This window comes from Ovis canadensis, chromosome 24, assembly GCF_042477335.2.
Source record: "Ovis canadensis isolate MfBH-ARS-UI-01 breed Bighorn chromosome 24, ARS-UI_OviCan_v2, whole genome shotgun sequence".
Lineage (NCBI taxonomy): Eukaryota > Metazoa > Chordata > Mammalia > Artiodactyla > Bovidae > Ovis > Ovis canadensis.
The window spans coordinates 3313411-3383293 of NC_091268.1; positions in this window are offsets into that span (position 1 = coordinate 3313411).

Consider the following 69883-nt stretch of genomic DNA (forward strand, 5'->3'; position numbering starts at 1 on the left):
GGGAATTCTTTCCCTACGAAACAGGGAAAGGATCCCTCATCTCGAGCTAGGAGGCGGAAACGGGGCTCCCCTGGATGTGTGCGGGACACCACGTGCTTCCTCTCGAGTGCCGACGGGTATGTCGGGGAACTTCTTGAGTTGCAGCAAGGGTGTGAAGGACCCTTTGGAAGTTCCAGTGGTTAGATGTGATTGGCCTCGAGAAGCCTCAGCGGAAATGGGCCTCATCTCGCCTGGAGGGCAAAACCTCCTGGATTTTCTCAAGTTGCGGAAGGTGCTCTCGACTTACGACGGGGACCTCAGGGACCCGCTCTTGTGGCCTCAGGAAAGGCCAGTCCCCATGCGAGTTCCTCGGGGGCCTCTCGGGATTCCTCTCCCGTCGATGCCTGGGCCTAAGACCTTGTGTGGAGTCGGGGCCGGAACCTGAGGATTCCTCTCCATTGCTGACATGGATCTTGGGGTACTTCTGGAGTCTCCCCAGGGGAGTCAGTCCTCGTCTCGAATGCGGGCATGCACTTGCGCTTTCCTCCAGAGCGGTAGCAGCAGTGTCACGCAGTCCGCCGCGTGGATCAAAGGATCTATGGTTTTCCCTCGAGTCTTTCCCACGAGGCTTTCCCACGAGGCTTTCCCACAGGGCTGTCCCACGTGCACACGTGGTGGGAGTCGATCCCCGGCTTGAAGGTCAAGGCAGTGCAGGGAAAACAGGTTCCTCTGGAATGGACTGACACATCTGGGGGACTCTTGGAATGGTGGCACGACCCTGGAGTTCCTCTCGCCTTTCCTGTGGAGAGCGCCTCCTCTTGAGATGCGACGGGAACGCCGGGAATTCTTTCCCTACGAAACAGGGAAAGGATCCCTCAACTCGAGCTAGGAGGCGGAAACGGGGCTCCCCTGGATGTGTGCGGGACCCACGTGATTCCTCTCGAGTGGAGACGGGTATGTCGGGGAACTTCTTGAGTTGCAGCAAGGGTGTGAAGGACCCTTTGGAAGTTCCAGTGGTTAGACGTGATTAGCCACGAGAAGCCTCAGCGGAAATGGGCCTCATCTCGCCTGGAGGGCAAAACCTCCTGGATTTTCTCGAGTGCGGCAGGTGCTCTCGACTTACGACGGGGACCTCAGGGACCCGCTCTGTTGGCCTCAGGAAAGGCCAGTCCCCATGCGAGTTCCTCGGGGGCCTGTCAGGATTCCACTCCCGTCCATACCGGGGCCTAAGACCTTGTGTGGAGTCGGGGCCGGAACCTGAGGATTTCTCTCCAGTGCTGACATGGATCTTGGGGTACTTCTGGAGTCTCCCCTGGGGAGTCAGTCCTCGTCTCCAATGCGGGCATGCACTTTCGCTTTCCTCCAGAGCGGTAGCAGCAGTGTCACGCAGTCCGCCGCGTGGATCAAAGGATCTGTGGTTTTCCCTCGAGTCTTTCCCACGAGGCTTTCCCACGAGGCTTTTCCACAGGGCTGTCCCACGTGCACACGTGGTGGGAGTCGATCCTCGGCTTGAACGTCAAGGCAGTGAAGGGAAAACAGTTTCCTCTGGAATGGAATGACACATCTGGGGGACTCTTGGAATGGTGTCACGACCCTGGAGTTCCTATCGCCTTTCCTGTGGAGAGCACCTCCTCTTGAGATGCGACGGGAACGCCGGGAATTCTTTCCCTACGAAACATGGAAAGGATCCCTCATCTCGAGCTAGGAGGCGGAAACGGGGCTCCCCTGGATGTGTGCGGTACCCCACGTGCTTCCTCTCGAGTGGAGACGGGTATGTCGGGGACCTTCGTGAGTTGCAGCAAGGGTGTGAAGGACCCTTTGGAAGTTCCAGTGGTTAGATGTGATTGGCCTCGAGAAGCCTCAGCGGAAATGGGCCTCATCTCGCCTGGAGGGCAAAACCTTTTTTCTCTAGTTGCGGCATGTGCTCTCGACTTACGACGAGGACCTCAGGGACCCGCTCTGGTGGCCTCAGGAAAGGCCAGTCCCCACGCGAGTTCCTCTGGGGATTCCTCTCCGGTCGATGCCGGGGCCTAAGACCTTGTGTGGAGTCGGGGCCGGAACCTGAGGATTCCTCTCCAGTGCTGACATGGATCTTGGGGTACTTCTGGAATCTCCCCAGGGGAGTCAGTTCTCGTCTCGAATGCGGGCATGCATTGCGCTTTCCTCCAGAGCGGTAGCAGCAGTGTCACGCAGTCCGCCGCGTGGATCAAAGGATCTATGGTTTTCCCTCGAGTCTTTCCCATGAGGCTTTCCCACAGGGCTGTCCCACGTGCACACGTGGTGGGAGTCGATCCTCGTCTTGAACGTCAAGGCAGTGCAGGGAAAACAGGTTCCTCTGGAATGGACTGACACATCTGGGGGACTCTTGGAATGGTGGCACGACCCTGGAGTTCCTCTCGCCTTTCCTGTGGAGAGCGCCTCCTCTTGAGATGCGACGGGAACGCCGGGAATTCTTTCCCTTCGAAACAGGGAAAGGATCACTCATCTCGAGTTAGGAGGCGGAAACGGGGCTCCCCTGGATGTGTGCGGGACACCACGTGCTTCCTCTCGAGTGGAGACGGGTATGTCGGGGAACTTCTTGAGTTGCAGCAAGGGTGTGAAGGACCCTTTGGAAGTTCCAGTGGTTAGATGTGATTAGCCTCGAGAAGCCTCAGCGGAAATGGGCCTCATCTCGCCTCGAGGGCAAAACCTCCTGGATTTTCTCGAGTTGCGGCAGGTGCTCTCGACTTACGACGGGGACCTCAGGGACCCGCTCTGGTGGCCTCAGGAAAGGCCAGTCCCCATGCGAGTTCCACGGGGGCCTCTCGGCATTCCTCTCCCGTCGAGGCCGGGGCCTAAGACCTTGTGTGGAGTCGGGGCTGGAACCTGAGGATTCCTCTCCAGTGTTGACATGGATCTTGGGGTACTTCTGGAGTCTCCCCAGGGGAGTCAGTCCTCGTCTCGAATGCGGGCATGCACTTGCGCTTTCCTCCAGAGCAGTAGCAGCAGTGTCACGCAGTCTGCCGCGTGGATCAAAGGATCTATGGTTTTCCCTCGAGTCTTTCCCACGAGGCTTTCCACGAGGCTTTCCACAGGGCTGTCCCACGTGCACACGTGGTGGGAGTCGATCCTCGGCTTCAACGTCAAGGCAGTGCAGGGAAAACAGGTTCCTCTGGAATGGACTGACACATCTGGGGGACTCTTTGAATGGTGGCACGACCCTGGAGTTCCTCTCGCCATTCCTGTGGAGAGCGCCTCCTCTTGAGATGCGACGGGAACGCCGGGAATTCTTTCCCTACGAAACAGGGAAAGGATCCCTCATGTCGAGCTAGGAGGCGGAAACGGGGCTCCCCTGGATGTGTGCGGGACCCACGTGCTTCCTCTCGAGTGGAGACGGGTATGTCGGGGAACTTCTTGAGTTGCAGCAAGGGTGTGAATGACCCTTTGGAAGTTCCAGTGGTTCGACGTGATTAGCCTCGAGAAGCCTCAGCGGAAATGGGCCTCATCTCGCCTGGAGGGCAAAACCTCCTGGATTTTCTCGAGTTGCGGCAGGTGCTCTCGACTTACGACGGGGACCTCAGGGACCCGCTCTGCTGGCCTCAGGAAAGGCCAGTCCCCATGCGAGTTCCTCTGGGGCCTCTCGGGATTCCTCTCCCGTCGATGCCGGGGCCTAAGACCTTGTGTGGAGTCGGGGCTGGAACCTGAGGATTCCTCTCCAGTGCTGACATGGATCTTGGGGTACTTCTGGAGTCTCCCAAGGGGAGTCGTCCTCGTCTCGAATGCGGGCATGCACTTGCGCTTTCCTCCAGAGCGGTAGCAGCAGTGTCACACAGTCCGCCGCGTGGAGCAAAGGATCTATGGTTTTCCCTCGAGTCTTTCCCACGAGGCTTTCACACGAAGCTTTCCCACAGGGCTGTCCCACGAGCACACGTGGTGGGAGTCGATCCTCGGCTTGAACGTCAAGGCAGTGCAGGGAAAACAGGTTCCTCTGGAATGGACTGACACATCTGGGGGACTCTTGGAATGGTGTCACGACCCTGGAGTTCCTCTCCCTTTCCTGTGGAGAGCGCCTCCTCTTGAGATGCGACGGGAACGCCGGGAATTCTTTCCCTACGAAACAGGGTAAGGATCCCTCATCTCGAGCAAGGAGGCGGAAACGGGGCTCCCCTGGATGTGTGCGGGACCCACGTGCTTTCTCACGAGTGGAGACGGGTATGTCGGGGAACTTCTTCAGTTGCAGCAAGGGTGTCAAGGACCCTTTGGAAGTTCCAGTGGTTAGACATGATTAGCCACGAGAAGCCTCAGCGGAAATGGGCCTCATCTCGCCTGGAGGGCAAACCTCCTGGATTTTCTCGAGTTGCGGCAGGTGCTCTCGACTTACGACGGGGACCTCAGGGACCCGCTCTGGTGGCCTCAGGAAAGGCCAGTCCCCATGCGAGTTCCTCGGGGGCCTCTCAGGATTCCACTCCCGTCGATGCCGGGGCCTAAGACCTTGTGTGGAGTCGGGGCCGGAACCTGAGGATTCCTCTCCAGTGCTGACATGGATCTTGGGGTACTTCTGGAGTCTCCCCAGGGGAGTCAGTCCTCGTCTCGAATGCGGGCATGCACTTGCGCTTTCCTCCAGAGCGGTAGCAGCAGTGTCACGCAGTCCGCCGCGTGGATCAAAGGATCTATGGTTTTCCCTCGAGTCTTTCCCACGAGGCTTTCCCACGAGGCTTTCCCACAGGGCTGTCCCACGTGCACACGTGGTGGGAGTCGATCCTCGGCTTGAACGTCAAGGCAGTGCAGGGAAAACAGGTTCCTCTGGAATGGACTGACACATCTGGGGGACTCTTGGAATGGTGTCACGACCCTGGAGTTCCTCTCGCCTTTCCTGTGGAGAGCGCCTCCTCTTGAGATGCGACGGGAACGCCGGGAATTCTTTCCCTTCGAAACAGAGAAAGGATCCCTCATCTCGAGTTAGGAGGCGGAAACGGGGCTCCCCTGGATATGTGTGGGACACCACGTGCTTCCTCTCGAGTGGAGACGGGTATGTCGGGGAACTTCTTGAGTTGCAGCAAGCGTGTGAAGGACCCTTTGGAAGTTCCAGTGGTTAGATGTGATTGGCCTCGAGAAGCCTCAGCGGAAATGGGCCTCATCTCGCCTGGAGGGCAAAACCTCCTGGATTTTCTCGAGTTGCGGCAGGTGCTCTCGACTTACGACGGGGACCTCAGGGACCCGCTCTGGTGGCCTCAGGAAAGGCCAGTCCCCATGCGAGTTCCTCGGGGGCCTCTCGGGATTCCTCTCCCGTCGATGCCGGGACCTAAGACCTTGTGTGGAGTCGGGGCCGGAACCTGAGGTTTCCTCTCCAGTGCTGACATGGATCTTGGGGTACTTCTGGAGTCTCCCCAGGGGAGTCAGTCCTCGTCTCGAATGCGGGCATGCACTTGCGCTTTCCTCCAGAGCGGTAGCAGCAGTGTCACGCAGTCCGCCGCGTGGATCAAAGGATCTATGGTTTTCCCTCGAGTCTTTCCCACGAGGCTTTCCCACGAGGCTTTCCCACAGGGCTGTCCCACGTGCACACGTGGTGGGAGTCGATCCTCTGCTTGAACGTCAAGGCAGTGCAGGGAAAAAAGGTTCCTCTGGAATGGACTGACACATCTGGGGGACTCTTGGAATGGTGGCACGACCCTGGAGTTCCTCTCGCCTTTCCTGTGGAGAGCGTCTCCTCTTGAGATGCGACGGGAACGCCGGGAATTCTTTCCCTACGAAACAGGGAAAGGATCCCTGATCTCGAGCTAGGGGGCGGAAACGGAGCTCCCCTGGATGTGTGCGGGACCCCACGTGCTTCCTCTCGAGTGGAGACGGTATGTCGGGGAACTTCTTGAGTTGCAGCAATGGTGTGAAGGACCCTTTGGAAGTTCCAGTGGTTAGATGGGATTGGCCTCGAGAAGCCTCAGCGGAAATGGGCCTCATCTCGCCTGGAGGGCAAAACCTCCTGGATTTTCTCGAGTTGCGGCAGGTGCTCTCGACTTACGACGGGGACCTCAGGGACCCGCTCTGGTGGCCTCAGGAAAGGCCAGTCCCCATGCGAGTTCCACGGGGGCCTCTCAGGATTCCTCTCCCGTCGATGCCGGGGCCTAAGACCTTGTGTGGAGTCGGGGCCGGAACCTGAGGATTCCTCTCCAGTGCTGACATGGATCTTGGGGAAATTCTGGAGTCTCCCCAGGGGAGTCAGTCCTCGTCTCGAATGCGGGCATGCACTTGCGCTTTCCTCCAGAGCGGTAGCAGCAGTGTCACGCAGTCCGCCGCGTGGATCAAAGGATCTATGGTTTTCCCTCAAGTCTTTCCCACGAGGCTTTCCCACGAGGCTTTTCCACAGAGCTGTCCCACGTGCACACGTGGTGGGAGTCGATCCTCGGCTTGAACGTCAAGGCAGTGCAGGGAAAACAGCTTCCTCTGGAATGGACTGACATATCTGGGGGACTCTTGGTATGGTGTCACGACCCTGGAGTTCCTCTCCCTTTCCTGTGGAGAGCGCCTCCTCTTGAGATGCGACGGGAACGCCGGGAATTCTTTCCCTACGAAACAGGGAAAGGATCCCTCATCTCGAGCTAGGAGGCGGAAACGGGGCTCCCCTGGATGTGTGCGGGACCCACGTGCTTCCTCACGAGTGGAGACGGGTATGTCGGGGAACTTCTTCAGTTGCAGCAAGGGTGTCAAGGACCCTTTGGAAGTTCCAGTGGTTAGACATGATTAGCCACGAGAAGCCTCAGCGGAAATGGGCCTCATCTCGCCTGGAGGGCAAACCTCCTGGATTTTCTCGAGTTGCGGCAGGTGCTCTCGACTTACGACGGGGACCTCAGGGACCCGCTCTGGTGGCCTCAGGAAAGGCCAGTCCCCATGCGAGTTCTTCGGGGGCCTCTCAGGATTCCACTCCCGTCGATGCCGGGGCCTAAGACCTTGTGTGGAGTCGGGGCCGGAACCTGAGGATTCCTCTCCAGTGCTGACATGGATCTTGGGGTACTTCTGGAGTCTCCCCAGGGGAGTCAGTCCTCGTCTCGAATGCGGGCATGCACTTGCGCTTTCCTCCAGAGCGGTAGCAGCAGTGTCACGCAGTCCGCCGCGTGGATCAAAGGATCTATGGTTTTCCCTCGAGTCTTTCCCACGAGGCTTTCCCACGAGGCTTTCCCACAGGGCTGTCCCACGTGCACACGTGGTGGGAGTCGATCCTCGGCTTGAACGTCAAGGCAGTGCAGGGAAAACAGGTTCCTCTGGAATGGACTGACACATCTGGGGGACTCTTGGAATGGTGTCACGACCCTGGAGTTCCTCTCGCCTTTCCTGTGGAGAGCGCCTCCTCTTGAGATGCGACGGGAACGCCGGGAATTCTTTCCCTTCGAAACAGAGAAAGGATCCCTCATCTCGAGCTAGGAGGCGGAAACGGGGCTCCCCTGGATGTGTGTGGGACACCACGTGCTTCCTCTCGAGTGGAGACGGGTATGTCGGGGAACTTCTTGAGTTGCAGCAAGCGTGTGAAGGACCCTTTGGAAGTTCCAGTGGTTAGATGTGATTGGCCTCGAGAAGCCTCAGCGGAAATGGGCCTCATCTCGCCTGGAGGGCAAAACCTCCTGGATTTTCTCGAGTTGCGGCAGGTGCTCTCGACTTACGACGGGGACCTCAGGGACCCGCTCTGGTGGCCTCAGGAAAGGCCAGTCCCCATGCGAGTTCCTCGGGGGCCTCTCGGGATTCCTCTCCCGTCGATGCCGGGACCTAAGACCTTGTGTGGAGTCGGGGCCGGAACCTGAGGATTCCTCTCCAGTGCTGACATGGATCTTGGGGTACTTCTGGAGTCTCCCCAGGGGAGTCAGTCCTCGTCTCGAATGCGGGCATGCACCTGCGCTTTCCTCCAGAGCGGTAGCAGCAGTGTCACGCAGTCCGCCGCGTGGATCATAGGATCTATGGTTTTCCCTCGAGTCTTTCCCACGAGGCTTTCCCACGATTCTTTCCCACAGGGCTGTCCCACGTGCACACGTGGTGGGAGTCGATCCTCGGCTTGAACGTCAAGGCAGTGCAGGGAAAACAGGTTCCTCTGGAATGGACTGACACATCTGGGGGACTCTTGGAATGGTGGCACGACCCTGGAGTTCCTCTCGCCTTTCCTGTGGAGAGCGTCTCCTCTTGAGATGCGACGGGAACGCCGGGAATTCTTTCCCTACGAAACAGGGAAAGGATCCCTCATCTCGAGCTAGGGGGCGGAAACGGAGCTCCCCTGGATGTGTGCGGGACCCCACGTGCTTCCTCTCGAGTGGAGACGGTATGTCGGGGAACTTCTTGAGTTGCAGCAATGGTGTGAAGGACCCTTTGGAAGTTCCAGTGGTTAGATGTGATTGGCCTCGAGAAGCCTCAGCGGAAATGGGCCTCATCTCGCCTGGAGGGCAAAACCTCCTGGATTTTCTCGAGTTGCGGCAGGTGCTCTCGACTTACGACGGGGACCTCAGGGACCCGCTCTGGTGGCCTCAGGAAAGGCCAGTCCCCATGCGAGTTCCACGGGGGCCTCTCAGGATTCCTCTCCCGTCGATGCCGGGGCCTAAGACCTTGTGTGGAGTCGGGGCCGGAACCTGAGGATTCCTCTCCAGTGCTGACATGGATCTTGGGGAAATTCTGGAGTCTCCCCAGGGGAGTCAGTCCTCGTCTCGAATGCGGGCATGCACTTGCGCTTTCCTCCAGAGCGGTAGCAGCAGTGTCACGCAGTCCGCCGCGTGGATCAAAGGATCTATGGTTTTCCCTCAAGTCTTTCCCACGAGGCTTTCCCACGAGGCTTTTCCACAGAGCTGTCCCACGTGCACACGTGGTGGGAGTCGATCCTCGGCTTGAACGTCAAGGCAGTGCAGGGAAAACAGCTTCCTCTGGAATGGACTGACATATCTGGGGGACTCTTGGTATGGTGTCACGACCCTGGAGTTCCTCTCCCTTTCCTGTGGAGAGCGCCTCCTCTTGAGATGCGACGGGAACGCCGGGAATTCTTTCCCTACGAAACAGGGAAAGGATCCCTCATCTCGAGCTAGGAGTCGGAAACGGGGCTCCCCTGGATGTGTGCGGGACCCACGTGCTTCCTCACGAGTGGAGACGGGTATGTCGGGGAACTTCTTCAGTTGCAGCAAGGGTGTCAAGGACCCTTTGGAAGTTCCAGTGGTTAGACATGATTAGCCACGAGAAGCCTCAGCGGAAATGGGCCTCATCTCGCCTGGAGGGCAAACCTCCTGGATTTTCTCGAGTTGCGGCAGGTGCTCTCGACTTACGACGGGGACCTCAGGGACCCGCTCTGGTGGCCTCAGGAAAGGCCAGTCCCCATGCGAGTTCTTCGGGGGCCTCTCAGGATTCCACTCCCGTCGATGCCGGGGCCTAAGACCTTGTGTGGAGTCGGGGCCGGAACCTGAGGATTCCTCTCCAGTGCTGACATGGATCTTGGGGTACTTCTGGAGTCTCCCCAGGGGAGTCAGTCCTCGTCTCGAATGCGGGCATGCACTTGCGCTTTCCTCCAGAGCGGTAGCAGCAGTGTCACGCAGTCCGCCGCGTGGATCAAAGGATCTATGGTTTTCCCTCGAGTCTTTCCCACGAGGCTTTCCCACGAGGCTTTCCCACAGGGCTGTCCCACGTGCACACGTGGTGGGAGTCGATCCTCGGCTTGAACGTCAAGGCAGTGCAGGGAAAACAGGTTCCTCTGGAATGGACTGACACATCTGGGGGACTCTTGGAATGGTGTCACGACCCTGGAGTTCCTCTCGCCTTTCCTGTGGAGAGCGCCTCCTCTTGAGATGCGACGGGAACGCCGGGAATTCTTTCCCTTCGAAACAGAGAAAGGATCCCTCATCTCGAGCTAGGAGGCGGAAACGGGGCTCCCCTGGATGTGTGTGGGACACCACGTGCTTCCTCTCGAGTGGAGACGGGTATGTCGGGGAACTTCTTGAGTTGCAGCAAGCGTGTGAAGGACCCTTTGGAAGTTCCAGTGGTTAGATGTGATTGGCCTCGAGAAGCCTCAGCGGAAATGGGCCTCATCTCGCCTGGAGGGCAAAACCTCCTGGATTTTCTCGAGTTGCGGCAGGTGCTCTCGACTTACGACGGGGACCTCAGGGACCCGCTCTGGTGGCCTCAGGAAAGGCCAGTCCCCATGCGAGTTCCTCGGGGGCCTCTCGGGATTCCTCTCCCGTCGATGCCGGGACCTAAGACCTTGTGTGGAGTCGGGGCCGGAACCTGAGGATTCCTCTCCAGTGCTGACATGGATCTTGGGGTACTTCTGGAGTCTCCCCAGGGGAGTCAGTCCTCGTCTCGAATGCGGGCATGCACCTGCGCTTTCCTCCAGAGCGGTAGCAGCAGTGTCACCCAGTCCGCCGCGTGGATCATAGGATCTATGGTTTTCCCTCGAGTCTTTCCCACGAGGCTTTCCCACGATTCTTTCCCACAGGGCTGTCCCACGTGCACACGTGGTGGGAGTCGATCCTCGGCTTGAACGTCAAGGCAGTGCAGGGAAAACAGGTTCCTCTGGAATGGACTGACACATCTGGGGGACTCTTGGAATGGTGGCACGACCCTGGAGTTCCTCTCGCCTTTCCTGTGGAGAGCGTCTCCTCTTGAGATGCGACGGGAACGCCGGGAATTCTTTCCCTACGAAACAGGGAAAGGATCCCTCATCTCGAGCTAGGGGGCGGAAACGGAGCTCCCCTGGATGTGTGCGGGACCCCACGTGCTTCCTCTCGTGTGGAGACGGTATGTCAGGGAACTTCTTGAGTTGCAGCAATGGTGTGAAGGACCCTTTGGAAGTTCCAGTGGTTAGATGTGATTGGCCTCGAGAAGCCTCAGCGGAAATGGGCCTCATCTCGCGTGGAGGGCAAAACCTCCTGGATTTTCTCGAGTTGCGGCAGGTGCTCTCGACTTACGACGGGGACCTCAGGGAACCGCTCTGGTGGCCTCAGGAAAGGCCAGTCCCCATGCGAGTTCCACGGGGGCCTCTCGGGATTCCTCTCCCGTCGTTGCCGGGGCCTAAGACCTTGTGTGGAGTCGGGACCGGAACCTGAGGATTCCTCTCCAGTGCTGACATGGATCTTGGGGTACTTCTGGAGTCTCCCCAGGGGAGTCAGTCCTTGTCTCGAATGCGGGCATGCACTTGTGCTTTCCTCCAGAGCGGTAGCAGCAGTGTCACGCAGTCCGCCGCGTGGATCAAAGGATCTATGGTTTTCCCTCGAGTCTTTCCCACGAGGCTTTCCCACGAGGCTTTCCCACAGGGCTGTCCCACGTGCACACGGGGTGGGAGTCGATCCTCGGCTTGAACGTCAAGGCAGTGCAGGGAAAACAGGTTCCTCTGGAATGGACTGACAAATCTGGGGGATTCTTGGAATGGTGTCACGACCCTGGAGTTCCTCTCCCTTTCCTGTGGAGAGCGCCTCCTCTTGAGATGCGACGGGAACACCGGGAATTCTTTCCCTACGAAACAGGGAAAGGATCCCTCATCTCGAGCTAGGAGGCGGAAACGGGGCTCCCCTGGATGTGTGCGGGACCCACGTGCTTCCTCACGAGTGGAGACGGGTATGTCGGGGAACTTCTTGAGTTGCAGCAAGGGTGTCAAGGACCCTTTGGAAGTTCCAGTGGTTAGATGTGATTGGCCTCGAGAAGCCTCAGCGGAAATGGGCCTCATCTCGCCTGGAGGGCAAAACCTCCTGGATTTTCTCGAGTTGCGGCAGGTGCTCTCGACTTACGACGGGGACATCAGGGACCCGCTCTGGTGGCCTCAGGAAAGGCCAGTCCCCATGCGAGTTCCTCGGGGGCCTCTCGGGATTCCTCTCCCGTCGATGCCGGGACCTAAGACCTTGTGTGGAGTCGGGGCCGGAACCTGAGGATTCCTCTCCAGTGCTGACATGGATCTTGGGGTACTTCTGGAGTCTCCCCAGGGGAGTCAGTCCTCGTCTCGAATGCGGGCATGCACTTGCGCTTTCCTCCAGAGCGGTAGCAGCAGTGTCACGCAGTCCGCCGCGTGGATCATAGGATCTATGGTTTTCCCTCGAGTCTTTCCCACGAGGCTTTCCCACGATTCTTTCCCACAGGGCTGTCCCACGTGCACACGTGGTGGGAGTCGATCCTCGGCTTGAACGTCAAGGCAGTGCAGGGAAAACAGGTTCCTCTGGAATGGACTGACACATCTGGGGGACTCTTGGAATGGTGGCACGACCCTGGAGTTCCTCTCGCCTTTCCTGTGGAGAGCGTCTCCTCTTGAGATGCGACGGGAACGCCGGGAATTCTTTCCCTACGAAACAGGGAAAGGATCCCTCATCTCGAGCTAGGGGGCGGAAACGGAGCTCCCCTGGATGTGTGCGGGACCCCACGTGCTTCCTCTCGGGTGGAGACGGTATGTCAGGGAACTTCTTGAGTTGCAGCAATGGTGTGAAGGACCCTTTGGAAGTTCCAGTGGTTAGATGTGATTGGCCTCGAGAAGCCTCAGCGGAAATGGGCCTCATCTCGCGTGGAGGGCAAAACCTCCTGGATTTTCTCGAGTTGCGGCAGGTGCTCTCGACTTACGACGGGGACCTCAGGGACCCGCTCTGGTGGCGTCAGGAAAGGCCAGTCCCCATGCGAGTTCCACGGGGGCCTCTCGGGATTCCTCTCCCGTCGTTGCCGGGGCCTAAGACCTTGTGTGGAGTCGGGGCCGGAACCTGAGGATTCCTCTCCAGTGCTGACATGGATCTTGGGGTACTTCTGGAGTCTCCCCAGGGGAGTCAGTCCTCGTCTCGAATGCGGGCATGCACTTGCGCTTTCCTCCAGAGCGGTAGCAGCAGTGTCACGCAGTCCGCCGCGTGGATCATAGGATCTATGGTTTTCCCTCGAGTCTTTCCCACGAGGCTTTCCCACGATTCTTTCCCACAGGGCTGTCCCACGTGCACACGTGGTGGGAGTCGATCCTCGGCTTGAACGTCAAGGCAGTGCAGGGAAAACAGGTTCCTCTGGAATGGACTGACACATCTGGGGGACTCTTGGAATGGTGGCACGACCCTGGAGTTCCTCTCGCCTTTCCTGTGGAGAGCGCCTCCTCTTGAGATGCGACGGGAACGCCGGGAATTCTTTCCCTTCGAAACAGAGAAAGGATCCCTCATCTCGAGCTAGGAGGCGGAAACGGGGCTCCCCTGGATGTGTGTGGGACACCACGTGCTTCCTCTCGAGTGGAGACTGGTATGTCGGGGAACTTCTTGAGTTGCAGCAAGCGTGTGAAGGACCCTTTGGAAGTTCCAGTGGTTAGATGTGATTGGCCTCGAGAAGCCTCAGCGGAAATGGGCCTCATCTCGCCTGGAGGGCAAAACCTCCTGGATTTTCTCGAGTTGCGGCAGGTGCTCTCGACTTACGACGGGGACCTCAGGGACCCGCTCTGGTGGCCTCAGGAAAGGCCAGTCCCCATGCGAGTTCCTCGGGGGCCTCTCGGGATTCCTCTCCCGTCGATGCCGGGACCTAAGACCTTGTGTGGAGTCGGGGCCGGAACCTGAGGATTCCTCTCCAGTGCTGACATGGATCTTGGGGTACTTCTGGAGTCTCCCCAGGGGAGTCAGTCCTCGTCTCGAATGCGGGCATGCACTTGCGCTTTCCTCCAGAGCGGTAGCAGCAGTGTCACGCAGTCCGCCGCGTGGATCATAGGATCTATGGTTTTCCCTCGAGTCTTTCCCACGAGGCTTTCCCACGATTCTTTCCCACAGGGCTGTCCCACGTGCACACGTGGTGGGAGTCGATCCTCGGCTTGAACGTCAAGGCAGTGCAGGGAAAACAGGTTCCTCTGGAATGGACTGACACATCTGGGGGACTCTTGGAATGGTGGCACGACCCTGGAGTTCCTCTCGCCTTTCCTGTGGAGAGCGTCTCCTCTTGAGATGCGACGGGAACGCCGGGAATTCTTTCCCTACGAAACAGGGAAAGGATCCCTCATCTCGAGCTAGGGGGCGGAAACGGAGCTCCCCTGGATGTGTGCGGGACCCCACGTGCTTCCTCTCGGGTGGAGACGGTATGTCAGGGAACTTCTTGAGTTGCAGCAATGGTGTGAAGGACCCTTTGGAAGTTCCAGTGGTTAGATGTGATTGGCCTCGAGAAGCCTCAGCGGAAATGGGCCTCATCTCGCGTGGAGGACAAAACCTCCTGGATTTTCTCGAGTTGCGGCAGGTGCTCTCGACTTACGACGGGGACCTCAGGGAACCGCTCTGGTGGCCTCAGGAAAGGCCAGTCCCCATGCGAGTTCCACGGGGGCCTCTCGGGATTCCTCTCCCGTCGTTGCCGGGGCCTAAGACCTTGTGTCGAGTCGGGGCCGGAACCTGAGGATTCCTCTCCAGTGCTGACATGGATCTTGGGGTACTTCTGGAGTCTCCCCAGGGGAGTCAGTCCTTGTCTCGAATGCGGGCATGCACTTGTGCTTTCCTGCAGAGCGGTAGCAGCAGTGTCACGCAGTCCGCCGCGTGGATCAAAGGATCTATGGTTTTCCCTCGAGTCTTTCCCACGAGGCTTTCCCACGAGGCTTTCCCACAGGGCTGTCCCACGTGCACACGGGGTGGGAGTCGATCCTCGGCTTGAACGTCAAGGCAGTGCAGGGAAAACAGGTTCCTCTGGAATGGACTGACAAATCTGGGGGATTCTTGGAATGGTGTCACGACCCTGGAGTTCCTCTCCCTTTCCTGTGGAGAGCGCCTCCTCTTGAGATGCGACGGGAACACCGGGAATTCTTTCCCTACGAAACAGGGAAAGGATCCCTCATCTCGAGCTAGGAGGCGGAAACGGGGCTCCCCTGGATGTGTGCGGGACCCACGTGCTTCCTCACGAGTGGAGACGGGTATGTCGGGGAACTTCTTGAGTTGCAGCAAGGGTGTCAAGGACCCTTTGGAAGTTCCAGTGGTTAGATGTGATTGGCCTCGAGAAGCCTCAGCGGAAATGGGCCTCATCTCGCCTGGAGGGCAAAACCTCCTGGATTTTCTCGAGTTGCGGCAGGTGCTCTCGACTTACGACGGGGACCTCAGGGACCCGCTCTGGTGGCGTCAGGAAAGGCCAGTCCCCATGCGAGTTCCTCGGGGGCCTCTCAGGATTCCACTCCCGTCGATGCCGGGGCCTAAGACCTTGTGTGGAGTCGGGGCCGGAACCTGAGGATTCCTCTCCAGTGCTGACATGGATCTTGGGGTACTTCTGGAGTCTCCCCAGGGGAGTCAGTCCTCGTCTCGAATGCGGGCATGCACTTGCGCTTTCCTCCAGAGGGGTAGCAGCAGTGTCACGCAGTCCGCCGCGTGGATCAAAGGATCTATGGTTTTCCCTCGAGTCTTTCCCACGAGGCTTTCCCACGAGGCTTTCCCACAGGGCTGTCCCACGTGCACACGTGGTGGGAGTCGATCCTCAGCTTGAACGTCAAGGCAGTGCAGGGAAAACAGGTTCCTCTGGAATGGACTGACACATCTGGGGGACTCTTGGAATGGTGTCACGACCCTGGAGTTCCTCTCGCCTTTCCTGTGGAGAGCGCCTCCTCTTGAGATGCGACGGGAACGCCGGGAATTCTTTCCCTTCGAAACAGAGAAAGGATCCCTCATCTCGAGCTAGGAGGCGGAAACGGGGCTCCCCTGGATGTGTGTGGGACACCACGTGCTTCCTCTCGAGTGGAGACGGGTATGTCGGGGAACTTCTTGAGTTGCAGCAAGCGTGTGAAGGACCCTTTGGAAGTTCCAGTGGTTAGATGTGATTGGCCTCGAGAAGCCTCAGCGGAAATGGGCCTCATCTCGCCTGGAGGGCAAAACCTCCTGGATTTTCTCGAGTTGCGGCAGGTGCTCTCGACTTACGACGGGGACCTCAGGGACCCGCTCTGGTGGCCTCAGGAAAGGCCAGTCCCCATGCGAGTTCCTCGGGGGCCTCTCGGGATTCCTCTCCCGTCCATGCCGGGACCTAAGACCTTGTGTGGAGTCGGGGCCGGAACCTGAGGATTCCTCTCCAGTGCTGACATGGATCTTGGGGTACTTCTGGAGTCTCCCCAGGGGAGTCAGTCCTCGTCTCGAATGCGGGCATGCACTTGCGCTTTCCTCAAGAGCGGTAGCAGCAGTGTCACGCAGTCCGCCGCGTGGATCATAGGATCTATGGTTTTCCCTCGAGTCTTTCCCACGAGGCTTTCCCACGATTCTTTCCCACAGGGCTGTCCCACGTGCACACGTGGTGGGAGTCGATCCTCGGCTTGAACGTCAAGGCAGTGCAGGGAAAACAGGTTCCTCTGGAATGGACTGAAACATCTGGGGGACTCTTGGAATGGTGGCACGACCCTGGAGTTCCTATCGCCTTTCCTGTGGAGAGCGTCTCCTCTTGAGATGCGACGGGAACGCCGGGAATTCTTTCCCTACGAAACAGGGAAAGGATCCCTCATCTCGAGCTAGGGGGCGGAAACGGAGCTCCCCTGGATGTGTGCGGGACCCCACGTGCTTCCTCTCGGGTGGAGACGGTAGGTCAGGGAACTTCTTGAGTTGCAGCAATGGTGTGAAGGACCCTTTGGAAGTTCCAGTGGTTAGATGTGATTGGCCTCGAGAAGCCTCAGCGGAAATGGGCCTCATCTCGCGTGGAGGGCAAAACCTCCTGGATTTTCTCGAGTTGCGGCAGGTGCTCTCGACTTACGACGGGGACCTCAGGGAACCGCTCTGGTGGCCTCAGGAAAGGCCAGTCCCCATGCGAGTTCCACGGGGGCCTCTCGGGATTCCTCTCCCGTCGTTGCCGGGGCCTAAGACCTTGTGTGGAGTCGGGGCCGGAACCTGAGGATTCCTCTCCAGTGCTGACATGGATCTTGGGGTACTTCTGGAGTCTCCCCAGGGGAGTCAGTCCTTGTCTCGAATGCGGGCATGCACTTGTGCTTTCCTCCAGAGCGGTAGCAGCAGTGTCACGCAGTCCGCCGCGTGGATCAAAGGATCTATGGTTTTCCCTCGAGTCTTTCCCACGAGGCTTTCCCACGAGGCTTTCCCACAGGGCTGTCCCGCGTGCACACGGGGTGGGAGTCGATCCTCGGCTTGAACGTCAAGGCAGTGCAGGGAAAACAGGTTCCTCTGGAATGGACTGACAAATCTGGGGGATTCTTGGAATGGTGTCACGACCCTGGAGTTCCTCTCCCTTTCCTGTGGAGAGCGCCTCCTCTTGAGATGCGACGGGAACGCCGGGAATTCTTTCCCTACGAAACAGGGAAAGGATCCCTCATCTCGAGCTAGGAGGCGGAAACGGGGCTCCCCTGGATGTGTGCGGGACCCACGTGCTTCCTCTCGAGTGGAGACGGGTATGTCGGGGAACTTCTTGAGTTGCAGCAAGGGTGTCAAGGACCCTTTGGAAGTTCCAGTGGTTAGACGTGATTAGCCTCGAGAAGCCTCAGCGGAAATGGGCCTCATCTCGCCTGGAGGGCAAAACCTCCTGGATTTTCTCGAGTTGCGGCAGGTGCTCTCGACTTACGACCGGGACCTCAGGGACCCGCTCTGGTGGCCTCAGGAAAGGCCAGTCCCCATGCGAGTTCCTCGGGGGCCTCTCGGGATTCCTCATCCGTCGATGCCGGGCCTAAGACCTTGTGTGGAGTCGGGGCCGGAACCTGAGGATTCCTTTCCAGTGCTGACATGGATCTTGGGGTACTTCTGGAGTCTCCCCAGGGGAGTCAGTCTTCGTCTCGAATGCGAGCATGCACTTGCGCTTTCCTCCAGAGCGGTAGCAGCAGTGTCACGCAGTCCGCCGCGTGGATCAAAGGATCTATGGTTTTCCCTCGAGTCTTTCCCACGAGGCTTTCCCACGAGGCTTTCCACAGGGCTGTCCCACGTGCACACGTGGTGTGACTCGATTCTCGGCTTAAACGTCAAGGCAGTGCAGGGAAAACAGGTTCCTCTGGAATGGACTGACATATCTGGGGGACACTTTGGATGGTGGCACGACGCTGGAGTCCTCTCGCCTTTCCTGTGGAGAGGGCCTCCTCTTGAGATGCGACGGGAACACCGGGAATTCTTTCCCTACGAAACAGGGAAAGGATCCCTCATCTCGAGCTAGGAGGCGGAAACGGGGCTCCCCTGGATGTGTGCGGGACCCTCGTGCTTCCTCTCGAGTGGAGACGGGTATGTCGGGGAACTTCTTGAGTTGCAGCAAGGGTGTGAAGGACCCTTTGGAAGTTCCAGTGGTTAGACGTGATTAGCCTCGAGAAGCCTCAGCGGAAATGGGCCTCATCTCGCCTGGAGGGCAAAACCTCTTGGATTTTCTCGAGTTGCGGCAGGTGCTCTCGACTTACGACCGGGACCTCAGGGACCCGCTCTGGTGGCCTCAGGAAAGGGCAGTCCCCATGCGACTTCCTCGGGGGCCTCTCGGGATTCCTCTCCCGTCGATGCCGGGGCCGAAGACCTTGTGTGGAGTCGGGGCCGGAACCTGAGGATTCCTCTCCAGTGCTGACATGGATCTTGGGGTACTTCTGGAGTCTCCCCAGGGGAGTCAATCTTCGTCTCGAATGCGAGCATGCACTTGCGCTTTCCTCCAGAGCGGTAGCAGCAGTGTCACGCAGTCCGCCGCGTGGATCAAAGGATCTATGGTTTTCCCTCGAATCTTTCCCACGAGGCTTTCCCACGAGGCTTTCCACAGGGCTGTCCCACGTGCACACGTGGTGTGACTCGATCCTAGGCATGAACGTCAAGGCAGTGCAGGGAAAACAGGTTCCTCTGGAATGGACTGACACATCTGGGGGACTCTTGGAATGGTGGCACGACCCTGGAGTTCCTCTCGCCTTTCCTGTTGAGAGCGCCTCCTCTTGAGATGCGACGGGAACGCCGGGAATTCTTTCCCTACGAAACAGGGAAAGAATCCCTCATCTCGAGCTAGGAGGCGGAAATGGGGCTCCCCTGGATTTTTGCGGGACCCCACGTGCTTCCTCTCGATTGGAGACGGGTATGTCGGGGAACTTCTTGAGTTACAGCAAGGGTGTGAAGGACCCTTTGGAAGTTCCAGTGGTTAGATGTGATTGGCCTCGAGAAGCCTCAGCGGAAATGGGCCTCATCTCGCCTGGAGGGCAAAACCTCCTGGATTTTCTCGAGTTGCGGCAGGTGCTCTCGACTTACGACGGGGACCTAAGGGACCCGCTCTGGTGGCCTCAGGAAAGGGCAGTACCCATGCGACTTCCTCGGGGGCCTCTCGGGATTCCTCTCCCGTCGATGCCGGGGCCGAAGTCCTTGTGTGGAGTCGGGGCCGGAACCAGAAGATTCCTCTCCAGTGCTGACATGGATCTTGGGGTATTTCTGGAGTCTCCCCAGGGGAGTCAGTCCTCGTCTCGAATGCGGGCATGCACTTGCGCTTTCCTCCAGAGCGGTAGCAGCAGTGTCACGCAGTCCGCCGCGTGGATCAAAGGATCTATGGTTTTCCCTCGAGTCTTTCCCACGAGGCTTTCCCACGAGGCTTTCCACAGGGCTGTCCCACGTGCACACGTGGTGTGACTCGATTCTCGGCTTAAACGTCAAGGCAGTGCAGGGAAAACAGGTTCCTCTGGAATGGACTGACATATCTGGGGGACACTTTGGATGGTGGCACGACGCTGGAGTCCTCTCGCCTTTCCTGTGGAGAGGGCCTCCTCTTGAGATGCGACGGGAACACCGGGAATTCTTTCCCTACGAAACAGGGAAAGGATCCCTCATCTCGAGCTAGGAGGCGGAAACGGGGCTCCCCTGGATGTGTGCGGGACCCTCGTGCTTCCTCTCGAGTGGAGACGGGTATGTCGGGGAACTTCTTGAGTTGCAGCAAGGGTGTGAAGGACCCTTTGGAAGTTCCAGTGGTTAGACGTGATTAGCCTCGAGAAGCCTCAGCGGAAATGGGCCTCATCTCGCCTGGAGGGCAAAACCTCTTGGATTTTCTCGAGTTGCGGCAGGTGCTCTCGACTTACGACCGGGACCTCAGGGACCCGCTCTGGTGGCCTCAGGAAAGGGCAGTCCCCATGCGACTTCCTCGGGGGCCTCTCGGGATTCCTCTCCCGTCGATGCCGGGGCCGAAGACCTTGTGTGGAGTCGGGGCCGGAACCTGAGGATTCCTCTCCAGTGCTGACATGGATCTTGGGGTACTTCTGGAGTCTCCCCAGGGGAGTCAATCTTCGTCTCGAATGCGAGCATGCACTTGCGCTTTCCTCCAGAGCGGTAGCAGCAGTGTCACGCAGTCCGCCGCGTGGATCAAAGGATCTATGGTTTTCCCTCGAATCTTTCCCACGAGGCTTTCCCACGAGGCTTTCCACAGGGCTGTCCCACGTGCACACGTGGTGTGACTCGATCCTAGGCATGAACGTCAAGGCAGTGCAGGGAAAACAGGTTCCTCTGGAATGGACTGACACATCTGGGGGACTCTTGGAATGGTGGCACGACCCTGGAGTTCCTCTCGCCTTTCCTGTTGAGAGCGCCTCCTCTTGAGATGCGACGGGAACGCCGGGAATTCTTTCCCTACGAAACAGGGAAAGAATCCCTCATCTCGAGCTAGGAGGCGGAAATGGGGCTCCCCTGGATTTTTGCGGGACCCCACGTGCTTCCTCTCGATTGGAGACGGGTATGTCGGGGAACTTCTTGAGTTACAGCAAGGGTGTGAAGGACCCTTTGGAAGTTCCAGTGGTTAGATGTGATTGGCCTCGAGAAGCCTCAGCGGAAATGGGCCTCATCTCGCCTGGAGGGCAAAACCTCCTGGATTTTCTCGAGTTGCGGCAGGTGCTCTCGACTTACGACGGGGACCTCAGGGACCCGCTCTGGTGGCCTCAGGAAAGGGCAGTACCCATGCGACTTCCTCGGGGGCCTCTCGGGATTCCTCTCCCGTCGATGCCGGGGCCGAAGTCCTTGTGTGGAGTCGGGGCCGGAACCAGAAGATTCCTCTCCAGTGCTGACATGGATCTTGGGGTATTTCTGGAGTCTCCCCAGGGGAGTCAGTCCTCGTCTCGAATGCGGGCCTGCACTTGCGCTTTCCTCCAGAGCGGTAGCAGCAGTGTCACGCAGTCCGCCGCGTGGATCCAAGGATCTATGGTTTTCCCTCGAGTCTTTCCCACGAGGCTTTCCCACGAGGCTTTCCACAGGGCTGTCCCACCTGCACACGTGGTGGGAGTCGATCCTCGGCTTGAACGTCAAGGCAGTGCAGGGAAAACAGGTTCCTCTGGAATGGACTGACACATCTGGGGGACCCTTGGAATGGTGGCACGACCCTGGAGTTCCTCTCGCCTTTCCTGTGGAGAGCGCCTCCTCTTGAGATGCGACGGGAACGCCGGGAATTCTTTCCCTACGAAACAGGGAAAGGATCCCTCATCTCGAGCTAGGAGGCGGAAATGGGGCTCCCCTGGATTTTTGCGGGACCCCACGTGCTTCCTCTCGAGTGGAGACGGGTATGTCGGGGAACTTCTAGAGTTACAGCAAGGGTGTGAAGGACCCTTTGGAAGTTCCAGTGGTTAGATGTGATTGGCCTCGAGAAGCCTCAGCGGAAATGGGCCTCATCTCGTCTGGAGGGCAAAACCTCCTGGATTTTCTCGAGTTGCGGCAGGTGCTCTCGACTTACGACGGGGACCTCAGGGACCCGCTCTGGTGGCCTCAGGAAAGGGCAGTCCCCATGCGACTTCCTCGGGGGCCTCTCGGGATTCCTCTCACGTCGATGCCGGGGCCTAAGACCTTGTGTGGAGTCGTGGCCGGAACCAGAAGATTCCTCTCCAGTGCTGACATGGATCTTGGGGTACTTCTGGAGTCTCCCCAGGGGAGTCAGTCCTCGTTTCGAATGCGGGCATGCACTTGCGCTTTCCTCCAGAGTGGTAGCAGCAGTGTCACGCAGTCCGCCGCGTGGATCAAAGGATCTATGGTTTTCCCTCGAGTCTTTCCCACGAAGCTTTCCCACGAGGCTTTCCCACAGGGCTGTGCCACGTGCACACGTGGTGGGAGTTGATCCTCGGCTTGAACGTCAAGGCAGTGCAGGGAAAACAGGTTCCTCTGGAATGGAGTGACACCTATGGGGTCTCTTGGAATGGTGGCACGACCCTGGAGTTCCTCTCGCCTTTCCTGTGGGAGTGCCTCCTCTTGAGATGCGACGGGAACGCCGGGAATTCTTTCCCTACGAAACAGGGAAAGGATCCCTCATCTCCAGCTAGGAGGTGGAAACGGGGCTACCCTGGATGTGTGCGGGACCCCACGTGCTTCCTCTCGAGTGGAGACGGGTATGTCGGGGAACTTCTAGAGTTGCAGCAAGGGTGTGAAGGACCCTTTGGAAGTTCCAGTGGTTAGATGTGATTGGCCTCGAGAAGCCTCAGCGGAAATGGGCCTCATCTCGCCTGGAGGGCAAAACCTCCTGGATTTTCTCGAGTTGCGGCAGGTGCTCTCGACTTACGACGGGGACCTCAGGGACCCGCTCTGGTGGCCTCAGGAAAGGGCAGTCCCCATGCGACTTCCTCGGGGGCCTCTCGGGATTCCTCTCCCGTCGATGCCGGGGCCGAAGACCTTGTGTGGAATCGGGGCCGGAACCAGAAGATTCCTCTCCAGCGCTGACATGGATCTTGGGGTACTTCTGGATTCTCCCCAGGGGAGTCAGTCCTCGTTTCGAATGCGGGCATGCACTTGCGCTTTCCTCCAGAGCGGTAGCAGCAGTGTCACGCAGTCCGCCGCGTGGATCAAAGGATCTATGGTTTTCCCTCGAGTCTTTCCCACGAGGCTTTCCCACGAGGCTTTCCCACAGGGCTGTCCCACGTGCACACGTGGTGGGAGTCGATCCTCGGCTTGAACGTCAAGGCAGTGCAGGGAAAACAGGTTCCTCTGGAATGGACTGACACATCTGGGGTCTCTTGGAATGGTGGCACGACCCTGGAGTTCCTCTCGCCTTTCCTGTGGGAGTGCCTCCTCTTGAGATGCGACGGGAACGCCGGGAATTCTTTCCCTACGAAACAGGGAAAGGATCCCTCATCTCGAGCGAGGAGGTGGAAACGGGGCTGCCCTGGATGTGTGCGGGACCCCACGTGCTTCCTCTCGAGTGGAGACGGGTATGTCGGGGAACTTCTTGCGTTGCAGCAAGGGTGTGAAGGACCCTTTGGAAGTTCCAGTGGTTAGAAGTGATTAGCCTCGAGAAGCCTCAGCGGAAATGGGCCTCATCTCGCCTGGAGAGCAAAACCTCCTGGATTTTCTCGAGTTGCGGCAGGTGCTCTCGACTTACGACGGGGACCTCAGAGACCCGCTCTGGTGGCCTCAGGAAAGGCCTGTCCCCATGCGAGTTCCTCGGTTCCTCTCGGGATTCCTCTCCCGTCGATGCTGGGGCCTACGACCTTGTGTGGAGTCGGGGCCGGAACCTGAGGATTCCTCTCCAGTGCTGACATGGATCTTGGGGTACTTCTGGAGTCTCCCCAGGGGAGTCAGTCCTCGTCTCGAATGCGGGCATGCTCTTGCGCTTTCCTCCAGAGCGGTAGCAGCAGTGTCACGCAGTCCGCCGCGTGGATCAAAGGATCTATGGTTTTCCCTCGAGTCTTTCCCACGAGGCTTTCCCACGAGGCTTTCCACAGGGCTGTCCCACGTGCACACGTGGTGGGACTCGATTCTCGGCTTCAACGTCAAGGCAGTGCAGGGAAAACAGGTTCCTCTGGAATGGACTGACACATCTGGGGGACTCTTGGAATGGTGGCACGACCCTGGAGTTCCTCTCGCCTTTCCTGTGGAGAGCGCCTCCTCTTGAGATGCGACGAGAACGCCGGGAATTCTTTCCCTACGAAACAGGGAAAGGATCCCTCATCTCGAGCTAGGAGGCGGAAATGGGGCTCCCCTGGATGTTTGCGGGACCCCATGTGCTTCCTCTCGAGTGGAGACGGGTATGTCGGGGAACTTCTTGAGTTGCAGCAATGGTGTGAAGGACCCTTTGGAAGTTCCAGTGGTTAGATGTGATTGGCCTCGAGAAGCCTCAGCGGAAATGGGCCTCATCTCGCCTGGAGGGCAAAACCTCCTGGATTTTCTCGAGTTGCGGCAGGTGCTCTCGACTTACGATGGGGACCTCAGGGACCCGCTCTGGTGGCCTCAGGAAAGGCCAGTCCCCATGCGAGTTCCTCGGGGGCCTCTCGGCATTCCTCTCCCGTCGATGCCGGGGCCTAAGACCTTGTGTGGAGTCGGGGCCGGAACCTGAGGATTCCTATCCAGTGCTGACATGGATCTTGGGGTACTTCTGGAGTCTCCCCAGGGGAGTCAGTCCTCGTCTCCAATGCGGGCATGCACTTGCGCTTTCCTCCAGAGCGGTAGCAGCAGTGTCACGCAGTCCGCCGCGTGGATCAAAGGATCTATGGTTTTCCCTCGAGTCTTTCCCACGAGGCTTTCCCACGAGGCTTTCCCACAGGGCTGTCCCACGTGCACACGTGGTGGGAGTCGATCCTCGGCTTGAACGTCAAGGCAGTGCAGGGAAAACAGGTTCCTCTGGAATGGACTGACACATCTGGGGGACTCTTGGAATGGTGGCACGACCCTGGAGTTCCTCTCGCCTTTCCTGTGGAGAGCGCCTCCTCTTGAGATGCGACGGGAACGCCGGGAATTCTTTCCCTACGAAACAGGGAAAGGATCCCTCATCTCGAGCTAGGAGGCGGAAACGGGGCTCCCCTGGATGTGTGCGGGACCCCATGTGCGTCCTCTCGAGTGGAGACGGGTATGTCTGGGAACTTCTTGAGTTGCAGCAAGGGTGTGAAGGACCCTTTGGAAGTTCCAGTGGTTAGACGTGATTAGCCTCGAGAAGCCTCAGCGGAAATGGGTCTCATCTCGCCTGGAGGGCAAAACCCCCTGGATTTTCTCGAGTTGCGGCAGGTGCTCTCGACTTACGACGGGGACCTCAGGGACCCGCTCTGGTGGCCTCAGGAAAGGCCAGTCCCCATGCGAGTTCATCGGGGGCCTCTCGGGATTCCTCTCCCGTCGATGCCGGGGCCTAAGACCTTGTGTGGAGTCGGGGCCGGAACCTGAGGATTCCTCTCCAGTGCTGACATGGATCTTGGGGTACTTCTGGAGTCTCCCCAGGGGAGTCAGTCCTCGTCTCGAATGCGGGCATGCACTTGGGCTTTCCTCCAGAGCGGTAGCAGCAGTGTCACGCAGTCCGCCGCGTGGATCAAAGGATCTATGGTTTTCCCTCGAGTCTTTCCCACGAGGCTTTCCCACAGGGCTGTCCCACGTGCACACGTGGTGGGAGTCGATCCTCGGCTTGAACGTCAAGGCAGTGCAGGGAAACCAGGTTCCTCTGGAATGGACTGACACATCTGGGGGACTCTTGGAATGGTGGCACGACCCTGGAGTTCCTCTCGCCTTTCCTGTGGAGAGCGCCTCCTCTTGAGATGCGACGGGAAAGCCGGGAATATTTCCCTACGAAACAGGGAAAGGATCCCTCATCTCGAGCTAGGAGGCGGAAACGGGGCTCCCCTGGATGTGTGCGAGACCCCACGTGCTTCCTCTCGAGTGGAGACGGGTATGTCGGGGAACTTCTTGAGTTGCAGCAAGGGTGTGAAGGACCCTTTGGAAGTTCCAGTGGTTAGACGTGATTGGCCTCGAGAAGCCTCAGCGGAAATGGGCCTCATCTCGCCTGGAGGGCAAAACCTCCTGGATTTTCTCGAGTTGCGGCAGGTGCTCTCAACATACGACGGGGACCTCAGGGACCCGCTATGGTGGCCGCAGGAAAGGCCAGTCCCCATGCGAGTTCCTCGGGGGCCTCTCGGGATTCCTCTCCCGTCAATGCCGGGGCCTAAGACCTTGTGTGGAGTCGGGTCCGGAACCTGAGGATTCCTCTCCAGTGCTGACATGGATCTTGGGGTACTTCTGGAGTCTCCCCAGGGGAGTCAGTCCTCGTCTCGAAGGCGGGCATGCACTTGCGCTTTCCTCCAGAGCGGTAGCAGCAGTGTCACGCAGTCCGCCGCCTGGATCAAAGGATCTATGGTTTTCCCTCGAGTCTTTCCCACGAGGCTTTCCCACGAGGCTTTCCCACAGGGCTGTCCCACGTGCACACGTGGTGGGAGTCGATCCTCGGCTTGAACGTCAAGGCAGTGCAGGGAAAACAGGTTCCTCTGGAATGGACTGACACATCTGGGGGACTCTTGGAATGGTGGCACGACCCCGGAGTTCCTCTCGCCTTTCCTGTCGAGAGCGCCTCCTCTTGAGATGCGACGGGACCGCCGGGAATTCTTTCCCTACGGAACAGGGAAAGGATTCCTCATCTCGAGCTAGGAGGCGGAAACGGGTCTCCCCTGGATGTGTGCGGGACCTTCGTGCTTCCTCTCGAGTGGAGACGGGTAGGTTGGGGAACTTCTTGAGTTGCAGCAAGGGTGTGAAGGACCCTTTGGAAGTTTCAGTGGTTAGATGTGATTAGCCTCGAGAAGCCTCAGCGGAAATGGGCCTCATCTCGCCTGGAGGGCAGGACCTCCTGGATTTTCTCGATTTGCGGCAGGTGCTCTCGACTTTCGACGGGTACCTCGGGACCCGCTCTAGTGGCCTCAGGAAAGGCCAGTCCCCATGCGAGTTCCTCTGGGGCCTCTCGGGATTCCTCTCCCGTCGATGCCGGGGCCTAAGACCTTGTGTGGAGTCGGGGCCGGAACCTGAGGATTCCTCTCCTGTGCTGACATGGATCTTGGGGTACTTCTGGAGTCTCCCCAGGGGAGTCAGTCCTCGTCTCGAAGGCGGGCATGCACTTGCGCGTTCCTCCAGAGCGGTAGCAGCAGTGTCACGCAGTCCGCCGCATGAATCAAAGGATCTATGGTTTTCCCTCGAGTCTTTCCCACGAGGCTTTCCCACGAGGCTATCCCACAGGGCTGTCCCACGTGCACACGTGGTGGGACTCGATCCTCGGCTTGAACGTCAAGGCAGTACAGGGAAAACAGGTTCCTCTGGAATGGACTGACACATATGGGGGTCTCTTGGAATGGTGGCACGACCCTGGAGTTCCTCTCGCCTTTCGTGTGGAGAGCGCCTCCTCTTGAGATGCGACGGGAACGCCGGGAATTCTTTCCCTACGAAACAGGGAATGGATCCCTCATCTCGAGCTAGGAGGCAGAAACGGGGCTCCCCTGGATGTGTGTGGGACCCCACGTGCTTCCTCTCGAGTGGAGACGGGTATGTCGGGGAACTTTTTGAGTTGCAACAAGGGTGTGAAGGACCCTTTGGAAGTTCCAGTGGTTAGATGTGATTAGCCTCGAGAAGCCTCAGCGGAAATGGGCCTCATCTCGCCTGGAGGGCAAAACCTCCTGGATTTTCTCGAGTTGCGGCAGGTGCTCTTGACTTACGACGGGGACCTCATGGACCCGCTCTGGTGGCCTCAGGAAAGGCCAGTCCCCATGCGAGTTCCTCGGGGGCCTCTCGGGATTCCTCTCCTGTCGATGCCGGGGCCTAAGACCTTGTGTGGAGTCGGGGCCGGAACCTGAGGATTCCTCTCCAGTGCTGACATGGATCTTGGGGTACTTCTGGAGTCTCCCCAGGGGAGTCAGTCCTCGTCTCGCATGCAGCCATGCAATTGCGCTTTTCTCCAGAGCGGTAGCAGCAGTGTCACGCAGTCCGCCGTGTGGATCAAAGGATCTATGGTTTTCCCTCGAGTCTTTCCCAGGAGACTTTCCCACAGGGCTGTCCCATGTGCACACGTGGTGGGAGTCGATCCTCGGCTTGAACGTCAAGGCAGTGCAGGGAAAACAGTTTCCTCTGGAATGGACTGACACATCTGGGGGACTCTTGGAATGGTGGCACGACCCTGGAGTTCCTCTCCCCTTTCCTGTGGAGAGCGCCTCCTCTTGAGATGCGACGGGATCGCCGGGAATTCTTTCCCTACGAAACAGGGAAAGGATCCCTCATCTCGAGCTAGGAGGCGGAAACGGGGCTCCCCTGGATGTGTGCGGGACCCCACGTGCTTTCTCTCGAGTGGAGACGGGTATGTCGCGGAACTGCTTGAGTTGCAGCAAGGTTGTGAAGGACCCTTTGGAAGTTCCGGTGGTTAGATATGATTAGCCTCCAGAAGCCTCAGCGGAAATGGGACTCATCTCGCCTGGAGGGCAAAACCCCCTGGATTTTCTCGAGTTGCGGCAGGTGCTCTCGACTTACGACGGGGACCTCAGGGACCCGCTCTGGTGGCCTCAGGAAAGGCCAGTCCCCATGCGAGTTCCTCGGGGGCCTCTCGGGATTCCTCTCCCGTCGATGCCGGGGCCTAAGACCTTGTGTGGAGTCGGGGCCGGAACCTGAGGATTCCTCTCCAGTGCTGACATGGACCTTGGGGTACTTCTGGAGTCTCCCCAGGGGAGTCAGTCCTCGTCTCGAAGGCGGGCATGCACTTGCGCTTTCCTCCAGAGCGGTAGCAGCAGTGTCACGCAGTCCGCCGCGTGGATCAAAGGATCTATGGTTTTCCCTCGAGTCTTTCCCACGAGGCTTTCCCACGAGGCTATCCCACAGGGCTGTCCCACGTGCACACGTGGTGGGACTCGATCCTCGGCTTGAACGTCAAGGCAGTACAGGGAAAACAGGTTCCTCTGGAATGGACTGACACATCTGGGGGTCTCTTGGAATGTTGGCACGACCCTGGAGTTCCTCTCGCCTTTCGTGTGGAGAGCGCCTCCTCTTGAGATGCGACGGGAACGCCGGGAATTCTTTCCCTACGAAACAGGGAAAGGATACCTCATCTCGAGCTAGTAGGGGGAAACGGGGCTCCCCTGGATGTGTGCGGGACCCCACGTGCTTCCTCTCGAGTGGAGCCGGGTATGTCGGGGAACTTCTTGAGTTGCAGCAAGGGTGTGAAGGACCCTTTGGAAGTTCCAGTGGTTAGATGTGATTAGCCTCGAGAAGCCTCAGCGGAAATGGGCCTTATCTCGCCTGGAGGGCAAAACCTCCTGGATTTTCTCGAGTTGCGGCAGGTGCTCTCGACTTACGACGGGGACCTCAGGGACCCGCTCTGGTGGCTTCAGGAAAGGCCAGTCCCCATGCGAGTTCCTCGGGGGCCTCTCGGGATTCCTCTCCCGTCGATGCCGGGGCCTAAGACCTTGTGTGGAGTCGGGGCCGGAACCTGAGGATTCCTCTCCAGTGCTGACATTGATCTTGGGGTACTTCTGGAGTCTCCCCAGGGGAGTCAGTCCTCGTCTCGAATGCGGGCATGCACTTGCGCTTTCCTCCAGAGCGGTAGCAGCAGTGTCACGCAGTCCGCCGCGTGGATCAAAGGATCTATGGTTTTCCTTCGAGTCTTTCCCACGAGTCTTTCCCACGAGGCTTTCCCACAGGGCTGTCCCACGTGCACACGTGGTGGGACTCGATCCTCGGCTTGAACGTCAAGGCAGTGCAGGGAAAACAGGTTCCTCTGGAATGGACTGACCCATCTCGGGGTCTCTTGGAATGGTGGCACGACCCTGCAGTTCCTCTCGCCTTTCCTGTGGAGAGCGCCTCCTCTTGAGATGCGACGGGAACGCCGGGAATTCTTTCCCTACGAAACAGGGAAAGGATCCCTCATCTCGAGCTAGGAGGCGGAAACGGGGCTCCCCTGGATGTGTGCGGGACCCCACGTGCTTCCTCTCGAGTGAAGATGGGTATGTCGGGGAACTTTTGAGTTGCAGCAAGGGTGTGAAGGAACCTTAGGAAGTTCCAGTAGTTAGACTTGATTAGCCTCGAGAAGCCTCAGCGGAAATGGGCCTCATCTCGCCTGGAGGGCAAAACCTCCTGGATTTTCTCGAGTTGCGGCAGGTGCTCTCGACTTACGACGGGGAACTCAGGGACCCGCTCTGGTAGCCTCAGGAAAGGCCAGTCCCCATGCGAGTTCCTCGGGGGCCTCTCGGGATTCCTCTCCCGTCAATGCCGGGGACTAAGACCTTGTGTGGAGTCGAGGCCGGAACCTGAGGACTCCTCTCCAGTGCTGACATGGATCTTGGGGTACTTCTGGAGACTCCCCAGGGGAGTCAGTCCTCGTCTCGCATGCAGGCATGCAATTGCGCTTTCCTCCAGAGCGGTAGCAGCAGTGTCACGCAGTCCGCCGTGTGGATCAAAGGATCTATGGTTTTCCCTCGAGTCTTTCCCAGGAGACTTTCCCACAGGGCTGTCCCATGTGCACACGTGGTGGGAGTCGATCCTCGTCTTGAACGTCAAGGCAGTGCAGGGAAAAAAGTTTCCTCTGGAATGGACTGACACATCTGGGGGACTCTTGGAATGGTGGCACGACCCTGGAGTTCCTCTCCCCTTTCCTGTGGAGAGCGCCTCCTCTTGAGATGCGACGGGATCGCCGGGAATTCTTTCCCTACGAAACAGGGAAAGGATCCCTCATCTCGAGCTAGGAGGTGGAAACGGGGCTGCCCTGGATGTGTGCGGGACCCCACGTGCTTCCTCTCGAGTGGAGACGGGTATGTCGCGGAACTGCTTGAGTTGCAGCAAGGTTGTGAAGGACCCTTTGGAAGTTCCGGTGGTTAGATATGATTAGCCTCCAGAAGCCTCAGCGGAAATGGGCCTCATCTCGCCTGGAGGGCAAAACCTCCTGGATTTTCTCGAGTTGCGGCAGGTGCTCTCGACTTACGACGGGGACCTCAGGGACCCGCTCTGGTGGCCTCAGGAAAGGCCAGTCCCCATGCGATTTCCTCGGGGGCCTCTCGGGATTCCTCTCCCGTCGATGCCGGGGCCTAAGACCTTGTGTGGAGTCGGGGCCGGAACCTGAGGATTCCTCTCCAGTGCTGACATGGACCTTGGGGTACTTCTGGAGTCTCCCCAGGGGAGTCAGTCCTCGTCTCGAAGGCGGGCATGCACTTGCGCTTTCCTCCAGAGCGGTAGCAGCAGTGTCACGCAGTCCGCCGCGTGGATCAAAGGATCTATGGTTTTCCCTCGAGTCTTTCCCACGAGGCTTTCCCACGAGGCTTTCCCACAGGGCTGTCCCACGTGCACACGTGGTGGGAGTCGATCCTCGGCTTGAACGTCAAGGCAGTGCAGGGAAAACAGGTTCCTCTGGAATGGACTGACACATCTGGGGGACTCTTGGAATGGTGGCACGACCCTGGAGTTCCTCTCGCCTTTCCTGTGGAGAGCGCCTCCTCTTGAGATGCGACGGGAACGCCGGGAATTCTTTCCCTAAGAAACAGGGAAAGGATCCGTCATCTCGAGCTAGTAGGCGGAAACGGGGCTCCCTTGGATGTTCGCGGTACCCTCGTGCTTCCTCTCGAGTGGAGACGGGTATGTCGGAGAACTTCTTGAGTTGCAGCAAGGGTGTGAAGGACCCTTTGGAATTTTCAGTGGTTAGATGTGATTAGCCTCGAGAAGCATCAGCGGAATTGGGCCTCATCTCACCTGGAGGGCAAATCTCCTGGATTTTCTCGAGTTGCGGCAGGTGCTCTCGACTTACGACGGGGACCTCAGGGACCCGCTCTGGTGGCCTCAGGAAAGGCCAGTCCCCATGCGAGTTCCTCGGGGGCCTCTCGGGATTCCTCTCCCGTCGATGCCGGGGCCTAAGACCTTGTGTGGAGTCGGGGCCGGAACCTTAGGATTCCTCTCCAGTGCTGACATGGATCTTGGGGTACTTCTGGAGTCTCCCCAGGGGAGTCAGTCCTCGTCTCGAATGCGGGCATGCACTTGCGCTTTCCTCCAGAGCGGTAGAAGCAGTGTCACGCAGTCCGCTGCGTGGATCAAAGGATCTATGGTTTTTCCTCGAGTCATTCCAACGAAGCTTTCCCACGAGGCTTTCCCACAGGGCTGTCCCACGTGCACACGTTGTTGGAGTCGATCCTCGGCTTGAACGTCAAGGCAGTGCAGGGAAAACAGGTTCCTCTGGAATGGACTGACACATCTGGGGGACTCTTGGAATGGTGGCACGACCCTGGAGTTCTTCTCGCCTTTCCTGTGGAGAGCGCCTCCTCTTGAGATGCGACGGGAACGCCGGGAATTCTTTCCCTACGAAACAGGGAAAGGATCCCTCATCTCGAGCTAGGAGGCGGAAACGGGGCTCCTCTGGATGTGTGCGGGACCCCACGTGCTTCCTCTCGAGTGGAGACGGGTATGTCGGGGAACTTCTTGAGTTGCAGCAAGGGTGTGAAGGACCCTTTGGAAGTTCCAGTGGTTAGACGTGATTAGCCTCGAAAAGCCTCAGCGGAAATGGGCCTCATCTCGCGTGGAGGGTAAAACCTCCTGGATTTTCTCGAGTTGCGGCAGGTGCTCTCGACTTACGACGGGGACCTCAGGGCCCCGCTCTGGTGGCCTCAGGAAAGGCCAGTCCCCATGCGAGTTCCTCGGGGGCCTCTCGGGATTCCTCTCCCGTCGATTCCGGGGCCTAAGACCTTGTGTGGAGTCGGGGCCGGAACCTGAGGATTCCTCTCCAGTGCTGACATGGATCTTGGGGTACTTCTGGAGTCTTCCCAGGGGAGTCAGTCCTCGTCTCGAATGCGGGCATGCACTTGCGCTTTCCTCCAGAGCGGTAGCAGCAGTGTCACGCAGTCCGCCGCGTGGATCAAATGATCTATGGTTTTCCCTCGAGTCTTTCCCACGAGGCTTTCCCACGAGGCTTTCCCACAGGGCTGTCCCACGTGCACACGTGGTGGGAGTCGATCCTCGGCTTGAACGTCAAGGCAGTGCTGGGAAAACAGGTTCCTCTGGAATGGACTGACACATCTGGGGGACTCTTGGAATGGTGGCACGACCCTGGAGTTCCTCTCGCCTTTCCTGTCGAGAGCGCCTCCTCTTGAGATGCGACGGGAACTCCGGGAATTCTTTCCCTCGAAACAGGGAAAGGATCCGTCATCTCGAGCTAGTAGGCGGAAACGGGGCTCCCTTGGATGTTCGCGGTACCCTCGTGCTTCCTCTCGAGTGGAGACGGGTATGTCGGGGAACATCTTGAGTTGCAGCAAGGGTGTGAAGGACCCTTTGGAAGTTCCAGTGGTTAGACGTGATTGGCCTCGAGAAGCCTCAGCGGAAATGGGCCTCATCTCCCCTGGAGGGCAAAACCTCCTGGATTTTCTCGAGTTGCGGCAGGTGCTCTCGACTTACGACGGGAACCTCAGGGACCCGCTCTGGTGGCCTCAGGAAAGGCCCGTCCCCATGCGAGTTCCTCGGGGGCCTTTCGGGATTCCTCTCCCGTCGATGCCGGGGCCTAAGACCTTGTGTGGAGTCGGGGCCGGAACCTGAGGATTCCTCTCCAGTGCTGACATGGATCTTGGGGTACTTCTGGAGTCTCCCCAGGGGAGTCAGTCCTCGTCTCGAATGCGGGCATGCACTTGCGCTTTCCTCCAGAGCGGTAGCAGCAGTGTCACGCAGTCCGCCGCGTGGATCAAAGGATCTATGGTTTTCCCTGGTGTCTTTCCCACGAGGCTTTCCCACGAGGCTTTCCCACAGGGCTGTCCCACGTGCACACGTGGTGGGAGTCGATCCTCGGCTTGAACGTCAAGGCAGTGCAGGGAAAACAGGTTCCTCTGGAATGGACTGACACATCTGGGGGACTCTTGGAATGGTGGCACGACACTTGAGTTCCTCTCGCCTTTCCTGTGGAGAGCGCCTTCTCTTGAGATGCGACGAGAACGCCGGGAATTCTTTCCCTACCAAACAGGGAAAGGATCCCTCATCTCGAGCTAGGAGGCGGAAACGGGGCTCCCCTGGATGTGTGCGGGACGCCACGTGCTTCCTCTCGAGTGGAGACGGGTATGTCGGGGAACTTCTTGAGTTGCAGCAAGGGTGTGAAGGACCCTTTGTAAGTTCCAGTGGTTAGACGTGATTAGCCTCGAGAAGCCTCAGCGGAAATGGGCCTCATCTCGCCTGGAGGGCAAAACCTCCTGGATTTTCTCGAGTTGCGGCAGGTGCTCTCGACTTACGACGGGGACCTCAGGGACCCGCTCTGGTGGCCTCAGGAAAGGCCAGTCCCCATGCGAGTTCCTCGGGGGCCTCTCGGGATTCCTCTCCCGTCGATGCCGGGGCCTAAGACCTTGTGTGGAGTCGGGGCCGGAACCTGAGGATTCCTCTCCAGTGCTGACATGGATCTTGGGGTACTTCTGGAGTCTCCCCAGTGGAGTCAGTCCTCGTCTCGAATGCGGGCATGCACTTGGGCTTTCCTCCAGAGCGGAAGCAGCAGTGTCACGCAGTCCGCCGCGTGGATCAAAGGATCTATGGTTTTCCCTCGAGTCTTTCCCACGAGGCTTTCCCACGAGGCTTTCCCACAGGGCTGTCCCACGTGCACACGTGGTGGGAGTCGATCCTCGGCTTGAAAGTCAAGGCAGTGCAGGGAAAACAGGTTCCTCTGGAATGGACTGACACATCTGGGGGACTCTTGGAATGGTGGCACGACCCTGGAGTTCCTCTCGCCTTTCCTGTGGAGAGCGCCTCCTCTTGAGATGCGACGGGAACGCCGGGAATTCTTTCCCTACGAAACAGGGAAAGGATCCCTCATCTCGAGCTAGGAGGCGGAAACGGGGCTCCCCTGGATGTTCGCGGGACCCTCGTGCTTCCTCTCGAGTGGAGACGGGTATGTCGGAGAACTTCTTGAGTTGCAGCAAGGGTGTGAAGGACCCTTTGGAATTTTCAGTGGTTAGATGTGATTAGCCTCGAGAAGCCTCAGCGGAAATGGGCCTCATCTCGCCTGGAGGGCAAATCTCCTGGATTTTCTCGAGTTGCGGCAGGTGCTCTCGACTTACGACCGGGACCTCAGGGACCCGCTCTGGTGGCCTCAGGAAAGGCCAGTCCCCATGCGAGTTCCTCGGGGGCCTCTCGGGATTCCTCTGACGTCGATGCCGGGGCCTAAGACCTTGTGTGGAGTCGGGGCCGGAACCTGAGGATTCCTCTCCAGTGCTGACATGGATCTTGGGGTACTTCTGGAGTCTCCCCAGGGGAGTCAGTCCTCGTCTCGAATGCGGGCATGCACTTGAGCTTTCCTCCAGAGCGGTAGAAGCAGTGTCACGCAGTCCGCTGCGTGGATCAAAGGATCTATGGTTTTTCCTCGAGTCATTCCCACGAAGCTTTCCCACGAGGCTTTCCCACAGGGCTGTCCCACGTGCACACGTTGTTGGAGTCGATCCTCGGCTTGAAAGTTAAGGCAGTGCAGGGAAAACAGGTTCCTCTGGAATGGACTGACACATCTGGGGGACTCTTGGAATGGTGGCATGACCCTGGAGTTCTTCTCGCCTTTCCTGTGGAGAGCGCCTCCTCTTGAGATGCGACGGGAACGCCGGGAATTCTTTCCCTACGAAACAGGGAAAGGATCCCTCATCTCGAGCTAGGAGGCGGAAACGGGGCTCCCCTGGATGTGTGCGGGACCCCACGTGCTTCCTCTCGATTGGAGACGGGTATGTCGGGGAACTTCTTGAGTTGCAGCCAGGGTGTGAAGGACCCTTTGGAAGTTCCAGTGGTTAGACGTGATTAGCCTCGAGAAGCCTCAGCGGAAATGGGCCTCATCTCGCGTGGAGGGTAAAACCTCCTGGATTTTCTCGAGTTGCGGCAGGTGCTCTCGACTTACGACGGGGACCTCAGGGCCCAGCTCTGGTGGCCTCAGAAAAGGCCAGTCCCCATGCGAGTTCCTCGGGGGCCTCTCGGGATTCCTCTCCCGTCGATGCCGGGACCTAAGACCTTGTGTGGAGTCGGGGCCGGAACCTGAGGATTCCTCTCCTGTGCTGACATGGATCTTGGGGTACTTCTGGAGTCTCCCCAGGGGAGTCAGTCCTCGTCTCGAATGCGGGCATGCTCTTGCGCTTTCCTCCAGAACGGTAGCAGCAGTGTCACGCAGTCCGCCGCGTGGATCAAAGGATCTATGGTTTTCCCTCGAGTCTTTCCCACGAGGCTTTCCCACGAGGCTTTCCCACAGGGCTGTCCCACGTGCACACGTGGTGGGAGTCGATCCTCGGCTTGAACGTCAAGGCAGTGCAGGGAAAACAGGTTCCTCTGGAATGGACAGACACATCTGGGGAATCTTGGAATGGTGGCACGACCCTGGAGTTCCTCTCGCCTTTCCTATGGAGATCGCCTCCTCTTGAGATGCGACGGGAACGCCGGGAATTCTTTCCCTACGAAACAGGGAAAGGATCCCTCATCTCGAGCTAGGAGGCGGAAACGGGGCTCCCCTGGATGTGTGCGGGACCCTCGTGCTTCCTCTCGAGTGGAGACGGGTATTTCGGGGAACTTCTTCAGTTGCAGCAAGGGTGAGAAGGACCCTTTTGAAGTTCCAGTGGTTAGACGTGATTGGCCTCGAGAAGCCTCAGCGGAAATGGGCCTCATGTCGCCTGGAGGGCAAAACCTCCTGGATTTTCTCGAGTTGCGGCAGGTGCTCTCGACTTACGACGGGGACCTCAGGTACCCGCTCTGGTGGCGTCAGGAAAGGCCAGTCCCCATGCGAGTTCCTCGGGGGCCTCTCGGGATTCCTCTCCCGTCGATGCCGGGGCCTAAGACCTTGTGTGGAGTCGGGGCCGGAACCTGAGGATTCCTCTCCAGTGCTGACATGGATCTTGGGGTACTTCTGGAGTCTCCCCAGGGGAGTCAGTCCTCGTCTCGAATGCGGGCATGTACTTGGGCTTTCCTCCAGAGCGGAAGCAGCAGTGTCACGCAGTCCGCCGCGTGGATCAAAGGATCTATGGTTTTCCCTCGAGGCTTTCCCACGAGGCTTTCCCACGAGGCTTTCCCACAGGGCTGTCCCACGTGCACACGTGGTGGGAGTCGATCCTCGGCTTGAACGTCAAGGCAGTGCAGGTAAAGCAGGTTCCTCTGGAATGGACTGACACATCTGGGGGACTCTTGGAATGGTGGCACGACCCTGGAGTTCCTCTCCCCTTTCCTGTGGAGAGCGCCTCCTCTTGAGATGCGACGGGAACGCCGGGAATTCTTTCCCTACGAAACAGGGAAAGGATCCGTCATCTCGAGCTAGGAGGCGGAAACGGGGCTCCCCTGGATGTGTGCGGGACCCCACGTGCTTCCTCTCGAGTGGAGACGTGTATGTCGGGGAACTTCTTGAGTTGCAGGAAGGGTGTGAAGGACCCTTTGGAAGTTCCAGTGGTCAGATGTGATTAGCCTCGAGAAGCCTCAGCGGAAATGGGCCTCATCTCGCCTGGATGGCAAAACCTCCTGGATTTTCTCGAGTTGCGGCAGGTGCTCTCGACTTACGACGGGAACCTCAGGGACCCGCTCTGGTTGCCTCAGGAAAGGCCCGTCCCCATGCGAGTTCCTCGGGGGCCTTTCGGGATTCCTCTCCCGTCGATGCCGGGGCCTAAGACCTTGTGTGGAGTCGGGGCCGGAACCTGAGGATTCTTCTCCAGTGCTGACATGGATCTTGGGGTACTTCTGGAGTCTCCCCAGGGGAGTCAGTCCTCGTCTCGAATGCGGGCATGCACTTGCGCTTTCCTCCAGAGCGGTAGCAGCAGTGTCACGCAGTCCGCCGCGTGGATCAAAGGATCTATGGTTTTCCCTCGTGTCTTTCCCACGAGGCTTTCCCACGAGGCTTTCCCACAGGGCTGTCCCACGTGCACACGTGGTGGGAGTCGATCCTCGGCTTGAACGTCAAGGCAGTGCAGGGAAAACAGGTTCCTCTGGAATGGACTGACACATCTGGGGGACTCTTGGAATGGTGGCACGACACTTGAGTTCCTCTCGCCTTTCCTGTGGAGAGCGCCTTCTCTTGAGATGCGACGGGAACGCCGGGAATTCTTTCCCTACGAAACAGGGAAAGGATCCCTCATCTCGAGCTAGGAGGCGGAAACGGGGCTCCCCTGGATGTGTGCGGGACCCTCGTGCTTCCTCTCGAGTGAAGACGGGTATGTCGGGGAACTTCTTCAGTTGCAGCAAGGGTGAGAAGGACCCTTTGGAAGTTCCAGTGGTTAGACGTGATTAGACTCGAGAAGCCTCAGCGGAAATGGGCCTCATCTCGCCTGGAGGGCAAAACCTCCTGGATTTTCTGGAGTTGCGGCAGGTGCTCTCGACTTACGACGGGGACCTCAGGGACCCGCTCTGGTGGCCTCAGGAAAGGCCAGTCCAAATGCGAGTTCCTCGGGGGCTTCTCGGGATTTCTCTCCCGTTGATGCCGGGCCCTAAGACCTTGTGTGGATTCGGGGCCGGAACCTGAGGATTCCTCTCCAGTGCTGACATGGATCTTGGGGTACTTCTGGAGTCTCCCCAGGGGAGTCAGTCCTCGTCTCGAATGCGGGCATGCCCTTGGGCTTTCCTCCAGAGCGGAAGCAGCAGTGTCACGCAGTCCGCCGCGTGGATCAAAGGATCTATGTTTTTCCCTCGAGTCTTTCCCACGAGTCTTTCCCACGAGGCTTTCCCACAGGGCTGTCCCACGTGCACACGTGGTGGGAGTCGATCCTCGGCTTGAACGTCAAGGCAGTGCAGGGAAAACAGGTTCCTCTGGAATGGACTGACACATCTGGGGGACTCTTGGAATGGTGGCACGACCCTGGAGTTCCTCTCGCCTTTCCTGTGGAGAGCGCCTCCTTTGAGATGCGACGGGAACGCCGGGAATTCTTTCCCTACGAAACAGGGAAAGGATTCCTCATCTCGAGCTAGGAGGCGGAAACGGGGCTCCCCTGGATGTGTGCGGGACCCCACGTACTTCCTCTCGAGTGGAGACGGGTATGTCGGGGAACTTCTTGAGTTGCAGCAAGGGTGTGAAGGACCCTTTGGAAGTTCCAGTGGTTAGACGTGATTAGCCTCGAGAAGCCTCAGCGGAAATGGGCCTCATGTCGCCTGGAGGGCAAAACCTACTGGATTTTCTCGAGTTGCGGCAGGTGCTCTCGACTTACGACGGGGACCTCAGGGACCCGCTCTGGTGGACTCAGGAAAGGCCAGTCCCCATGCGAGTTCCTCGGGGGCCTCTCGGGATAACTCTCCCGTCGATGCCGGGGCCTAAGACCTTGTGTGGAGTCGGGGCCGGAACCTGAGGATTCCTCTCCAGTGCTGACATGGATCTTGGGGTACTTCTGGAGTCTCCCCAGGGGAGTCAGTCCTCGTCTCGAATGCGGGCATGCACTTGCGCTTACCTCCAGAGCGGTAGCAGCAGTGTCACGCAGTCCACCGCGTGGATCAAAGGATCTATGGTTTTCCCTCGAGTCTTTCCCACGAGGCTTTCCCACGAGGCTTTCCCACAGGGCTGTCCCACGTGCACACGTGGTGGGAGTCGATCCTCGGCTTGAACGTCAAGGCAGTGCAGGTAAAACAGGTTCCTCTGGAATGGACTGACACATCTGGGGGACTCTTGGAATGGTGGCACGACCCTGGAGTTCCTCTCCCCTTTCCTGTGGAGAGCGCCTCCTCTTGAGATGCGACGGGAACGCCGGGAATTCTTTCCCTAGGAAACAGGGAAAGGATCCCTCATCTCGAGCTAGGAGGCGGAAACGGGGCTCCCCTGGATGTGTGCGGGACCCCACGTGCTTCCTCTCGTGTGGAGACGGGTATGTCGGGGAACTTCTTGAGTTGCAGCAAGGGTGTGAAGGACCCTTTGGAAGTTCCAGTGGTCAGACGTGATTGGCCTCGAGAAGCCTCAGCGGAAATGGGCCTCATCTCGCCTGGAGGGCAAAACCTCCTGGATTTTCTCGAGTTGCGGCAGGTGCTCTCAACATACGACGGGGACCTCAGGGACCCGCTATGGTGGCCGCAGGAAAGGCCAGTCCCCATGCGAGTTCCTCGGGGGCCTCTCGGGATTCCTCTCCCGTCAATGCCGGGGCCTAAGACCTTGTGTGGAGTCGGGTCCGGAACCTGAGGATTCCTCTCCAGTGCTGACATGGATCTTGGGGTACTTCTGGAGTCTCCCCAGGGGAGTCAGTCCTCGTCTCGAAGGCGGGCATGCACTTGCGCTTTCCTCCAGAGCGGTAGCAGCAGTGTCACGCAGTCCGCCGCGTGGATCAAAGGATCTATGGTTTTCCCTCGAGTCTTTCCCACGAGGCTTTCCCACGAGGCTATCCCACAGGGCTGTCCCACGTGCACACGTGGTGGGACTCGATCCTCGGCTTGAACGTCAAGGCAGTACAGGGAAAACAGGTTCCTCTGGAATGGACTGACACATATGGGGGTCTCTTGGAATGGTGGCACGACCCTGGAGTTCCTCTCGCCTTTCGTGTGGAGAGCGCCTCCTCTTGAGATGCGACGGGAACGCCGGGAATTCTTTCCCTACGAAACAGGGAATGGATCCCTCATCTCGAGCTAGGAGGCAGAAACGGGGCTCCCCTGGATGTGTGTGGGACCCCACGTGCTTCCTCTCGAGTGGAGACGGGTATGTCGGGGAACTTTTTGAGTTGCAACAAGGGTGTGAAGGACCCTTTGGAAGTTCCAGTGGTTAGATGTGATTAGCCTCGAGAAGCCTCAGCGGAAATGGGCCTCATCTCGCCTGGAGGGCAAAACCTCCTGGATTTTCTCGAGTTGCGGCAGGTGCTCTTGACTTACGACGGGGACCTCATGGACCCGCTCTGGTGGCCTCAGGAAAGGCCAGTCCCCATGCGAGTTCCTCGGGGGCCTCTCGGGATTCCTCTCCTGTCGATGCCGGGGCCTAAGACCTTGTGTGGAGTCGGGGCCGGAACCTGAGGATTCCTCTCCAGTGCTGACATGGATCTTGGGGTACTTCTGGAGTCTCCCCAGGGGAGTCAGTCCTCGTCTCGCATGCAGCCATGCAATTGCGCTTTTCTCCAGAGCGGTAGCAGCAGTGTCACGCAGTCCGCCGTGTGGATCAAAGGATCTATGGTTTTCCCTCGAGTCTTTCCCAGGAGACTTTCCCACAGGGCTGTCCCATGTGCACACGTGGTGGGAGTCGATCCTCGGCTTGAACGTCAAGGCAGTGCAGGGAAAACAGTTTCCTCTGGAATGGACTGACACATCTGGGGGACTCTTGGAATGGTGGCACGACCCTGGAGTTCCTCTCCCCTTTCCTGTGGAGAGCGCCTCCTCTTGAGATGCGACGGGATCGCCGGGAATTCTTTCCCTACGAAACAGGGAAAGGATCCCTCATCTCGAGCTAGGAGGCGGAAACGGGGCTTCCCTGGATGTGTGCGGGACCCCACGTGCTTTCTCTCGAGTGGAGACGGGTATGTCGCGGAACTGCTTGAGTTGCAGCAAGGTTGTGAAGGACCCTTTGGAAGTTCCGGTGGTTAGATATGATTAGCCTCCAGAAGCCTCAGCGGAAATGGGACTCATCTCGCCTGGAGGGCAAAACCCCCTGGATTTTCTCGAGTTGCGGCAGGTGCTCTCGACTTACGACGGGGACCTCAGGGACCCGCTCTGGTGGCCTCAGGAAAGGCCAGTCCCCATGCGAGTTCCTCGGGGGCCTCTCGGGATTCCTCTCCCGTCGATGCCGGGGCCTAAGACCTTGTGTGGAGTCGGGGCCGAAACCTGAGGATTCCTCTCCAGTGCTGACATGGACCTTGGGGTACTTCTGGAGTCTCCCCAGGGGAGTCAGTCCTCGTCTCGAAGGCGGGCATGCACTTGCGCTTTCCTCCAGAGCGGTAGCAGCAGTGTCACGCAGTCCGCCGCGTGGATCAAAGGATCTATGGTTTTCCCTCGAGTCTTTCCCACGAGGCTTTCCCACGAGGCTATCCCACAGGGCTGTCCCACGTGCACACGTGGTGGGACTCGATCCTCGGCTTGAACGTCAAGGCAGTACAGGGAAAATAGGTTCCTCTGGAATGGACTGACACATCTGGGGGTCTCTTGGAATGTTGGCACGACCCTGGAGTTCCTCTCGCCTTTCGTGTGGAGAGCGCCTCCTCTTGAGATGCGACGGGAACGCCGGGAATTCTTTCCCTACGAAACAGGGAAAGGATACCTCATCTCGAGCTAGTAGGGGGAAACGGGGCTCCCCTGGATGTGTGCGGGACCCCACGTGCTTCCTCTCGAGTGGAGCCGGGTATGTCGGGGAACTTCTTGAGTTGCAGCAAGGGTGTGAAGGACCCTTTGGAAGTTCCAGTGGTTAGATGTGATTAGCCTCGAGAAGCCTCAGCGGAAATGGGCCTTATCTCGCCTGGAGGGCAAAACCTCCTGGATTTTCTCGAGTTGCGGCAGGTGCTCTCGACTTACGACGGGGACCTCAGGGACCCGCTCTGGTGGCTTCAGGAAAGGCCAGTCCCCATGCGAGTTCCTCGGGGGCCTCTCGGGATTCCTCTCCCGTCGATGCCGGGGCCTAAGACCTTGTGTGGAGTCGGGGCCGGAACCTGAGGATTCCTCTCCAGTGCTGACATTGATCTTGGGGTACTTCTGGAGTCTCCCCAGGGGAGTCAGTCCTCGTCTCGAATGCGGGCATGCACTTGCGCTTTCCTCCAGAGCGGTAGCAGCAGTGTCACGCAGTCCGCCGCGTGGATCAAAGGATCTATGGTTTTCCTTCGAGTCTTTCCCACGAGTCTTTCCCACGAGGCTTTCCCACAGGGCTGTCCCACGTGCACACGTGGTGGGACTCGATCCTCGGCTTGAACGTCAAGGCAGTGCAGGGAAAACAGGTTCCTCTGGAATGGACTGACCCATCTCGGGGTCTCTTGGAATGGTGGCACGACCCTGCAGTTCCTCTCGCCTTTCCTGTGGAGAGCGCCTCCTCTTGAGATGCGACGGGAACGCCGGGAATTCTTTCCCTACGAAACAGGGAAAGGATCCCTCATCTCGAGCTAGGAGGCGGAAACGGGGCTCCCCTGGATGTGTGCGGGACCCCACGTGCTTCCTCTCGAGTGAAGATGGGTATGTCGGGGAACTTTTGAGTTGCAGCAAGGGTGTGAAGGAACCTTAGGAAGTTCCAGTAGTTAGACTTGATTAGCCTCGAGAAGCCTCAGCGGAAATGGGCCTCATCTCGCCTGGAGGGCAAAACCTCCTGGATTTTCTCGAGTTGCGGCAGGTGCTCTCGACTTACGACGGGGAACTCAGGGACCCGCTCTGGTAGCCTCAGGAAAGGCCAGTCCCCATGCGAGTTCCTCGGGGGCCTCTCGGGATTCCTCTCCCGTCAATGCCGGGGACTAAGACCTTGTGTGGAGTCGAGGCCGGAACCTGAGGACTCCTCTCCAGTGCTGACATGGATCTTGGGGTACTTCTGGAGACTCCCCAGGGGAGTCAGTCCTCGTCTCGCATGCAGGCATGCAATTGCGCTTTCCTCCAGAGCGGTAGCAGCAGTGTCACGCAGTCCGCCGTGTGGATCAAAGGATCTATGGTTTTCCCTCGAGTCTTTCCCAGGAGACTTTGCCACAGGGCTGTCCCATGTGCACACGTGGTGGGAGTCGATCCTCGTCTTGAACGTCAAGGCAGTGCAGGGAAAAAAGTTTCCTCTGGAATGGACTGACACATCTGGGGGACTCTTGGAATGGTGGCACGACCCTGGAGTTCCTCTCCCCTTTCCTGTGGAGAGCGCCTCCTCTTGAGATGCGACGGGATCGCCGGGAATTCTTTCCCTACGAAACAGGGAAAGGATCCCTCATCTCGAGCTAGGAGGTGGAAACGGGGCTGCCCTGGATGTGTGCGGGACCCCACGTGCTTCCTCTCGAGTGGAGACGGGTATGTCGCGGAACTGCTTGAGTTGCAGCAAGGTTGTGAAGGACCCTTTGGAAGTTCCGGTGGTTAGATATGATTAGCCTCCAGAAGCCTCAGCGGAAATGGGCCTCATCTCGCCTGGAGGGCAAAACCCCCTGGATTTTCTCGAGTTGCGGCAGGTGCTCTCGACTTACGACGGGGACCTCAGGGACCCGCTCTGGTGGCCTCAGGAAAGGCCAGTCCCCATGCGATTTCCTCGGGGGCCTCTCGGGATTCCTCTCCCGTCGATGCCGGGGCCTAAGACCTTGTGTGGAGTCGGGGCCGGAACCTGAGGATTCCTCTCCAGTGCTGACATGGACCTTGGGGTACTTCTGGAGTCTCCCCAGGGGAGTCAGTCCTCGTCTCGAAGGCAGGCATGCACTTGCGCTTTCCTCCAGAGCGGTAGCAGCAGTGTCACGCAGTCCGCCGCGTGGATCAAAGGATCTATGGTTTTCCCTCGAGTCTTTCCCACGAGGCTTTCCCACGAGGCTTTCCCACAGGGCTGTCCCACGTGCACACGTGGTGGGAGTCGATCCTCGGCTTGAACGTCAAGGCAGTGCTGGGAAAACAGGTTCCTCTGGAATGGACTGACACATCTGGGGGACTCTTGGAATGGTGGCACGACCCTGGAGTTCCTCTCGCCTTTCCTGTGGAGAGCGCCTCCTCTTGAGATGCGACGGGAACGCCGGGAATTCTTTCCCTACGAAACAGGGAAAGGATCCGTCATCTCGAGCTAGTAGGCGGAAACGGGGCTCCCTTGGATGTTCGCGGTACCCTCGTGCTTCCTCTCGAGTGGAGACGGGTATGTCGGAGAACTTCTTGAGTTGCAGCAAGGGTGTGAAGGACCCTTTGGAATTTTCAGTGGTTAGATGTGATTAGCCTCGAGAAGCATCAGCGGAATTGGGCCTCATCTCACCTGGAGGGCAAATCTCCTGGATTTTCTCGAGTTGCGGCAGGTGCTCTCGACTTACGACGGGGACCTCAGGGACCCGCTCTGGTGGCCTCAGGAAAGGCCAGTCCCCATGCGAGTTCCTCGGGGGCCTCTCGGGATTCCTCTCCCGTCGATGCCGGGGCCTAAGACCTTGTGTGGAGTCGGGGCCGGAACCTGAGGATTCCTCTCCAGTGCTGACATGGACCTTGGGGTACTTCTGGAGTCTCCCCAGGGGAGTCAGTCCTCGTCTCGAAGGCGGGCATGCACTTGCGCTTTCCTCCAGAGCGGTAGCAGCAGTGTCACGCAGTCCGCCGCGTGGATCAAAGGATCTATGGTTTTCCCTCGAGTCTTTCCCACGAGGCTTTCCCACGAGGCTTTCCCACAGGGCTGTCCCACGTGCACACGTGGTGGGAGTCGATCCTCGGCTTGAACGTCAAGGCAGTGCTGGGAAAACAGGTTCCTCTGGAATGGACTGACACATCTGGGGGACTCTTGGAATGGTGGCACGACCCTGGAGTTCCTCTCGCCTTTCCTGTGGAGAGCGCCTCCTCTTGAGATGCGACGGGAACGCCGGGAATTCTTTCCCTACGAAACAGGGAAAGGATCCGTCATCTCGAGCTAGTAGGCGGAAACGGGGCTCCCTTGGATGTTCGCGGTACCCTCGTGCTTCCTCTCGAGTGGAGACGGGTATGTCGGAGAACTTCTTGAGTTGCAGCAAGGGTGTGAAGGACCCTTTGGAATTTTCAGTGGTTAGATGTGATTAGCCTCGAGAAGCATCAGCGGAATTGGGCCTCATCTCGCCTGGAGGGCAAATCTCCTGGATTTTCTCGAGTTGCGGCAGGTGCTCTCGACTTACGACGGGGACCTCAGGGACCCGCTCTGGTGGCCTCAGGAAAGGCCAGTCCCCATGCGAGTTCCTCGGGGGCCTCTCGGGATTCCTCTCCCGTCGATGCCGGGGCCTAAGACCTTGTATGGAGTCGGGGCCGGAACCTTAGGATTCCTCTCCAGTGCTGACATGGATCTTGGGGTACTTCTGGAGTCTCCCCAGGGGAGTCAGTCCTCGTCTCGAATGCGGGCATGCACTTGCGCTTTCCTCCAGAGCGGTAGAAGCAGTGTCACGCAGTCCGCTGCGTGGATCAAAGGATCTATGGTTTTTCCTCGAGTCATTCCAACGAAGCTTTCCCACGAGGCTTTCCCACAGGGCTGTCCCACGTGCACACGTTGTTGGAGTCGATCCTCGGCTTGAACGTCAAGGCAGTGCAGGGAAAACAGGTTCCTCTGGAATGGACTGACACATCTGGGGGACTCTTGGAATGGTGGCACGACCCTGGAGTTCTTCTCGCCTTTCCTGTGGAGAGCGCCTCCTCTTGAGATGCGACGGGAACGCCGGGAATTCTTTCCCTACGAAACAGGGAAAGGATCCCTCATCTCGAGCTAGGAGGCGGAAACGGGGCTCCTCTGGATGTGTGCGGGACCCCACGTGCTTCCTCTCGAGTGGAGACGGGTATGTCGGGGAACTTCTTGAGTTGCAGCAAGGGTGTGAAGGACCCTTTGGAAGTTCCAGTGGTTAGACGTGATTAGCCTCGAAAAGCCTCAGCGGAAATGGGCCTCATCTCGCGTGGAGGGTAAAACCTCCTGGATTTTCTCGAGTTGCGGCAGGTGCTCTCGACTTACGACGGGGACCTCAGGGCCCCGCTCTGGTGGCCTCAGGAAAGGCCAGTCCCCATGCGAGTTCCTCGGGGGCCTCTCGGGATTCCTCTCCCGTCGATTCCGGGGCCTAAGACCTTGTGTGGAGTCGGGGCCGGAACCTGAGGATTCCTCTCCAGTGCTGACATGGATCTTGGGGTACTTCTGGAGTCTTCCCAGGGGAGTCAGTCCTCGTCTCGAATGCGGGCATGCACTTGCGCTTTCCTCCAGAGCGGTAGCAGCAGTGTCACGCAGTCCGCCGCGTGGATCAAATGATCTATGGTTTTCCCTCGAGTCTTTCCCACGAGGCTTTCCCACGAGGCTTTCCCACAGGGCTGTCCCACGTGCACACGTGGTGGGAGTCGATCCTCGGCTTGAACGTCAAGGCAGTGCTGGGAAAACAGGTTCCTCTGGAATGGACTGACACATCTGGGGGACTCTTGGAATGGTGGCACGACCCTGGAGTTCCTCTCGCCTTTCCTGTCGAGAGCGCCTCCTCTTGAGATGCGACGGGAACTCCGGGAATTCTTTCCCTCGAAACAGGGAAAGGATCCGTCATCTCGAGCTAGTAGGCGGAAACGGGGCTCCCTTGGATGTTCGCGGTACCCTCGTGCTTCCTCTCGAGTGGAGACGGGTATGTCGGGGAACATCTTGAGTTGCAGCAAGGGTGTGAAGGACCCTTTGGAAGTTCCAGTGGTTAGACGTGATTGGCCTCGAGAAGCCTCAGCGGAAATGGGCCTCATCTCCCCTGGAGGGCAAAACCTCCTGGATTTTCTCGAGTTGCGGCAGGTGCTCTCGACTTACGACGGGAACCTCAGGGACCCGCTCTGGTGGCCTCAGGAAAGGCCCGTCCCCATGCGAGTTCCTCGGGGGCCTTTCGGGATTCCTCTCCCGTCGATGCCGGGGCCTAAGACCTTGTGTGGAGTCGGGGCCGGAACCTGAGGATTCCTCTCCAGTGCTGACATGGATCTTGGGGTACTTCTGGAGTCTCCCCAGGGGAGTCAGTCCTCGTCTCGAATGCGGGCATGCACTTGCGCTTTCCTCCAGAGCGGTAGCAGCAGTGTCACGCAGTCCGCCGCGTGGATCAAAGGATCTATGGTTTTCCCTGGTGTCTTTCCCACGAGGCTTTCCCACGAGGCTTTCCCACAGGGCTGTCCCACGTGCACACGTGGTGGGAGTCGATCCTCGGCTTGAACGTCAAGGCAGTGCAGGGAAAACAGGTTCCTCTGGAATGGACTGACACATCTGGGGGACTCTTGGAATGGTGGCACGACACTTGAGTTCCTCTCGCCTTTCCTGTGGAGAGCGCCTTCTCTTGAGATGCGACGAGAACGCCGGGAATTCTTTCCCTACCAAACAGGGAAAGGATCCCTCATCTCGAGCTAGGAGGCGGAAACGGGGCTCCCCTGGATGTGTGCGGGACGCCACGTGCTTCCTCTCGAGTGGAGACGGGTATGTCGGGGAACTTCTTGAGTTGCAGCAAGGGTGTGAAGGACCCTTTGTAAGTTCCAGTGCTTAGACGTGATTAGCCTCGAGAAGCCTCAGCGGAAATGGGCCTCATCTCGCCTGGAGGGCAAAACCTCCTGGATTTTCTCGAGTTGCGGCAGGTGCTCTCGACTTACGACGGGGACCTCAGGGACCCGCTCTGGTGGCCTCAGGAAAGGCCAGTCCCCATGCGAGTTCCTCGGGGGCCTCTCGGGATTCCTCTCCCGTCGATGCCGGGGCCTAAGACCTTGTGTGGAGTCGGGGCCGGAACCTGAGGATTCCTCTCCAGTGCTGACATGGATCTTGGGGTACTTCTGGAGTCTCCCCAGGGGAGTCAGTCCTCGTCTCGAATGCGGGCATGCACTTGGGCTTTCCTCCAGAGCGGAAGCAGCAGTGTCACGCAGTCCGCCGCGTGGATCAAACGATCTATGGTTTTCCCTCGAGTCTTTCCCACGAGGCTTTCCCACGAGGCTTTCCCACAGGGCTGTCCCACGTGCACACGTGGTGGGAGTCGATCCTCGGCTTGAAAGTCAAGGCAGTGCAGGGAAAACAGGTTCCTCTGGAATGGACTGACACATCTGGGGGACTCTTGGAATGGTGGCACGACCCTGGAGTTCCTCTCGCCTTTCCTGTGGAGAGCGCCTCCTCTTGAGATGCGACGGGAACGCCGGGAATTCTTTCCCTACGAAACAGGGAAAGGATCCGTCATCTCGAGCTAGTAGGCGGAAACGGGGCTCCCTTGGATGTTCGCGGTACCCTCGTGCTTCCTCTCGAGTGGAGACGGGTATGTCGGAGAACTTCTTGAGTTGCAGCAAGGGTGTGAAGGACCCTTTGGAATTTTCAGTGGTTAGATGTGATTAGCCTCGAGAAGCATCAGCGGAATTGGGCCTCATCTCACCTGGAGGGCAAATCTCCTGGATTTTCTCGAGTTGCGGCAGGTGCTCTCGACTTACGACGGGGACCTCAGGGACCCGCTCTGGTGGCCTCAGGAAAGGCCAGTCCCCATGCGAGTTCCTCGGGGGCCTCTCGGGATTCCTCTCCCGTCGATGCCGGGGCCTAAGACCTTGTGTGGAGTCGGGGCCGGAACCTGAGGATTCCTCTCCAGTGCTGACATGGACCTTGGGGTACTTCTGGAGTCTCCCCAGGGGAGTCAGTCCTCGTCTCGAAGGCGGGCATGCACTTGCGCTTTCCTCCAGAGCGGTAGCAGCAGTGTCACGCAGTCCGCCGCGTGGATCAAAGGATCTATGGTTTTCCCTCGAGTCTTTCCCACGAGGCTTTCCCACGAGGCTTTCCCACAGGGCTGTCCCACGTGCACACGTGGTGGGAGTCGATCCTCGGCTTGAACGTCAAGGCAGTGCTGGGAAAACAGGTTCCTCTGGAATGGACTGACACATCTGGGGGACTCTTGGAATGGTGGCACGACCCTGGAGTTCCTCTCGCCTTTCCTGTGGAGAGCGCCTCCTCTTGAGATGCGACGGGAACGCCGGGAATTCTTTCCCTACGAAACAGGGAAAGGATCCGTCATCTCGAGCTAGTAGGCGGAAACGGGGCTCCCTTGGATGTTCGCGGTACCCTCGTGCTTCCTCTCGAGTGGAGACGGGTATGTCGGAGAACTTCTTGAGTTGCAGCAAGGGTGTGAAGGACCCTTTGGAATTTTCAGTGGTTAGATGTGATTAGCCTCGAGAAGCATCAGCGGAATTGGGCCTCATCTCACCTGGAGGGCAAATCTCCTGGATTTTCTCGAGTTGCGGCAGGTGCTCTCGACTTACGACGGGGACCTCAGGGACCCGCTCTGGTGGCCTCAGGAAAGGCCAGTCCCCATGCGAGTTCCTCGGGGGCCTCTCGGGATTCCTCTCCCGTCGATGCCGGGGCCTAAGACCTTGTATGGAGTCGGGGCCGGAACCTTAGGATTCCTCTCCAGTGCTGACATGGATCTTGGGGTACTTCTGGAGTCTCCCCAGGGGAGTCAGTCCTCGTCTCGAATGCGGGCATGCACTTGCGCTTTCCTCCAGAGCGGTAGAAGCAGTGTCACGCAGTCCGCTGCGTGGATCAAAGGATCTATGGTTTTTCCTCGAGTCATTCCAACGAAGCTTTCCCACGAGGCTTTCCCACAGGGCTGTCCCACGTGCACACGTTGTTGGAGTCGATCCTCGGCTTGAACGTCAAGGCAGTGCAGGGAAAACAGGTTCCTCTGGAATGGACTGACACATCTGGGGGACTCTTGGAATGGTGGCACGACCCTGGAGTTCTTCTCGCCTTTCCTGTGGAGAGCGCCTCCTCTTGAGATGCGACGGGAACGCCGGGAATTCTTTCCCTACGAAACAGGGAAAGGATCCCTCATCTCGAGCTAGGAGGCGGAAACGGGGCTCCTCTGGATGTGTGCGGGACCCCACGTGCTTCCTCTCGAGTGGAGACGGGTATGTCGGGGAACTTCTTGAGTTGCAGCAAGGGTGTGAAGGACCCTTTGGAAGTTCCAGTGGTTAGACGTGATTAGCCTCGAAAAGCCTCAGCGGAAATGGGCCTCATCTCGCGTGGAGGGTAAAACCTCCTGGATTTTCTCGAGTTGCGGCAGGTGCTCTCGACTTACGACGGGGACCTCAGGGCCCCGCTCTGGTGGCCTCAGGAAAGGCCAGTCCCCATGCGAGTTCCTCGGGGGCCTCTCGGGATTCCTCTCCCGTCGATTCCGGGGCCTAAGACCTTGTGTGGAGTCGGGGCCGGAACCTGAGGATTCCTCTCCAGTGCTGACATGGATCTTGGGGTACTTCTGGAGTCTTCCCAGGGGAGTCAGTCCTCGTCTCGAATGCGGGCATGCACTTGCGCTTTCCTCCAGAGCGGTAGCAGCAGTGTCACGCAGTCCGCCGCGTGGATCAAATGATCTATGGTTTTCCCTCGAGTCTTTCCCACGAGGCTTTCCCACGAGACTTTCCCACAGGGCTGTCCCACGTGCACACGTGGTGGGAGTCGATCCTCGGCTTGAACGTCAAGGCAGTGCTGGGAAAACAGGTTCCTCTGGAATGGACTGACACATCTGGGGGACTCTTGGAATGGTGGCACGACCCTGGAGTTCCTCTCGCCTTTCCTGTCGAGAGCGCCTCCTCTTGAGATGCGACGGGAACTCCGGGAATTCTTTCCCTCGAAACAGGGAAAGGATCCGTCATCTCGAGCTAGTAGGCGGAAACGGGGCTCCCTTGGATGTTCGCGGTACCCTCGTGCTTCCTCTCGAGTGGAGACGGGTATGTCGGGGAACATCTTGAGTTGCAGCAAGGGTGTGAAGGACCCTTTGGAAGTTCCAGTGGTTAGACGTGATTGGCCTCGAGAAGCCTCAGCGGAAATGGGCCTCATCTCCCCTGGAGGGCAAAACCTCCTGGATTTTCTCGAGTTGCGGCAGGTGCTCTCGACTTACGACGGGAACCTCAGGGACCCGCTCTGGTGGCCTCAGGAAAGGCCCGTCCCCATGCGAGTTCCTCGGGGGCCTTTCGGGATTCCTCTCCCGTCGATGCCGGGGCCTAAGACCTTGTGTGGAGTCGGGGCCGGAACCTGAGGATTCCTCTCCAGTGCTGACATGGATCTTGGGGTACTTCTGGAGTCTCCCCAGGGGAGTCAGTCCTCGTCTCGAATGCGGGCATGCACTTGCGCTTTCCTCCAGAGCGGTAGCAGCAGTGTCACGCAGTCCGCCGCGTGGATCAAAGGATCTATGGTTTTCCCTGGTGTCTTTCCCACGAGGCTTTCCCACGAGGCTTTCCCACAGGGCTGTCCCACGTGCACACGTGGTGGGAGTCGATCCTCGGCTTGAACGTCAAGGCAGTGCAGGGAAAACAGGTTCCTCTGGAATGGACTGACACATCTGGGGGACTCTTGGAATGGTGGCACGACACTTGAGTTCCTCTCGCCTTTCCTGTGGAGAGCGCCTTCTCTTGAGATGCGACGAGAACGCCGGGAATTCTTTCCCTACCAAACAGGGAAAGGATCCCTCATCTCGAGCTAGGAGGCGGAAACGGGGCTCCCCTGGATGTGTGCGGGACGCCACGTGCTTCCTCTCGAGTGGAGACGGGTATGTCGGGGAACTTCTTGAGTTGCAGCAAGGGTGTGAAGGACCCTTTGTAAGTTCCAGTGGTTAGACGTGATTAGCCTCGAGAAGCCTCAGCGGAAATGGGCCTCATCTCGCCTGGAGGGCAAAACCTCCTGGATTTTCTCGAGTTGCGGCAGGTGCTCTCGACTTACGACGGGGACCTCAGGGACCCGCTCTGGTGGCCTCAGGAAAGGCCAGTCCCCATGCGAGTTCCTCGGGGGCCTCTCGGGATTCCTCTCCCGTCGATGCCGGGGCCTAAGACCTTGTGTGGAGTCGGGGCCGGAACCTGAGGATTCCTCTCCAGTGCTGACATGGATCTTGGGGTACTTCTGGAGTCTCCCCAGGGGAGTCAGTCCTCGTCTCGAATGCGGGCATGCACTTGGGCTTTCCTCCAGAGCGGAAGCAGCAGTGTCACGCAGTCCGCCGCGTGGATCAAACGATCTATGGTTTTCCCTCGAGTCTTTCCCACGAGGCTTTCCCACGAGGCTTTCCCACAGGGCTGTCCCACGTGCACACGTGGTGGGAGTCGATCCTCGGCTTGAAAGTCAAGGCAGTGCAGGGAAAACAGGTTCCTCTGGAATGGACTGACACATCTGGGGGACTCTTGGAATGGTGGCACGACCCTGGAGTTCCTCTCGCCTTTCCTGTGGAGAGCGCCTCCTCTTGAGATGCGACGGGAACGCCGGGAATTCTTTCCCTACGAAACAGGGAAAGGATCCCTCATCTCGAGCTAGGAGGCGGAAACGGGGCTCCCCTGGATGTTCGCGGGACCCTCGTGCTTCCTCTCGAGTGGAGACGGGTATGTCGGAGAACTTCTTGAGTTGCAGCAAGGGTGTGAAGGACCCTTTGGAATTTTCAGTGGTTAGATGTGATTAGCCTCGAGAAGCCTCAGCGGAAATGGGCCTCATCTCGCCTGGAGGGCAAATCTCCTGGATTTTCTCGAGTTGCGGCAGGTGCTCTCGACTTACGACCGGGACCTCAGGGACCCGCTCTGGTGGCCTCAGGAAAGGCCAGTCCCCATGCGAGTTCCTCGGGGGCCTCTCGGGATTCCTCTGCCGTCGATGCCGGGGCCTAAGACCTTGTGTGGAGTCGGGGCCGGAACCTGAGGATTCCTCTCCAGTGCTGACATGGATCTTGGGGTACTTCTGGAGTCTCCCCAGGGGAGTCAGTCCTCGTCTCGAATGCGGGCATGCACTTGAGCTTTCCTCCAGAGCGGTAGAAGCAGTGTCACGCAGTCCGCTGCGTGGATCAAAGGATCTATGGTTTTTCCTCGAGTCATTCCCACGAAGCTTTCCCACGAGGCTTTCCCACAGGGCTGTCCCACGTGCACACGTTGTTGGAGTCGATCCTCGGCTTGAACGTTAAGGCAGTGCAGGGAAAACAGGTTCCTCTGGAATGGACTGACACATCTGGGGGACTCTTGGAATGGTGGCATGACCCTGGAGTTCTTCTCGCCTTTCCTGTGGAGAGCGCCTCCTCTTGAGATGCGACGGGAACGCCGGGAATTCTTTCCCTACGAAACAGGGAAAGGATCCCTCATCTCGAGCTAGGAGGCGGAAACGGGGCTCCCCTGGATGTGTGCGGGACCCCACGTGCTTCCTCTCGATTGGAGACGGGTATGTCGGGGAACTTCTTGAGTTGCAGCCAGGGTGTGAAGGACCCTTTGGAAGTTCCAGTGGTTAGACGTGATTAGCCTCGAGAAGCCTCAGCGGAAATGGGCCTCATCTCGCGTGGAGGGTAAAACCTCCTGGATTTTCTCGAGTTGCGGCAGGTGCTCTCGACTTACGACGGGGACCTCAGGGCCCAGCTCTGGTGGCCTCAGAAAAGGCCAGTCCCCATGCGAGTTCCTCGGGGGCCTCTCGGGATTCCTCTCCCGTCGATGCCGGGACCTAAGACCTTGTGTGGAGTCGGGGCCGGAACCTGAGGATTCCTCTCCTGTGCTGACATGGATCTTGGGGTACTTCTGGAGTCTCCCCAGGGGAGTCAGTCCTCGTCTCGAATGCGGGCATGCTCTTGCGCTTTCCTCCAGAACGGTAGCAGCAGTGTCACGCAGTCCGCCGCGTGGATCAAAGGATCTATGGTTTTCCCTCGAGTCTTTCCCACGAGGCTTTCCCACGAGGCTTTCCCACAGGGCTGTCCCACGTGCACACGTGGTGGGAGTCGATCCTCGGCTTGAACGTCAAGGCAGTGCAGGGAAAACAGGTTCCTCTGGAATGGACAGACACATCTGGGGAATCTTGGAATGGTGGCACGACCCTGGAGTTCCTCTCGCCTTTCCTATGGAGATCGCCTCCTCTTGAGATGCGACGGGAACGCCGGGAATTCTTTCCCTACGAAACAGGGAAAGGATCCCTCATCTCGAGCTAGGAGGCGGAAACGGGGCTCCCCTGGATGTGTGCGGGACCCTCGTGCTTCCTCTCGAGTGGAGACGGGTATTTCGGGGAACTTCTTCAGTTGCAGCAAGGGTGAGAAGGACCCTTTTGAAGTTCCAGTGGTTAGACGTGATTGGCCTCGAGAAGCCTCAGCGGAAATGGGCCTCATGTCGCCTGGAGGGCAAAACCTCCTGGATTTTCTGGAGTTGCGGCAGGTGCTCTCGACTTACGACGGGGACCTCAGGGACCCGCTCTGGTGGCCTCAGGAAAGGCCAGTCCAAATGCGAGTTCCTCGGGGGCTTCTCGGGATTTCTCTCCCGTTGATGCCGGGCCCTAAGACCTTGTGTGGATTCGGGGCCGGAACCTGAGGATTCCTCTCCAGTGCTGACATGGATCTTGGGGTACTTCTGGAGTCTCCCCAGGGGAGTCAGTCCTCGTCTCGAATGCGGGCATGCCCTTGGGCTTTCCTCCAGAGCGGAAGCAGCAGTGTCACGCAGTCCGCCGCGTGGATCAAAGGATCTATGTTTTTCCCTCGAGTCTTTCCCACGAGTCTTTCCCACGAGGCTTTCCCACAGGGCTGTCCCACGTGCACACGTGGTGGGAGTCGATCCTCGGCTTGAACGTCAAGGCAGTGCAGGGAAAACAGGTTCCTCTGGAATGGACTGACACATCTGGGGGACTCTTGGAATGGTGGCACGACCCTGGAGTTCCTCTCGCCTTTCCTGTGGAGAGCGCCTCCTTTGAGATGCGACGGGAACGCCGGGAATTCTTTCCCTACGAAACAGGGAAAGGATTCCTCATCTCGAGCTAGGAGGCGGAAACGGGGCTCCCCTGGATGTGTGCGGGACCCCACGTGCTTCCTCTCGAGTGGAGACGGGTATGTCGGGGAACTTCTTGAGTTGCAGCAAGGGTGTGAAGGACCCTTTGGAAGTTCCAGTGGTTAGACGTGATTAGCCTCGAGAAGCCTCAGCGGAAATGGGCCTCATGTCGCCTGGAGGGCAAAACCTACTGGATTTTCTCGAGTTGCGGCAGGTGCTCTCGACTTACGACGGGGACCTCAGGGACCCGCTCTGGTGGCCTCAGGAAAGGCCAGTCCCCATGCGAGTTCCTCGGGGGCCTCTCGGGATTCCTCTCCCGTCGATGCCGGGGCCTAAGACCTTGTGTGGAGTCGGGGCCGGAACCTGAGGATTCCTCTCCAGTGCTGACATGGATCTTGGGGTACTTCTGGAGTCTCCCCAGGGGAGTCAGTCCTCGTCTCGAATGCGGGCATGCACTTGCGCTTACCTCCAGAGCGGTAGCAGCAGTGTCACGCAGTCCACCGCGTGGATCAAAGGATCTATGGTTTTCCCTCGAGTCTTTCCCACGAGGCTTTCCCACGAGGCTTTCCCACAGGGCTGTCCCACGTGCACACGTGGTGGGAGTCGATCCTCGGCTTGAACGTCAAGGCAGTGCAGGTAAAACAGGTTCCTCTGGAATGGACTGACACATCTGGGGGACTCTTGGAATGGTGGCACGACCCTGGAGTTCCTCTCCCCTTTCCTGTGGAGAGCGCCTCCTCTTGAGATGCGACGGGAACGCCGGGAATTCTTTCCCTAGGAAACAGGGAAAGGATCCCTCATTTCGAGCTAGGAGGCGGAAACGGGGCTCCCCTGGATGTGTGCGGGACCCCACGTGCTTCCTCTCGTGTGGAGACGGGTATGTCGGGGAACTTCTTGAGTTGCAGCAAGGGTGTGAAGGACCCTTTGGAAGTTCCAGTGGTCAGATGTGATTAGCCTCGAGAAGCCTCAGCGGAAATGGGCATCATCTCGCCTGGAGGGCAAAACCTCCTGGATTTTCTCGAGTTGCGGCAGGTGCTCTCGACTTACGACGGGAACCTCAGGGATCCGCTCTGGTGGCCTCAGGAAAGGCCCGTCCCCATGCGAGTTCCTCGGGGGCCTTTCGGGATTCCTCTCCCGTCGATGCCGGGGCCTAAGACCTTGTGTGGAGTCGGGGCCGGAACCTGAGGATTCCTCTCCAGTGCTGACATGGATCTTGGGGTACTTCTGGAGTCTCCCCAGGGGAGTCAGTCCTCGTCTCGAATGCGGGCATGCACTTGCGCTTTCCTCCAGAGCGGTAGCAGCAGTGTCACGCAGTCCGCCGCGTGGATCAAAGGATCTATGGTTTTCCCTCGTGTCTTTCCCACGAGGCTTTCCCACGAGGCTTTCCCACAGGGCTGTCCCACGTGCACACGTGGTGGGAGTCGATCCTCGGCTTGAACGTCAAGGCAGTGCAGGGAAAACAGGTTCCTCTGGAATGGACTAACACATCTGGGGGACTCTTGGAATGGTGGCACGACACTTGAGTTCCTCTCGCCTTTCCGTTTGAGAGCGCCTTCTCTTGAGATGCGACGGGAACGCCGGGAATTCTTTCCCTACGAAACAGGGAAAGGATCCCTCATCTCGAGCTAGGAGGCGGAAACGGGGCTCCCCTGGATGTGTGCGGGACCCTCGTGCTTCCTCTCGAGTGGAGACGGGTATGTCGGGGAACTTCTTCAGTTGCAGCAAGGGTGAGAAGGACCCTTTTGAAGTTCCAGTGGTTAGACGTGATTGGCCTCGAGAAGCCTCAGCGGAAATGGGCCTCATGTCGCCTGGAGGGCAAAACCTCCTGGATTTTCTCGAGTTGCGGCAGGTGCTCTCGACTTACGACGGGGACCTCAGGTACCCGCTCTGGTGGCGTCAGGAAAGGCCAGTCCCCATGCGAGTTCCTCGGGGGCCTCTCGGGATTCCTCTCCCGTCGATGCCGGGGCCTAAGACCTTGTGTGGAGTCGGGGCCGGAACCTGAGGATTCCTCTCCAGTGCTGACATGGATCTTGGGGTACTTCTGGAGTCTCCCCAGGGGAGTCAGTCCTCGTCTCGAATGCGGGCATGCACTTGGGCTTTCCTCCAGAGCGGAAGCAGCAGTGTCACGCAGTCCGCCGCGTGGATCAAAGGATCTATGGTTTTCCCTCGAGGTTTTCCCACGAGGCTTTCCCACGAGGCTTTCCCACAGGGCTGTCCCACGTGCACACGTGGTGGGAGTCGATCCTCGGCTTGAACGTCAAGGCAGTGCAGGTAAAGCAGGTTCCTCTGGAATGGACTGACACATCTGGGGGACTCTTGGAATGGTGGCACGACCCTGGAGTTCCTCTCCCCTTTCCTGTGGAGAGCGCCTCCTCTTGAGATGCGACGGGAACGCCGGGAATTCTTTCCCTAAGAAACAGGGAAAGGATCCGTCATCTCGAGCTAGGAGGCGGAAACGGGGCTCCCCTGGATGTGTGCGGGACCCCACGTGCTTCCTCTCGAGTGGAGACGTGTATGTCGGGGAACTTCTTGAGTTGCAGCAAGGGTGTGAAGGACCCTTTGGAAGTTCCAGTGGTCAGATGTGATTAGCCTCGAGAAGCCTCAGCGGAAATGTGCCTCATCTCGCCTGGATGGCAAGACCTCCTGGATTTTCTCGAGTTGCGGCAGGTGCTCTCGACTTACGACGGGAACCTCAGGGACCCGCTCTGGTGGCCTCAGGAAAGGCCCGTCCCCATGCGAGTTCCTCGGGGGCCTTTCGGGATTCCTCTCCCGTCGATGCCGGGGCCTAAGACCTTGTGTGGAGTCGGGGCCGGAACCTGAGGATTCTTCTCCAGTGCTGACATGGATCTTGGGGTACTTCTGGAGTCTCCCCAGGGGAGTCAGTCCTCGTCTCGAATGCGGGCATGCACTTGCGCTTTCCTCCAGAGCGGTAGCAGCAGTGTCACGCAGTCCGCCGCGTGGATCAAAGGATCTATGGTTTTCTCTCGTGTCTTTCCCACGAGGCTTTCCCACGAGGCTTTCCCACAGGGCTGTCCCACGTGCACACGTGGTGGGAGTCGATCCTCGGCTTGAACGTCAAGGCAGTGCAGGGAAAACAGGTTCCTCTGGAATGGACTGACACATCTGGGGGACTCTTGGAATGGTGGCACGACACTTGAGTTCCTCTCGCCTTTCCTGTGGAGAGCGCCTTCTCTTGAGATGCGACGGGAACGCCGGGAATTCTTTCCCTACGAAACAGGGAAAGGATCCCTCATCTCGAGCTAGGAGGCGGAAACGGGGCTCCCCTGGATGTGTGCGGGACCCTCGTGCTTCCTCTCGAGTGGAGACGGGTATGTCGGGGAACTTCTTCAGTTGCAGCAAGGGTGAGAAGGACCCTTTGGAAGTTCCAGTGGTTAGACGTGATTAGACTCGAGAAGCCTCAGCGGAAATGGGCCTCATCTCGCCTGGAGGGCAAAACCTCCTGGATTTTCTCGAGTTGCGGCAGGTGCTCTCGACTTACGACGGGGACCTCAGGGACCCGCTCTGGTGGCCTCAGGAAAGGCCAGTCCCCATGCGAGTTCCTCGGGGGCTTCTCGGGATTTCTCTCCCGTTGATGCCGGGCCCTAAGACCTTGTGTGGATTCGGGGCCGGAACCTGAGGATTCCTCTCCAGTGCTGACATGGATCTTGGGGTACTTCTGGAGTCTCCCCAGGGGAGTCAGTCCTCGTCTCGAATGCGGGCATGCCCTTGGGCTTTCCTCCAGAGCGGAAGCAGCAGTGTCACGCAGTCCGCCGCGTGGATCAAAGGATCTATGGTTTTCCCTCGAGTCTTTCCCACGAGGCTTTCCCACGAGGCTTTCCCACAGGGCTGTCCCACGTGCACACGTGGTGGGAGTCGATCCTCGGCTTGAACGTCAAGGCAGTGCAGGGAAAACAGGTTCCTCTGGAATGGACTGACACATCTGGGGGACTCTTGGAATGGTGGCACGACCCTGGAGTTCCTCTCGCCTTTCCTGTGGAGAGCGCCTCCTTTGAGATGCGACGGGAACGCCGGGAATTCTTTCCCTACGAAACAGGGAAAGGATTCCTCATCTCGAGCTAGGAGGCGGAAACGGGGCTCCCCTGGATGTGTGCGGGACCCCACGTGCTTCCTCTCGAGTGGAGACGGGTATGTCGGGGAACTTCTTGAGTTGCAGCAAGGGTGTGAAGGACCCTTTGGAAGTTCCAGTGGTTAGACGTGATTAGCCTCGAGAAGCCTCAGCGGAAATGGGCCTCATGTCGCCTGGAGGGCAAAACCTACTGGATTTTCTCGAGTTGCGGCAGGTGCTCTCGACTTACGACGGGGACCTCAGGGACCCGCTCTGGTGGACTCAGGAAAGGCCAGTCCCCATGCGAGTTCCTCGGGGGCCTCTCGGGATAACTCTCCCGTCGATGCCGGGGCCTAAGACCTTGTGTGGAGTCGGGGCCGGAACCTGAGGATTCCTCTCCAGTGCTGACATGGATCTTGGGGTACTTCTGGAGTCTCCCCAGGGGAGTCAGTCCTCGTCTCGAATGCGGGCATGCACTTGCGCTTACCTCCAGAGCGGTAGCAGCAGTGTCACGCAGTCCACCGCGTGGATCAAAGGATCTATGGTTTTCCCTCGAGTCTTTCCCACGAGGCTTTCCCACGAGGCTTTCCCACAGGGCTGTCCCACGTGCACACGTGGTGGGAGTCGATCCTCGGCTTGAACGTCAAGGCAGTGCAGGTAAAACAGGTTCCTCTGGAATGGACTGACACATCTGGGGGACTCTTGGAATGGTGGCACGACCCTGGAGTTCCTCTCCCCTTTCCTGTGGAGAGCGCCTCCTCTTGAGATGCGACGGGAACGCCGGGAATTCTTTCCCTAGGAAACAGGGAAAGGATCCCTCATCTCGAGCTAGGAGGCGGAAACGGGGCTCCCCTGGATGTGTGCGGGACCCCACGTGCTTCCTCTCGTGTGGAGACGGGTATGTCGGGGAACTTCTTGAGTTGCAGCAAGGGTGTGAAGGACCCTTTGGAAGTTCCAGTGGTCAGATGTGATTAGCCTCGAGAAGCCTCAGCGGAAATGGGCATCATCTCGCCTGGAGGGCAAAACCTCCTGGATTTTCTCGAGTTGCGGCAGGTGCTCTCGACTTACGACGGGAACCTCAGGGACCCGCTCTGGTGGCCTCAGGAAAGGCCCGTCCCCATGCGAGTTCCTCGGGGGCCTTTCGGGATTCCTCTCCCGTCGATGCCGGGGCCTAAGACCTTGTGTGGAGTCGGGGCCGGAACCTGAGGATTCCTCTCCAGTGCTGACATGGATCTTGGGGTACTTCTGGAGTCTCCCCAGGGGAGTCAGTCCTCGTCTCGAATGCGGGCATGCACTTGCGCTTTCCTCCAGAGCGGTAGCAGCAGTGTCACGCAGTCCGCCGCGTGGATCAAAGGATCTATGGTTTTCCCTCGTGTCTTTCCCACGAGGCTTTCCCACGAGGCTTTCCCACAGGGCTGTCCCACGTGCACACGTGGTGGGAGTCGATCCTCGGCTTGAACGTCAAGGCAGTGCAGGGAAAACAGGTTCCTCTGGAATGGACTAACACATCTGGGGGACTCTTGGAATGGTGGCACGACACTTGAGTTCCTCTCGCCTTTCCGTTTGAGAGCGCCTTCTCTTGAGATGCGACGGGAACGCCGGGAATTCTTTCCCTACGAAACAGGGAAAGGATCCCTCATCTCGAGCTAGGAGGCGGAAACGGGGCTCCCCTGGATGTGTGCGGGACGCCACGTGCTTCCTCTCGAGTGGAGACGGGTATGTCGGGGAACTTCTTGAGTTGCAGCAAGGGTGTGAAGGACCCTTTGTAAGTTCCAGTGGTTAGACGTGATTAGCCTCGAGAAGCCTCAGCGGAAATGTGCCTCATCTCGCCTGGAGGGCAAAACCTCCTGGATTTTCTCGAGTTGCGGCAGGTGCTCTCGACTTACGACGGGGACCTCAGGGACCCGCTCTGGTGGCCTCAGGAAAGGCCAGTCCCCATGCGAGTTCCTCGGGGGCCTCTCGGGATTCCTCTCCCGTCGATGCCGGGGCCTAAGGCCTTGTGTGGAGTCGGGGCCGGAACCTGAGGATTCCTCTCCAGTGCTGACATGGATCTTGGGGTACTTCTGGAGTCTCCCCAGGGGAGTCAGTCCTCGTCTCGAATGCGGGCATGCACTTGGGCTTTCCTCCAGAGCGGTAGCAGCAGTGTCACGCAATCCGCCGCGTGGATCAAAGGATCTATGGTTTTCCCTCGAGTCTTTCCCACGAGGCTTTCCCACGAGGCTTTCCCACAGGGCTGTCCCACGTGTACACGTCGTGGGAGTCGATCCTCGGCTTGAACGTCAAGGCAGTGCAGGGAAAACAGGTTCCTCTGGAATGGACTGACACATCTGGGGGACTCTTGGAATGGTGGCACGACCCTGGAGTTCCTCTCGCCTTTCCTGTCGAGAGCGCCTCCTCTTGAGATGCGACGGGAACGCCGGGAATTCTTTCCCTAGGAAACAGGGAAAGGATCCCTCATCTCGAGCTAGGAGGCGGAAACGGGGCTCCTCTGGATGTGTGCGGGACCCTCGGGCTTCCTCTCTTGTGGAGACGGGTATGTCGGGGAACTTCTTGAGTTGCAGCAAGGGTGAGAAGGACCCTTTGGATGTTCCAGTGGTTAGATGTGATTAGCCTCGAGAAGCCTCAGCGGAAATGGGCCTCATCTCGCCTGGAGGGCAAAACCTCCTGGATTTTCTCGAGTTGCGGCAGGTGCTCTCGCCTTACGACGGGGACCTCAGGGACCCGCTCTGGTGGCCTCAGGAAAGGCCAGTCCCCATGCGAGTTCCTCGGGGGCCTCTCGGGATTCCTCTCACGTCGATGCCGGGGCCTAGAACCTGTGTGGAGTCGGGGCGGGAACCTGAGGCTTCCTCTCCAGTGCTGACATGGATCTTGGGGTACTTCTGGAGTCTCCCCAGGGGAGTCAGTCCTCATCTCGAATGCGGGCATACACTTGCGCTTTCCTCCTGGGCGGTAGGAGCAGTGTCACGCAGTCCGCCGCGTGGATCAAAGGATCTATGGTTTTCCCTCGAGTCTTTCCCAAGAGGCTTTCCCACGAGGCTTTCCCACAGGGCTGTCCCACGTGCACACGTGGTGGGAGTCGATCATCGGCTTGAACATCAAGGCAGTGCAGGGAAAACAGGTTCCTCTGGAATGGACTGACACATCTGGGGGACTCTTGGAATGGTGGCACGACCCTGGAGTTCCTCTCGCCTTTCCTGTGGAGAGCGCCTCCTCTTGAGATGCGACGGGAACGCCGGGAATTCTTTCCCTACGAAACAGGGAAAGGATCCCTCATCTCGAGCTAGGAGGCGGAAACGGGGCTCCCCTGGATGTGTGCGGGACCCCACGTGTTTCCTCTCGAGTGGAGACGGGTATGTCGGGGAACTTCTTGAGTTGCAGCAAGGGTGTGAAGGACCCTTTGGAAGTTCCAGTGGTTAGACGTGATTAGCCTCGAGAAGCCTCAGCGGAAATGGGCCTCATCTCGCCTGGAGGGCAAAACCTCCTGGATTTTCTCGAGTTGCGGCAGGTGCTCTCGACTTACGACGGGGACCTCAGGGACCCGCTCTGGTGGCCTCAGGAAAGGCCACTCCCCATGCGAGTTCCTCGGGGGCCTCTCGGGATTCCTCTCCCGTCGATGCCGGGGCCTAAGACCTTGTGTGGAGTCGGGGCCGGAACCTGAGGATTCCTCTCCAGTGCTGACATGGATCTTGGGGTACTTCTGGAGTCTCCCCAGGGGAGTCAGTCCTCGTCTCGAATGCGGACATGCACTTGGGCTTTCCTCCAGAGCGTTAGCAGCAGTGTCACGCAGTCCGCCGCGTGGATCAAAGGATCTATGGTTTTCCCTCGAGTCTTTCCCACGAGGCTTTCCCACGAGGCTTTCCCACAGGGCTGTCCCACGTGCACACGTGGTGGGAGTCGATCCTCGGCTTGAACGTCAAGGCAGTGCAGGGAAAACAGGTTCCTCTGGAATGGACTGACACATCTGGGGGACTCTTGGAATGGTGGCACGACCCTGGAGTTCCTCTCGTCTTTCCTGTGGAGAGCGCCTCCTCTTGAGATGCGACGGGAACGCCGGGAATTCTTTCCCTACGAAACAGGGAAAGGATCCCTCATCTCGAGCTAGGAGGCGGAAACGGGGCTCCCCTGGATGTGTGCGGGTCAGTCGGGCTTCATCTCGAGTGGAGACGGTATGTCGGGGAACTTCTTGAGTTGCAGCAAGGGTGTGAAGGACACTTGGGAAGTTCCATTGGTTAGTTGTGATTAGCCTCGAGAAGCCTCAGCGGAAATGGGCCTCATCTCGCCTGCAGGGCAAAACCTCCTGGATTTTCTCGAGTTGCGGCAGGTGCTCTCCACTTATGACGGGGACCTCAGGGACCCGCTCTGGTGGGCTCAGGAATGGCCAGTCCCCATTCGAGTTCCTAGGGGGCCTCTCGGGATTCCTCTCCCGTCGATGCCGGGGCCTAAGACCTTGTGTGGATTCGGGGCCGGAACCTGAGGATTCCTCTCCAGTGCTGACATGGATCTTGGGGTTCTTCTGGAGTCTCCCCAGGGGAGTCAGTCCTCGTCTCGAATGCGGGCATGCACTTGCGCTTTCCTCCAGAGCGGTAGCAGCAGTGTCACGCAGTCCGCCGCGTGGATCAAAGGATCTATGGTTTTCCCTCGAGTCTTTCCCACGAGGCTTTCCCACGAGGCTTTCCACAGGGCTGTCCCACGTGCACACGTGGTGGGAGTCGATCCTCGGCTTGAACGTTCAAGGCAGTGCAGGGAAAACAGGTTCCTCTGGAATGGACTGACACATCTGGGGGACTCTTGGAATGGTGGCACGACCCTGAAGTTCCTCTCGCCTTTCCTGTGGAGAGCTCCTCCTCTTGAGATGCGACGGGAACGCCGGGAATTCTTTCCCTACGAAACAGGGAAAGGATCCCTCATCTCGAGCTAGGAGGCGGAAACGGGGCTCCCCTGGATGTGTGCGTGACCCTCGTGCTTCCTCTCGAGTGGAGACGGGTATGTCGCGGAACTGCTTGATTTGCAGCAAGGGTGTGAAGGACCCTTTGGATGTTCCAGTGGTTAGATGTGATTAGCCTCGAGAAGCCTCAGCGGAAATGGGCCTCATCTCGCCTGGAGGGCAAAACCTCCTGGATTTTCTCGAGTTGCGGCAGGTGCTCTCGACTTACGACGGGGACCTCAGGGACCCGCTCTGGTGGCCTCAGGAAAGGCCAGTCCCCATGCGAGTTCCGCGGGGGCCTCTCTGGATTCCTCTCCCGTCGATGCCGGGGCCTAAGACCTTGTGTGGAGTCGGGGCCGGAACCTGAGGATTCCTCTCCAGTGCTGACATGGATCTTGGGGTACTTCTGGAGTCTCCCCAGGGGAGTCAGTCCTCGTCTCGAATGCGGGCATGCACTTGCGCTTTCCTCCAGAGCGGTAGCAGCAGTGTCATGCAGTCCGCCGCGTGGATCAAAGGATCTATGGTTTTCCCTCGAGTCTTTCCCACGAGGCTTTCCCACGAGGCTTTCCCACAGGGCTGTCCCACGTGCACACGTGGTGGGAGTCGATCCTCGGCTTGAACGTCAAGGCAGTGCAGGGAAAACAGGTTCCTCTGGAATGGACTGACACATCCGGGGGTGTCTTGGAATGGTGGCACGACCCTGGAGTTCCTCTCGCCTTTCCTGTGGAGAGCGCCTCCTCTTGAGATGCGACGGGAGCGCAGGGAATTCTTTCCCTACGAAACAGGGAAAGGATCCCTCATCTCGAGCTAGCAGGCGGAAACGGGGCTCCCCTGGATGTGTGCGGGACCCCACGTGCTTCCTCTCGAGTGGAGACGGGTATGTCGGGGAACTTCTTGAGTTGCAGCAAGGGTGTGAAGGACCCTTTGGAAGTTCCAGTGGTTAGACGTGATTAGCCTCGAGAAGCCTCATCGGAAATGGGCCTCATCTCGCCTGGAGGGCAAAACCTCCTGGATTTTCTCGAGTTGCGGCAGGTGCTCTCGACTTACGACGGGGACCTCAGGGACCCGCTCTGGTGCCCTCAGGAAAGGCCAGTCCCCATGCGAGTTCCTGGGGGCCTCTCGGGATTCCTCTCCCGTCGATGCCGGGGCCTAAGACCTTGTGTGGAGTCGGGGCCGGAACCTGAGGATTCCTCTCCAGTGCTGACATGGATCTTGGGGTACTTCTGGAGTCTCCCCAGGGGAGTCAGTCCTCGTCTCGAATGCGGGCATGCACTTGCGCTTTCGCCCAGGGCGGTACCAGCAGTGTCACGCAGTCCGCCGCCTGGATCAAAGGATCTATGGTTTTCCCTCGAGTCTTTCCCACGAGGCTTTACCACGAGGCTTTTCCACAGGGCTGTCCCACGTGCACACGTGGTGGGAGTCGATCCTCGGCTTGAACGTCAAGGCAGTGCAGGGAAAACAGGTTCCTCTGGAATGGACTGACACATCTGGGGGACTCTTGGAATGGTGGCACGACCCTGGAGTTCCTCTCGCCTTTCCTGTGGAGAGCGCCACCTCTTGAGATGCGACGGGAACGCCGGGAATTCTTTCCCTACGAAACAGGGAAAGGATCCCGCATCTCGAGCTAGGAGGCGGAAACGGGGCTCCCCTGGATGTGTGCGGGACCCTCGTGCTTCCTCTCGAGTGGAGACGGGTATGTCGGGGAACTTCTTGAGTTGCAGCAAGGGTGTGAAGGACCCTTTGGAAGTTCCAGTGGTTAGATGTGATTAGCCTCGAGAAGCCTCAGCGGAAATGGGCCTCATCTCGCCTGGAGGGCAAAACCTCCTGGATTTTCTCGAGTGGCGGCAGGTGCTCTCGACTTACGACGGGGACCTCAGGGACCCGCTCTGGTGGCCTCAGGAAAGGCCAGTCCCCATGCGAGTTCCTCGGAGGCCTCTCGGGATTCCTCTCCCGTCGATGCCGGGGCCTAAGACCTTGTGTGGAGTCGGGGCCGGAACCTGAGGATTCCTCTCCAGTGCTGACATGGATCTTGGGGTACTTCTGGAGTCTCCCCAGGGGAGTCAGTCCTCGTCTCGAATGCGGGCATACACTTGCGCTTTCCTCCAGAGCGGTAGCCGCAGTGTCACGCAGTCCGCCGCGTGGATCAAAGGATCTATGGTTTTCCCTCGAGTCTTTCCCACGAGGCTTTCCCACGAGGCTTTCCCACAGGGCTGTCCCACGTGCACACGTGGTGGGAGTCGATCTTCGGCTTGAACGTCAAGGCAGTGCAGGGAAAACAGGTTCCTCTGGAATGGACTGACACATCTGGGGGACTCTTGGAATGGTGGCACGACCCTGGAGTTCCTCTCGCCTTTCCTGTTGAGAGCGCCTCCTCTTGAGACGCGACGGGAACGCCGGGAATTCTTTCCCTACGAAACAGGGAAAGGATCCCTCATCTCGAGCTAGGAGGCGGAAACGGGCTCCTCTGGATGTGTGCGGGACACCATGTGCTTTCTCTCGAGTGGAGACGGGTATGTCGGGGAACTTCTTGAGTTGCAGCAAGGGTGTGAAGGCCCCTTTGGAAGTTCCAGTGGTTCGACGTGATTAGCCTCGAGAAGCCTCAGCGGAAATGTGCCTCATCTCGCCTGGAGGGCAAAACCTCCTGGATTTTCTCGAGTTGCGGCAGGTGCTCTCGACTTACGACGGGGACCTCAGGGACCCGCTCTGGTGGCCTCAGGAAAGGCCAGTCCCCATGCGAGTTCCTCGGGGGCCTCTCGGGATTCCTCTCCCGTCGATGCCGGGGCCTAGAACCTTGTGTGGAGTCGGGGCCGGAACCTGAGGCTTCCTCTCCAGTGCTGACATGGATCTTGGGGTACTTCTGGAGTCTCCTCAGGGGAGTCAGTCCTCGTCTCGAATGCGGGCATGCACTTGCGCTTTCCTCCAGGGCGGTAGGAGCAGTGTCACACAGTCCGCCGCGTGGATCAAAGGATCTATGGTTTTCCCTCGAGTCTTTCCCTCGAGGCTTTCCCACGAGGCTTTCCCTCAGGGCTGTCCCACGTGCACACGTGGTGGGAGTCGATCCTCGGCTTGAACGTCAAGGCAGTGCAGGGAAAACAGGTTCCTCTGGAATGGACTGACACATCTGGGGGACTCTTGGAATGGTGGCACGACCCTGGAGGTCCTCTCGCCTTTCCTGTGGAGAGCGCCTCCTCTTGAGATGCGACGGGAACGCCGGGAATTCTTTCCCTACGAAACAGGGAAAGGATCCCTCATCTCGAGCTAGGAGGCGGAAACGGGGCTCCCCTGGATGTGTGCGGGACCCCACGTGCTTCCTCTCGAGTGGAGACGGGTATGTCGTGGAACTTCTTGAGTTGCAGCAAGGGTGTGAAGGACCCTTTGGAAGTTCCAGTGGTAGACGTGATTAGCTTCGAGAAGCCTCAGCGGAAATGGGCCTCATCTCGCCTGGAGGGCAAAACCTCCTGGATTTTCTCGAGTTGCGGCAGGTGCTCTCGACTTACGACGGGGACCTCAGGGACCCGCTCTGGTGGCCTCAGGAAAGGCCAGTCCCCATGCGAGTTCCTCGGGGGCCTCTCGGGATTCCTATCCCCTCGATGCCGGGGCCTAAGACCTTGTGTGTAGTCGGGGCCGGAACCTGAGGCTTCCTCTCCAGTGCTGACATGGATCTTGGGGTACTTCTGGAGTCTCCCCAGGGGAGTCAGTCCTCGTCTCGAATGCGGGCATGCACTTGGGCTTTCCTCCAGAGCGGTAGCAGCAGTGTCACGCAGTCCGCCGCGTGGATCAAAGGATCTATGGTTTTCCCTCGAGTCTTTCCCACGAGGCTTTCCCACGAGGCTTTCCCACAGGGCTGTCCCACGTGCACACGTGGTGGGAGTCGATCCTCGGCTTGAACGTCAAGGCAGTGCAGGGAAAACAGGTTCCTCTGGAATGGACTGACACATCTGGGGGACTCTTGGAATGGTGGCACGACCCTGGAGTTCCTCTCCCCTTTCCTGTGGAGAGCGCCTCCGCTTGAGATGCGACGGGAACGCCGGGAATTCTTTCCCTACAAAACAGGGAAAGCATCCCTCATCTCGAGCTTGGAGGCGGAAACGGGGCTCCCCTGGATGTGTGCGGGACCCCACGTGCTTCCTCTCGAGTGGAGACGGGTATGTCGGGGAACTTCTTGAGTTGCAGCAAGGGTGTGAAGGACCCTTTGGAAGTTCCAGTGGTTAGACGTGATTAGCCTCGAGAAGCCTCAGAGGAAATGGGCCTCATCTCGCCTGGAGGGCAAAACCTACTTGATTTTCTCGAGTTGCGGCAGGTGCTCTCGACTTACCACGGGGACCTCGGGGACCCGCTCTGGTGGTCTCAGGAAAGGCCAGTCCCCCTGCGAGTTCCTCCTGGGCCTCTCGGGATTCCTCTCCCGTCGATGCCGGGGCCTAAGACCTTGTGTGGAGTCGGGGCCGGAACCTGAGGATTCCTCTCCAGTGCTGACATGGATCTTGGGGTACTTCTGGAGTCTCCCCAGGGGAGTCAGTCCTCGTCTCGAATGCGGGCATGCACTTGCGCTTTCCTCCAGAGCGGTAGCAGCAGTGTCACGCAGTCCGCCGCGTGGATCAAAGGATCTATGGTTTTCCCTCGAGTCTTTCCCACGAGGCTGTCCCACGAGGCTTTCCCACAGGGCTGTCCCACGTGCACACGTGGTGGGGTCGATCCTCGGCTTGAACGTCAAGGCAGTGCAGGGAAAACAGGTTCCTCTGGAATGGACTGACACATCTGGGGGACTCTTGGAATGGTGGCACGACCCTGGAGTTCCTCTCGCCTTTCCTGTGGAGAGCGCCTCCTCTTGAGATGCGACGGGAACGCCGGGAAGTCTTTCCCTACGAAACAGGGAAAGGATCCCTCATCTCGAGCTAGGAGGTGGAAACGGGGCTCCCCTGGATGTGTGCGGGACCCTCGTGCTTCCTCTCGAGTGGAGACGGGTATGTCGGGGAACTTCTTGAGTTGCAGCAAGCGTGAGAAGGACCCTTTGGATGTTCCAGTGGTTAGATGTGATTAGCCTCGAGAAGCCTCAGCGGAAATGGGCCTCATCTCGCCTGGAGGGCAAAACCTCCTGGATTTTCTCGGGTTGCGGCAGGTGCTCTCGACTTACGACGGGGACCTCAGGGACCCCCTCTGGTGGCCTCAGGAAAGGCCAGTCCCCATGCGAGTTCCTCGGGGGCCTCTCAGGATTCCTCTCCCGTCGATGCCGGGGCCTAAGACCTTGTGTGGAATCGGGGCCGGAACCTGAGGATTCCTCTCCAGTGCTGACGTGGATCTTGGGGTACTTCTGGAGTCTCCCCAGGGGCGTCAGTCCTCGTCTCGAATGCGGGCATGCACTTGCGCTTTCCCCCAGGGGGGTAGCAGCAGTGTCACGCAGTCCGCCGCGTGGATCAAAGGATCTATGGTTTTCCCTCGAGTCTTTCCCACGAAGCTTTCCCACGAGGCTTTCCCACAGGGCTGTCCCACGTGCACACGTGGTGGGAGTCGATCCTCGGCTTGAACGTCAAGGCAGTGCAGGGAAAACAGGTTCCTCTGGAATGGACTGACACATCTGGGGGACTCTTGGAATGGTGGCACGACCCTTGAGTTCCTCTCGCCTTTCCTGTGGAGAGCGCCTTCTCTTGAGATGCGACGGGAACGCCGGGAATTCTTTCCCTACGAAGCAGGGAAAGGATCCCTCATCTCGAGCTAGGAGGCGGAAACGGGGCTCCCCTGGATGTGTGCGGGACCCCACGTGCTTCCTCTCGAGTGGAGACGGGTATGTCGGGGAACTTCTTGAGTTGCAGCAAGGGTGTGAAGGACCCTTTGGAAGTTCCAGTGGTTAGACGTGATTAGCCTCGAGAAGCCTCAGCGGAAATGTGCCTCATCTCGCCTGGAGGGCAAAACCTCCTGGATTTTCTCGAGTTGCGGCAGGTGCTCTCGACGTACGACGGGGACCTCGGGGACCCGCTCTAGTGGCCTCAGGAAAGGCCAGTCCCCATGCGAGTTCCTCGGGGGCCTCTCGGGATTCCTCTCCCGTCGATGCCGGGGCCTAAGACCTTGTGTGGAGTCGGGGCCGGAACCTGAGGATTCCTCTCCAGTGCTGACATGGATCTTGGGGTACTTCTGGAGTTTCCCCAGGGGAGTCAGTCCTCGTCTCGAATGCGGGCATGCACTTGCGCTTTCCTCCAGAGCGGT